This window comes from Neovison vison, chromosome 12 (assembly GCF_020171115.1).
Source record: "Neovison vison isolate M4711 chromosome 12, ASM_NN_V1, whole genome shotgun sequence".
Lineage (NCBI taxonomy): Eukaryota > Metazoa > Chordata > Mammalia > Carnivora > Mustelidae > Neogale > Neogale vison.
Genome location: NC_058102.1, coordinates 51178061 through 51250149, shown reverse-complemented (window position 1 = coordinate 51250149; position 72089 = coordinate 51178061). Strand labels below are relative to the sequence as shown.

At 40.3% G+C, this 72089-nt stretch overlaps 1 long non-coding RNA gene across 1 annotated transcript; it reads left to right on the top strand.

Moving 5' to 3' along the window:
- Positions 1-28339: 28339 nt before the first annotated feature.
- Positions 28340-47967, top strand: LOC122891250. Its single transcript, XR_006381264.1, has 3 exons — positions 28340-28472; positions 45911-45969; positions 47777-47967. It is a non-coding gene; the product is annotated as an uncharacterized LOC122891250 (long non-coding RNA).
- The last annotated feature ends 24122 nt before the right edge of the window (positions 47968-72089 follow it).

The following is a 72089-nucleotide window of genomic DNA, read 5'->3' as shown; positions in this document are numbered from 1 at the left end:
CAGAGAAAGGCTCTGAGACAAATGACTTGCTCAAAGCCACTCAGTTCAAGAGTCAGGGCCAAAACTCTGGTCTTCTGACCAGTTCTGGGCCCTTTTCTTTCTATGTACGAGCTGTAGTTTTTCCACATTCTAAATTCTACATTTCTGAATTTCTAAATTTTCTAAATGTCTACATTCTAAAATGAGTCTCAAACAGACCGTGCACCATAAATGCATTGCCTCAACTTATTCTCTTGTGTAAAACCTCACAGGGAAGCTAACTTCTGATGGTGAGGGGAAAATATTGTATCCTTTACAAAATGGTCAAAAGAGAGACAACTTGATAGCATAATAATGTCACATCCCCCCCGTGAAGAGGAACCTAGCATTATTGTGTGGATAATAAAGAAATAAAGAAAAAAATACTTTGTGGGTAGTAAAGAAACAGATCCCAGTTGATTGCAGATATAATGTGTGCCTTTGGGGGAAAAAAAAAGAGTCGAAAATATTTCCAAACATTCTCACATGGACTGCCTGCATCTGTCCTATGTAACCTGAAAATGATTTATCCTCGTGAAATCATTTGTACGAACCTGCCAACAATATGAATGATTTTGTTTGTCTACTGTCTCAAAATAATTGATTTTACATACATTAAGCTAATTAAAATAGCCAGGCCCTTTCTTTGCAGAAGATCCACAAACCTACTTTTAATTGTGCCTCAGAGGTCAGGAAAGCAGCTCATGGAAGAGTCTAGAATTTGCTTCAACCTATTAAGATAAACCCTAAAAATGTGTTTTTAATACATTGATAAAAGTACATTAAAGTATTTGGTATTTTTAGTCAGTCTCCAACTTACTAAAGGGTCCTTTCCCAAAAGTTAGTGGGTAAATGGGTTGTCTGGAATTCAGAGTGCATTTTCCCATAGAAACAATGTCACCCATAGGACTTAGTTCCCAGACTACCCTTAAAGCTCTGTTTAACCCATAGTGTAGCAGACTTCTGTGCATTTTAAAATTATCCTTTGAAGTTTAATATTCTTCACTGATTGGTTTAAATATAATTGATCAATTTGTATGTTATTTTAAATGCTAACTTCTAGAAAGACCAATTTCAATTCCAGGTTTTCGCAATGGCAGATGGATAGTTTTGAGTAATTTCTGTAGAAGGCTTTTGAGGGGTACTTTCAAGACTCTAAACAGAGATGATGCTAGTTCTCTAGTTGTTTAATTCCACCTGATCACTTATGATTAAAGGGGGAAGCAGAGAGAAAGGTCTTGGGTCCCACTTCAACTTCCGCCACCACCATGGTAACAGGACAAGATATGAAAGAGAAGGAAAGGAGCTGAGAGGTTAAATCCTGTGCATGGGCATGTGAACAGAGAGTCCCTAAGCCCTGAATGATGAGGAAGGAGGGATAGGAAGGGACATGGGTATGTGTTGTTCATAAAGAACCAGGACTGGCCTTGGGCCTCCTTATAACAGAAGGAAAAGGAAAGTATCAGGGGTAGTCCTTTGTGATCATACTCACTGATGCTTAGGATACTCAGTAGGAGATGTTTGCTGCTCAGGGGTAAGAGTTACCTGATTTAGGAATAGTTGGACTCCCAGTTTAAATCCATACACATCTATTAAAGACTTAGTGTTCTAAGAGCTGGGGAGAAAGGGTCGACTACAGAAAATATCATGTGATCATGCTTGACTTTGTGGAGATAATAATACGTAATATTTACTACTTGTTTTTACTCGTCTAACCCTCACAATGATTCTGTGAAATGAATCATAACTCCATTTCACAGTTGAGGAAACTGAGGCACAGAGAAGATAAATAATTAGGCACAAAATTATATGGCTAGTAAATGGAAAGGGGGTCAATATTTGACCCCAGGTAGTCTGAGGGCAGAACTCATGCTCACAACCATCATGCTATCCCCTGCGCTGACATTTCTCTGGTCAACACTCGTGTCTCTTGTCAGCAATTTCTTCTGCCTCAATTCCATCTGGGATTTGGAATGCTTTCAGAGAAGTGGCTGTGAATGGAGACTGGAAATGGAAGAGGCATCCAAGGTCATGCCTTTCAGGCTTCCTTCAAATTCTACAGCTACTGTGAAGAAAGTTGCATTCCCACAGAGAACATGTCAGGCTGGAAGAAAATTATGACAAAAGGTCTCCAAAAAGACCTCTGAAACTTGGATCTTGTCTTATTCTATAAGCCAAAGCCAGTTTCCTAAATCAAAGAATGAAACAAAGTATATCTTTATCAAGTATTGTTTTGACATTATTCCCCTTTGTATGACTGGACAGGCACTCCCATCGTCTCTTCAAATAATCTTTAAACACTCCTGAACTTTGGCTTGGAGACCCTCCTTTGAAACGAATTTTCCTCCCTGGACATACTAGCTCATATTTTTTTATTTCAACCTGGCAAAAGTTATTATCCCTCATAAAACTTTACCCTCTGTCTTCTCTAAGCCATCACATAAACCATTCCTCCTGATTATATGTGCCTCTTCTCAAGCCATATCCATTACCCTGTCAGCTTTCTATGGAGGTTAATCTACTAGTGAGAATTTAAGTGGGCTCCTGGGGCAGAGTAGTCTCACCGTGGATTGGGCTCAGACAGCCAGTCCACGTTGAAATTCCAGTTCTGCCCTGTGCTTACTGTGCCATGTGGGGTGAGCTATTGAACCCATGTCACGGTTTCCTCACCAGCAAAATGAATACTATATTAATGGTGCCAGCCTCACAGCTGTTCTGAGAACCGAATGAGGTCTTGCATGTAAGGAACTAATTCAGGGTAAACAGTCATAAACATGAATAACTGTTAGTCCCCATTATTATAATACTTTTGGAGCGCCAAATAATCGGAGATGGGTACAAAGCAAAGTTCATCCCACCATTCTCTGGAAGAATGAAAAATGAGAAGAAATGGATGCCCAACCATAGCTGAGTTTTGCAACCAGTTATAAATCCAACATTGGGAACTGTTCAGACTATATTGGTGACTATTTGAAAAAAAAAAAAACAACCGAATCTGTAGAGTGTGATATGGGCTGGGGTGGAGGAAGTGGGGAGTAGGCAGAAATGTTGCTTAGAAAGAAAACATGGGACGGGGCACCCAGCTGCGTCAGTTGGTTAAGCATCCGACTCTTGATTTTGGTTCAGGTCATCATGTTAGGATCATGGGATAGAGCCCCGCATTGAACTCAGTGGGGAGTCTGCTTGAGAGTCTCTCTCCCCTTGCCCCTCCCCCAGCTTGTACACATGTGGCTCTCTTTCTCTCAAATAAATAAATAAATCTTAGAAAAAGGAAAAAAAAAGGGAAAAGCCTATACCAAAAAGTAAATTATAAGCATTTCCACAGAGATAATGTGTATGGAGTGGGCCTAGGTATTGGGATTATAGATGATTTTAAAAAATATTTTTTACTTTACTCATTATTTCTAAATCATATCCCTTTTATAGTTAGGAAAACTATATGCTATTGAAAAAGTACTCTATATGGCTTAGTCTTCTCTGATGATCTCTTTCTGGCTCCAGTTAATTCAGACATCCAGCTTATCTACCTCATTTACTGCCTTTCTTACTTTAGAGAGTTATATCTCCTCGGCACAGCTGTAGTTGGTTTTGAATAGTTGACAGAGTCTGTACTCGGTGTTTAGATGTATTTACGTGAGTCCTCTCTCCCTCATCAGACCACATTTCCACCAGTGTTTTCCCTATAATTGTGCATAGTGACTTGGAAGATCTTCGTCCCAAATTTTAACTGAATGAGGTCGTGGTAAATAATTCAGGGGAAAAAAACTTGCTTAAATTGGCTCATTATTAACATTAACATTTATTGGGAACTAGGGCTCAAGTGTTAGAAATGGAGGGGCTTACCTACCAGTTGGGAATCAGGCCTTGTACCCGAGAAAATGCTACGTATTTATGCAGCACTTTCATTTCCTCCAGGGGCACAGAAATGTCACATTTTCAAGGTACCTTGCATTGAGGATGGTCATATGACTAGCTCTGTCCAGTAGAATGGAAGGACAAGTGGCATATGCCACTTCCAGGCCCTAAGTCATTGTGTATGTTCCTCCATGATCTCCTGTCTCCCTTCTGGCTGTATGATGCCAGCTTGACCTTGAAGCCACAACATGGTAGAGTCACAAGATGGAAAGGGCCTGGGTCTCTGAGAGGAAGCACCCCAGAAAATTACCTAAACAGAAACCTCTGAAATGAACAGTGTTATAAACTTAAGATATCTCTTACATAAAGGCACTGAGATTTGAGGATTATTTGTTCCTCCAGTAACTCTACCCTAATAAAATTATATAAATAGTAAGGAATTCAAGATAACATATTCTAAGTGTCAAACAAAAAGTAGTATATAATAATACTTTACTTTTCTCCAAGACCATTTGCTTCCTTGCTTTACCCAACCTGCTATAAATCTTGATGAGTAGTAATATATCCGTTGTTGTGTCACGATTTAAGAAACTGAACTTCATCCTTTGAGTTAAGCTCCAACCAAGGTTTTCTGACTCCAAATACTGGGCTCTTCCCCTACTGCATGCCAACGCTTTGCCTCTAGAACTACAAAGTTCAGAGCAGTGACTAATGATTGAATTACTTATACAAAAGAAAATGTCTTGACTAACTTGTTTCGACGGTATTTCTGAGGCATGTTTCTACAAGAAGTTAAAATACGACTGCCAAAAATAGAGTTCCAAGGACAACTGAGTTCGGGGAACACTGGATTAAACAAATGTGACCAGCAGTTTTCTACTTACTGCCAAGTTCTCAGAACCTTTAACTTAAGAGGGGGAAGCTCAGATGGGAGTGGCATGAGCTTGTCCCTTACATTTGACTATGGAACTCTCTTACCATAAGTCATCAGGAATAGTGGGTGCTGAAATATACTTTGAGAAAGATTGTCCTAGATAACTTTCTCAGTTCTCCATTGCCCCCCCCCACTTCTACTTTAGTTTGTTCCCTTTAAGAGTGTATTTCTCAGCTAGTGTTGGGGACAGCAAAATTCTCAAATAAGCCCATTTAACCAAGATCAACGGGGTCCTGTGGGGGATTTTAAAAATGGCATTTATTATTATTATTATTATTATTTTTAGTTTATTCCAAATAAGAGCAGGGCACATCATGGTTACTGGAAAAAAAGAAAATATAAGTAAGCAGGAGAAAAAGAGATGCAAATCAACCAACTCTTATTGAATACAACCGGTATACTCAACCTGCGGCATTTACTACTATGGGGGGCTGCTGGGGCAGGGGAGAGTAGGATTTGAGGAGGATTAGATAATTTTATGAGCGTGACTAACATTTAAAGCTGTGTGAGCTAGAACAAAAAAGATATAAGGAAATGAAGTCTCATGTTCCAGGATGTAAATTGATCACATGTAGAGGGAGGGGCGAGAAGGAATTCCCACCCCGCAGTCCAGCGTGGGATATTACACAATGCGCCAGGTGCAATAGGCTTGACTTTCCCTCTTTATTTTCCTTTTCCTTTTCTCTGGTACATCTGATTCTGGCTAAAGAGGAGGTGGGGATATTAGCTCTGACAAATAGCGATTTGATCCCACAGGGCAACTCCTATTGAAAACCAAGATAACACAAATATTTTCAATTCTTCAAGTTGAACCCAGACTAAGTATTTTGTTTAGTGGGTGATCTTTTTGTTCTTTTATTAAGGGAAGATCATTTTATGAGAGCTAAGAATATTTTTATTCCTAGCATGGGAAGAATTTAAAATTCCCAACCAACACATTGTTCAAGCAAATAAAATGAACTGGAGAGGTTGTGCAAGGTAAGGTAAGATCATCTTAATTAGCTGAGACTCTTGAGCAAGGATGAGTGCGATTTTGAAGTGGTGGCTATTTGAAAACACTTCTTTCATCTTACGCAGAAAAATGAATGTGTTTTTGAGCTGTGGTATTCTGAGCTTGGTGATGATTGAAGGCCCTGGAAGAGGAGATGGCAGATTTTATTGGGCTGGGTGGGTTCTCACCCTCCATCTCTCTCTGGGAAATTTTGCGAAAATATTCAACTCCAGTGGTTCAGTGAAAAACATTTGGGCCCCAGGGAATTAATGAAAGCTAAGTTTTATAGAGTGAATCTTATCTGGGACCAGAAGAATTAAGACGCAGAACTATGGGAGACAGACAACAAAAGAAGTAGCAAAGCCAGCCTCATGGTACAAAAGCTTAGTCCCTTAGCTAATATGAGTCAATTTCTTGACATTATGGTTTTGTCTATTAAGACTAGGATAAAGAATCAGTCACGTCGGGGAAGATGGGCTTTTTTCATTGCAGAAACTTGGTTGACTTTTGTCTGAAGTCTGAATGATTTGGATGTGTGACAATCCTGCATCCCAATAAAAATCCTAAATATCATTTGTGTCAGGAGGGATTTTTCCTCTTGATACCCAGCAATCTTTCTGAACCTATGGCAGTGACAGAAAACTCCACCCTCCTACTTCTTTCCTGGCAGAGCCCACTTCCCATAATAAAAACTTGAAATTTTAGATAGTTATCCCATTTGCCAAGTTTATCTTACACCTACAATTGGCTACATGACTCAGTTCTGACCATTTCTAGCTTGGGAGATCGTAGGAATTATTTTTCTTTTTGATAAAAAGAGATGAGCAGAAGGATTTTTTCCCTCCTGCTACCCCTACTTCTTCTTTTTGATGTAGTCTTGAAAGAATACGATGCTTAAAATTGTGACCATGATAATAAGCCTGAGGATTAAAGGCACCACTGTAGGGCTGACAAGGTGACAGTGCAGAAACATCTTGATGCTGTGATGTTGTCCTTGAGCCACTGTTAAAACCATGGGACCATGCATCTCCTTGTTTCTTGTTGAAGCCACTTTCAGGTGGATATTCCATTATAGCCCAAAGCCTTCTAATTAAAGACATCGGTGAAAAGGTGGCTATGAATTTCAATAGAGCGTAGAACCCTGAAGAAACACATGGCTTCTGGCCATCTTGAGTCTCTGATATTCATAGACGTACATTAACATATTCCTCCTGGAGAAAGTAGACAACCAGGATTTGCTTGACTGTGGTGGGAGAATCCATTGACTCATGTTGGCCCAGCCCAAGGCCAGAGGAACACTCATCCTCATCAATGCTGAGAAATCAGCAACCATGGATGTTACAATTCAATATGAGAAAGAAAAGGAAGATTCTACTTCACATTTTGCACAATGTTTCTTTAGCTTTTCTTTGTCTCTTACTTTGACTTAGGACAACTTCTTTTACTTTCTATTTCGTCAATTCTGATGTTACTTTTGGTAAAGCAATAAAAAGAAGCTGGCTGACTCAGAATGATGCCAAAAATGTATGTATGGAATGTTAGGATATGTTCTATTGAATAAGCAGAAATTTAGTGAATCTTCAGAGGGATTCAACCTTCCCCTCTCCCCAATACCATCATTGCCCAAATTTCACACCCTCTAGTCCTACTAAGTGATTTCCCAGACTGGCCTATCTTCCACTCTTCATATCCTAAACTAAAAATCCAAAACTATTATTATTGAAGATAATACAACTCAAAGGTCTGGGAGAAATTCTGCTCTAGGGAACATATCCACTTTAAAAATTTGTTTATTTCAGAAATTCTTGTCCTCATTTTTGTTCTTTAAGAGTTTGATTTTCATTATATGTGAGCAGGGAATTATGATGTGTGCCATATTTTATAATTTAGGTAATTTGAAGACCTTCAACTTTTTTCTCTTCCATCTGTCAGATTTTTGATTAATAGTAATACCATCCTGAGCTCAGCACAGAATCAGAACTGATGAGCAACCAAGGCATTCAAAGTTCAGTAATAAAAGTAATGCCCAGGAAATTTAGTTTTCTGAAGGACCAAAATTTAGCAGTCGCACCTGAAATGTGTAAGAAGAATTAAAAGTCAACCAGAAAATGCTCTTTGTAATGCTATGAAGGTCTGCTTCACATGCAAGGGACTTGGTATGATTTGTGTTGTGTGGTTTTAGCTCTGTTGATTGTTTTTGTATTGTTTTGTCTAAAGCGTTTTGTGCTTTTGTTTTTCAGATAAAAGAAAGACAATTTTGCCTGAAAACAAACAAGCCAAGCTCTGCCCAGCAACCAAGTGTGAGTCGAGCAGGCACTGCTCTTCCATTGGAAATGTTGTTTTACAAAAGGTCACCTTTCCTCTGTATGACACAGGCATGGCCAGACATAGCCATTTCTCAGGGTGTGGAGAAAGCCTCTTGGTTCCCAGCAAACAAAAGGAGCAGTCCTTGGAAGCTCAGCAGTGAAGCCACCATTAGCTGGATGGGTGAGAGGTCTCGTGATGATTTATCATACCCTACCTAGAAAGAGTGCAAATCAGGAAGCTTTCTGCTTCTGTTTCCTCTGTAGCCAAGTAGAGGTTATAACAATGCAAGTTTTCTTCACAATGCTGCTGGAAGGAATGATTATTCAAAGTAATAATAAGAAGATGCTCAATGTCAATGAAAACAACAGTGAGATGTCAGAAGCCTCTCATTAATTGTTGGGGGGAATACAGAATGATACAACCATTTTGGAAGACAGTTTGATGGTTTCTTACAAAACCAAACCTATTCTTACTATACCATTCAACATTCATGCTCCTTGTCATTTACCCAAAGGAATTGAAAACTTATGTCTATACAAAACCCACACATGGATGTTTATAGTAGCTTTATTTGTACTTGCCAAAACTTGGATCTAACCAAGATGTTCTTCAGTGGGTGAATGGATAAATAAACTGTATTATTATCCAGACAATGGAATATTATTCAACATTAAAAAGAAATGAGCTGGGGCGCCTGGGTGGCTCAGTGGGTTAAGCCTCTGCCTTCAGCTCAGGTCATGATCCGAGGGATCCTGGGATCGAGCCCCACATCGGGCTCTCTGCTCAGCGGGAAGCCTGTTTCCTCCTCTCTCTTTCTGCTTCCCTCTCTGCCGACTTGTGATCTCTGCCTGTCATATAAATAAATAAAATTTAAAAAAAAAAAAAAAGAAAGAAAGAAATGAGCTACCAAGCCATTAAAAAGATATGGAGGAAACTTAAAGGCATAACAGTAAGTGAAAGAAGCCAATCTGAATAGGGTACATATTATATGATTCCAACTATATTACATTCTGGGGGGAGAAGTCAAGATGGCAGAGAAGTAGCAGGCTAAGATGACATCAGGTAACAGGAGATCAGCTAGATAGTTTATCAAACCATTCTGAACACCACAATCCAACAGGAGATTGAAGAGAAGAAGAGCAGCAATTCTAGAAACAGAAAATCGACCACTTTCTGAAAGGTTGGACCTGCGGAGAAGTGAATCCAAAGTGATGGGAAGATAGACGGCGGGGGGAGGGGCAATGGAGCACAAAATCAGAACTTTTAAAAGTCTCCTCCACTGAGGGACATCACTCCAGAGGCTAAGCCAGGGTGAAGCTCATGTGGGGACAGCGTGGTCTCAGGTCCCGTGGGGTCACAGAAGGATCAGGGGTGTCTGAGTGTCACAGAGCTTATAGGTATTAGAGCAGGGAAGCCGGCTACAGAGACAGAGCTGAGTGAGCTCTCAACTTGGGGTTACCTTAAACTGTGATCCGTGGCACAGTCAGACCACTGCTCTGTGAGCAGAGACTCCACAAGATCCTGGGGAGACACCCCTGGAAGAGCACAGGGATCTGCTGGGTTTGGAGACTCGAGGTGGGGCTGTGTGCCAGAGACAGAGATGCTTGGGCACAGTCTGGGTGAGCTTGGAGTGTGACTGGAGGCCAGAGAGATGGGAATGATTGAGCACTTTTCTTAGAGGGTGCACTGAGGAGTGGGGCCACGGGCTCTCTGCTCCTCCGGGCCAGAGATTGGGAGGCCGCCATTTTCATTCCCATCTTCCAGAACTCTACGGAAAGCCTTCAGGGAACAAAAGCTCCTGAAAGTGAACCCTAGAGGATTACATAGCCAGGCCCCTGGTAAGGGCGGTACAATTCCACCTCAGGCAAAGACACTTGAGAATAACTACAACAGACCCCTCCCCAAGAAGATCAGAAAGAAACTCAGCCAAGACCAAGTTCACTTACCAAGGAGAACAGCGAATTCCAGAGGAGGAGAAAGCAAAGCATGGAATTCATGGCTTTCTCCCCATGATTCTTTCGTCTTGCAAAGTTCATTAATTTTTTTTAATTTTATTTTTTTCTTATGTTAAAATTTTTTTAAATTTTTACTCTTTCCTCTTTTAACGTTTTTTAACTAGTTTGTCTTAACAATACCTTTCATTAAAAAATCTTTTTTTTGTTTTGAACCAACTATATTACATTCTGAAATAAGCAATGTTATGGACAGAATAAAAAGATCAGTGATTGTCAGCGGCCTGGGGGAGGGAAGGAGAGATTAATGGGGGGAACACAGGGGATTTTTAAGGAAATGAAACTATTATGTATGATTCTATAAGGATGGATACATGTCATTATACATTTGTCCAAATACATAGAATGTAAACAATGGACATCCAAAGAGTGATCCATAATGATAGCTATGGACTTTGGTTGATAATGATGTGCCAATGTCACTTCATTGATTATAGCAAAGCGGAGTATGGGATGTTGATGGTGGGGCAGGCTGTGTGCAAGGCGGGGAGGAGCAAGGAGAAGAGTTATGTGGAAACTCTGTACTTTCCACTCAATTCTGCTGTGAACTTAAAAGTGTTCTAAAAATAAAGCCTGGTAATTAAAAATAAATAAATTTCAAAATAAAGCATTACCACACAGAAAGTAAGTATAATCACATAATCATACATAAATTAATAAAAATAATTATTTCATGAATGCTTTAGGATTAGGTTTAGCCTTACATAACAAGAAAAACAATAAAATGGTCACTTAGGAAAGGTATAATATTTTTCTCTCATGTAAAATAGGTATACAATTTGGTAGTCCTGGGCTAGAATGGTAACACCACAGAGACTGTAGACAGATGGCTCTCACTTTAGCAGTTAACTACTCTCCTGTGGTCTAATATGATTGCTAGAGCTCCGGCCATTACATCTGTGTTCCAAGAGTCAGAGATTGAAGAAAGGGAGAATAATGGCATTCTTCCTCCATAGAGACATACTGGAAGTTCCATATTACACTTCTGCTCCTATCTCATTAGTCAGGTTCTTAGACAAATAGCCACATCTATCAAGGAATCTGGCAAGTTGTTAGCTATTCAATTTATATTAAATTCTTTAAAATAAAAAGAGAAATTTGGCTAAAAATCAGTGCACTCTTTCTACATAAAAAGGGAAGAAAGAATATTAGAGTAGACAGCTTGCAACAGTGCTAGATATGGAGATAAAATGCAGTGCTTGATACAAAGTCTACAAGGACATTAGATCAATAGGGAAAATAAACATGTAAGCACACTGACATTATATATGGTGGCAATGTGTTAATGATAGGAAGATTTCAAAAGAGGACATGAGTTTGCCCAGCTGGGGTGGTCAGTAAAAGCCTCCTAGAGGTAAGGACACTTTACAAGGACCTAGAAGAATGCAGAGAATTTGGGTAGTAAGAGGTGGAACAGAGGGCAAATTGGTATGAGAATGACATGAGAGAAGGCTAATTGTTGTCTGATAATGTGGGTTAGACCTGTCATGGGCACATATTTTATTCTACGCAGGCACAGACATTTCCTAGGAAGGAGAGACTTATGTCTGTAGTTTGGGTACTTACTCTAATGACGTCAGTTTCTCTCTTCATAGTCTGTCCATCATCTGCATGGGGTGGGGAGTGAGGGAGAATTCCATTCAACAACACACAGTTTGAGTATCTCAGGCGAAGGGACTCTTTTTTTTTTTTCTTTTTGTATTTATGATAAAACACCCAAATATATATCCAAGTGGGGATTACCAGTCTGGGTTGGATCCAAGAGACTTTGGTTACCAGAACTATTTCTCATCATAAATCCCCAAACAAGTTGAGTTTTTCACTTCCTCTCCTAATCTGCCGTGGAGCACAGCCGAGTTGCTCGAAGTCATCTACATTTTGGCAGTGACTACAATTCCAAGATGATGGAGCGATTCTTTTCCATATACATCATTATTATTTCTAGTATAAATATTTATCAAGCACTCACTGTGCAATAGAGAACAGCTCCTGCTTGGTGGTCTTCCCAGATGAACAAAATAAACAGGAGTAGAGGCCAGAAGAAGAGGTGGGACGAGGGCCTCAGCTGGTGGGAAACAATAGGAACTGATTTTCCACCCCATCCCCTTTTGTTCCTGTTGAATATTACTTGCACTCCACTGCCATAGTTCAGATATGTAAATTATGTGTGCTTTTATTTGTTTAATATGTACTTATAGAGGGCTTTCCACATGTGATGCATATTCCCAAGCTCTTTACAAATGTCAACTCATTTATTCTTCACAGGAATCCTTTGAAATAGGCACTAAATATTATCCCATTTATAGATAAGGAAACTGAGGCATAGAGTCATTTGTCCAAGGTCACCAAGTAGTAAAGGTCCAGAACAACACCGTCTAACAGAACTTTCTCTGATGTCAAATGTGTTCTGCGTTGTCCAACAGGATTGTCACTCGTCCTATGTAGCTATGGAGCACTTGAAATGTGGCTTATGTGTCTGAGGAACTGAATTTTTTATTTTAATTTTTAATTTATTTAATTGTAATTAGCTTAAATATAAGTAGCCACATATGAGGGCTCCTGGGAGGCTCAGTCCGTTAAGCATCTGACTCTTGGATTCGGCTCAGGTCATAATCTCAGGGTCCTGGGATTGAGCCTCACATGGGGCTCCATGACCTGCAGGGAGTCTCTCTCCCTCTGCCCTTCCCCACCCCACCCCCAAATAAATAAATAAATCTAAAAAAAAAATAGTGTAGTAGCCACATACATCTGCCTAGTGGCTACAATCATTGGTCCAACAGCTATAGTCGATATTCTGGGCTACTATGCTAAGGTTCCTTCCCCTCCTTCTTCTAAATAGAAGGCCAAGAACATAGGGGGATTCTTTTGTAAAACAGAGTTCCTGCCTGGTGCGTTCGTTGTCTGATTATGATAAACAACGAGAGATGTGAGTTTGTGGAAGAAAATGAGCTAATCACTCACATGGTGCCATTCTGCATTTATGAAGACGATTACAATAAAGCTCTATGTCCACTGAAAATTTCCCACAATTTGTAGCAGATGAGAAGGTCACTGAGAAGAGACCGGAGACTGATTAGGTCATGTATAGTTGGTGGCAAAGCAACATTTTAGGGAGCAAAAGGCAATGTTACAGTATCTTGTGTCTGCTTGGAAAGGTACAGAGCAGAACAAGGTCATGTGCGATCTTACTCTCAACCCTCACATTCCCATTTCCTCTTTCCTTCTCCATCCAGATGCACCTGATTGTAGTCTCGTTGCAAGGCAAGCTCCAAGGTCCTTGAAGACTGCTCTCACCTCTCCATCTAAAAGCAGTCTCTCTGGCAGGACTCTTTCTTCTGATACGTAATCGGCTCTTTACTACATCATTGCTCTGCGAGCACAGGCCCTCACTCTCCCATGTGCCCTCAACTCTTTGAGATCTGATTTATCTTTGCATGGATTGTCCGCAAAACCTGCACAGTTTCTTGCTCACATTCCAGAGATTATTTTAACTTTTGTCTCTGTTTCCCTGTGGGAAATTCTAGCTTGTGCTTTTATTTTGGCGTTGACTGCAATGTATTGAAAAATTTGATAATAGTCTCTCTCCCCAACAAGATTATAAGCTCCTTCATAAGAGCACATATCTCAAAACAGATGCTCAATGAAGAATGAACAACTATTTGTTGATTTAATGGGCATTGTCAGAAATGGGAAGTGTATTCCTGTCTTTGGTTGGAAACAAAACAGAACCCTCCTCCAGCAGAAATATTCTATATGTGGTAGTTTGAGCATTGAGTTATACCAAACTACATTTAATATTTTATAATAGCCCGGTCATGCAGAGGGACAAAACGTAATTGTCGTAGACACTGAGTACATTTTCTTGCTTAACTTTGCTCAAAGGACACCCGTCATTAAAAGAGAGTTGGATTTTAGTGAACTGCACAGAACCCAAAAGAGAAAAGAGGTGTGAAACATGGTAATTAAGCAAGATACTGAAAATTTCTTCAAGTCTCTCAAGCTCAAACTTAAGAGACTACTTTGGAGAAGTTTAAGAAAGTGTATGTGAAGGATGTTATGACATTAGGTAAAGTGAGGGAAGGAGCAGAGGGAGGCTGAGATAGACCAAGATCATTTTACCAGCCTTTGATTTCGTTTAATTGATTGAATACATATATACACATAAGGTAGAAAAAGAATGAGGAGATGGTGAAATTGACAAACATAAAGTACTGTAACAGAAATTACCGTAGGTTGCCTTGAGTAGGAGTGGAAAAGTTTGTTATACTAGGAAGTAGTCATTTAAGTGGAAAGATGGTTTTTCATGTCTTTTATGGCTTGTTGTAAATGATTAATTAAATACTCTGAGTGTTTCATTAAAAGTATGCATTCCTTCCAAATTAAAGCGTGTAGAGACTCGTTATAAATAAATTCATTGGGTGAATGAAAGGAGCATTTACTTCTAAATGAATATTACTGGCAAATTTCATTCTTGACATTGATTAAATAGACTGAATTTATTTTAATGTGCAATACGAACAAATTACAAGGCTAATTGGTTTTCTACCATAGTGGTTTTGCATTATTTTATGCATTTACAAGTGATCCAACAATTTTAAGAATTCACTCCATAAAAATCATTTCATGTTTGAAAATAAAAGAATGGATAAGACATGCTTCCTGCTTCACACTCATGTTCTACCTTCACACTTCATAGAACAATTTTAAGTGCCTATGATGTGCAAAGCATTTTCTTGGATGCTGTAGATAATAGAAAGAAAAATAGGACTTATTTCTGCCCTCTAGAAGCTCAAAATGTCATAAGAAAGACAGATGCATAAAATAACTCTAATATAAGACAGACTCAGGTAAGTAAGTGCTAAAATAATAAAGGTACAAAGTGCTTGGGGAGTCTAAGAAATGGGGGGGATTATGTCTGATGGGGAGGGGATCAAGAAAGGCTTCTTGGAGGAGGAAGGATTTAAGCTTGGCCTTGAGAGATGGCTGGGAATTTAACAAGAGGCTCAGACGGAGAAGAGAAGAGAGAGGGTTTGTGTGGTCTGGGTTGCCGGGTTGTTCTACAGAGAGGTTTCAGTGTTTCTCTGGACAATTTTGAACTGTCATATGGAAGAGACGTGTGACACAGAAAATACACAGATCAGCTAAGAACCGGTCTGCGAATACGGCTTTGTGACTTCAGAGAAAGAAACCATGTCAGGCTGGGGTGTGGGCTACAGAAGTGACAGGTATAATTAGACATTGAGCAGATCCACATTTTTTTGATTAATAAGTTTGTTCTTCTTTTGCACCGACTCACGGACCTAAAAGGAGCCTCAGGAAGTTACAGAGGTTACCCTTGACTGTGGTGTTTTTCTGTGTGGTTCTCTTACCCTTGGCCCCACAATGTGAGCTCTTCAAATGCTGAGACCACATCCTTCGGGTTCTGCATGAGGACCAATACAATAAAATACAATGGCGGCATCGATAGGAAAGGGCTTCTAATAACAAGCTTCTGTAGCTATTTGTGGCTCTCTCCCGGCTCTTTTTAGCCTGCCTGCATCGTGTGATGTTGCCTGTGCAAGAAGAAAGCTGACCCTTGAAAGAGTTCATGCTGCTTTCCTACCATCTTGCATTAAGAAAGTTCATCCCTACCTAGCTACTAATTAGAAGTCTAAAGTTTTGGCGTGTTAGATCTGGAGGGACTATTAGGAATAATCTAGCCCATTCCCTACATTCTTCCTTTTACAGTGGAGGAAAGAGAATCTTGCGGGGAAGTGATTTGGCTGAAGTCACACTGAGTGATTGGCTGACCCAAACCAGACCCATAATGTAAGTCTGTAGGTGTCCTAACTTACAGATCAGTTTCTTCCCCCTGCACCATGTATCAATAGGTGTGTGTGTGTGTGTGTGAATATTTCCAAGAGTTCAGCTCAAAGCATTCAGTAGGATCATATAAAATAATGTATGCTAAACTAAATAAGTTAAATGCATTGAATGGAAATCCTCCCACTTGCAAAAACATTAGAATCCTGGGAATTTCTTGAGTTGCAAGAAAGCTCAGCCCCCAGGACTTGCAGTATAAACACTGTGGCTAATTTGTTGAAGTGAGATGCCATTGATGATTCTCCCTGCCTTGAGAGATGACAGGGCTCCCTGACGGAACAAAGCAGATTGCTGGGTGAGGGCAGACTGCAAAAAGTGATCAGGAAAAGACGAGACATTTTACTGAGACAGATAATCCTTCTTGAAGAGGAGTTGGGGGAAAAAAAGACAGCTAAAAAGGAATTCCTCCTGTAAAGTTCGGCTTTCAAAGGGCAACCACTTCTCTGAGCTCTGCCTCTGCCCCCAGCATGTTGGACAGAAGTTGGGGGGAAGCTTGGCGAGGCTAGTTGTTCAATTCTACCAAAGTGGTTCTAAGAACATTGAGCAGCCTCCTTGAGAGGCACCCCGTCACTTGACCTGTGCATTCGCTATCTCAAAGTCAGACAAGAAAAAACTTCAACAGGTTTCCTTTCTAGCTCCTTGTTAGTTACTTTTTTTTTTTAAGTTTATGCTTACAAACAAAAATGATACCTGCTCTTATGCTGAGTTTCTTATCAGAAAAGAATATCCACAAGCCTTTAGTTTTGTCCTTTTAAAGTGGTGTGGTCTGACACTGCCCTTTTGCTTTCCATTTGCTTTTTAAATTCTATTAATGTTGGCAGCGTCATTCAAATGCATGGAGTATTTTTTTTATTCTTTAAAAAATGCTTAATTGTTTCCATCCATTAGTATTTTACTTCTCTTGCTACATAACAACTTTTTCCTGCTTCTACCTAGGATTGTTTCATCTGATGTTAGAAGGACAAGCTACTTTAGCAACCCCTTACTTTGTTGTCCCATTTTCTGGAGGCAGGAATTCCCAGGATTAACAGACGGCCCAAAACTCACTCAGGGAAGGAGGGGACATACCCTGGCTAGGACTCACCTCTCTGTTTCTACCCTTGTGTTTTTACTGCAAGGTCCTTTTGCCTTTGTTAGAGCAACGCCTTAAATCATGTTTCCCCCAGGAAATATGCCTCCCTTTAGGTTTTTCAGGGTGCTCACCTTCAAGGAAATTTCAGAAAAACCACAAAATGCCTTCCAATTCTGACTTAGTGGAAGGTGGAAATTTTCTTCCCATTTTTAAATTCCAGAGAGGAAAGCCACTATTTTTAAAGTCATTATGTTTATTTGTAACTCTATTACCCTGGTTTGTAATGAACTAGTTCTGGATAACAAACAAGCCCCCAAACTCAGTGGCTTATAGCAACACACATGGACTTTTTGTTCCCCGGCCTGCAAGGGATCAATTTCAGGCTGCTGGTTGGGTTCAAGTTTGCTCTACGTTTCTCTCATTCTGGGACAGGAGGCTGGTGGAGACTTGCTCATCTCATGCAGATGGTCAAAGCCCAGGACAGCCTGGCCATGTGAACCCAACGAAAACCTCTGCTCAAAACACAGTTGCTCGTGTTGCTCTGGTCAAAGCAAGTCACATGGCAAAGCTCAAAGTCAGGGATGCAAGCCCACTTGCTCTTCTAAGAGGCATTGCCAAGTAATATGGTGAGAGGTGCAGACATAGAAAGCTATTCTAGGGTGGGGTGGAAAACCGAGTGAACATTACAATCCAGCAGTGTGACAATTCAAAAGAGAAAGGAAATACCACTTTTTCTCTAGAATCAGAAATTATACTACTGAGTCCTTGGGGATGACTAGAATAAGGCAAAAGCTCATTTAAAATGTCATTTTCGAAATGCCTTTATTTTTCCTGTATTATTGAGCACAGGGTTGATTATCTAGCTAGTCAATGAATTTTTGAGGAATTAAAAAAATTCCATGTTCACTTTAGTTCATTCATGGATTTATTCAGTCCAGGAATATTTATTTTGTGCCACTGCGTGCTAGGCACTCTTTGTAAGTGTGTAGGATACATCACTGTACAGGAAGGAAAAAAACCCCAAAACAAACAAAAAACAAAAAAACAAAATGCTGCCCTTGTGCACTTTTGGAGCCTATGTTCAAGCAGGGAGAGACAAACAATTTAAAATAAAACACAAATAATGAGTAAAGCCTGTAATATGTTAGCATTTGATATGTACTTTAAACAAAGAACAGGCTAAAGGTATTACGACTCCAGGTGTGAGGGACTGTCTACAATTTTTCTGTAGAGTGGTAAAGGGTAAGTCTTACAGCAAAGGTGACATATGCCCAGAGACTTGAAGGAGGCAAGGGGTTTCTCACCATTTTCCCCACAGCCAGAGTTCCATAGTGGATCCTCAGAAATTATTTTGAGTGAGTGTTGGGGGGGTCATGCTTGGGGGGGACCATATGAGTGGAGGGCTTTGGATTTGCCCCCACCTCCCCCCAGCAACAACCAGAGCGCTTCCAAGTCTAAATGTAGACTTAGTGATAGATTCCCTTTGGGGAATATCTTGTCATCAAAAAAAAATCACAGATGTTTTAAAACACTGTGTTAGATTGTAAACTCATCAGAGTCGAATATCTCATTGAAGATCTTGAATAAGAACTGTGAGAAGTTGATTAATCATAAATATTAATGACAGTTCAATTTTGTGATAGTCAACTACTCCTTCTGTTCTCATCTCTCACTCTTTTCCTCTTGGATTTTTCCTCTAGTCCCGTGGCCTTAAATACCATCCATATCCTAATGTCTCAACTTTATATTGCCTCTGGCTCCTTCACTAGACTTCAGATGGTTCCACCTGGGTAGCTCTGATGGAAGGTCTCAAACTGAACATGACCCGTCCCCACCTTCCTCTGCTTCCCAGTCCCCACCACTCCTCTGCCTTCTTTACTGTCTTGGTCTCAGCAAATGCACTAACCCTTGTCCCTTTCTGGCACCTGCAGCTCTACTCCCAAGTAGGTCTTATACCTGCCTACATCCCTTCATTTCCACTGTCGTTTCAGTCCCATTATATCTTGCAATGACTACAGTTATGGCCTCCCAGCTGGTTTCCCTGCTCTGTAATTGATTAGCCATATTATAGTTGGGTTATCTTTTAAAAGTCGGTAAGTCATACTGTGCCATCACCCTCTGATGCTTTCCATGATAATAAATAAAACACAAACCTTTTACCATCATCTACAAACCCCAGCAGGATCTGGTCCCTGCATGTGTCGGTGACCTTTTGTACCTCCTTCTTCTGTATATATCACTGTAACACCATGCTGGTCCCCACCTCAGGGCCTTTGCACCTGCTGTTTTAGTTGCCCAGATGGCTTTGCCTCCTTCCCCACCCATCAAATTTTCATGTGACTGGTTCCCACAACTGATCCTCATCCTAGCTCAAATGTCTGCTCTTCAAGGAAGCCCTCCCAAACTACCCAGTCATTCTCTATCATGTCAGCCTTCATAATACTTATCACTGTGTCCAATTACATTGTTGATTTGTTTACTTGATTGTCTTCTCCACCACAAGAATGAAAGCCCCCACCACAGCAGAGATTTTGCTGATAGAACCCAAGCACCCAGAGCAGTGTCTGACATATAGCAGGTATTCGAAAAGTATTGACCAAATTAACAATGACTGATTTCATGCCTTTTCAGAGACGAGTATTGTTAGGAAGAAATTGGAAAAGGCACCATAGCACTGAGTGTTGTGGAAGTTGTGGTGTGAGAATAGGGATTTGTAGCTTCACAGCAAGGTGAAAATGGAAAAGAAATGGGAAGTTAGGAAAACAAGTTTTTCCTGCTGTGCAATTATAACTGGGTCTAGTATATCTATATATCTAGGTCTGGCCCTAGATTTTGGTCTTCTTGACATCTCAGATCTCCTTCCTCTATCTGTATCTGCTAGGTTCTTTGACTACAATCTAGGAAAACCCACACTGCAACCAAAAGAAAGACGAGAGAAGGAAGGAAGACAGGAAAACACAGGAAGGAAGGAAGGGAGGGATAGAGAAGAAGGAAGGAAGACAGGAAAACAAGAAGGAAGGAAGGAAGACGGGAAGGAAGGAAGGGAGGGAGAAGGAGAAGGAAGGAAAGAAGCAAGAAGGGAAGGGAAGTGAAGGAAGGAAGGAAAAAATTGACAGGTTAAAGAGTAGCTCATAAGCTGGAAGTGAAAATAACAAAACCAAGTCTTTGTGCAAGAACAACTTTGAGGATCTGAGACCAGGAATAAATGGACCTTTTTTCAGTACACTGAGATTGAGATAAAAGGATTGCAACAATTTTCTTTTCTTTTTTTTTTTTGGCACTTTATTCAGGTTTCACTTCCTGGGGTAAGAGTGTCTGACACAGCTTCAGTCCAAAACCTACTCCTGGATGCAGGCATGGAGTGAGCCCCTCCATCAGAAACCCAGTGGACTGTTATCAGAATAACAGGTAATGGATCCGGGACAGGCAAATATAACAGCTGTCTGCTCCATTCCATGAAAGTACCATAGGGTGAGGTGTTTCATTTTAGAGGGTCACAATCTAGTTTGCAAGGAAATAAAACTAGAGGTCACTTATCTCAATGAAGGAAACCTATTATTGCTTGGAAAATAAGGCGTCTTTCCTGTTGACCTACGAGAAATGAACAGAGATGTGTTCCTAGACATACATTTTTCTCTCCTGAGGCCCATTTTAAAATCAGTGTCTCTCATCTTCTGCAAACGGTTAGCTGGAACAGAGCCTCTCCTACCTCCGTCAGGGCACTGCTGCTTCCTGACCACGAGGTTTCCTCTCTTTCCCCTTCTCCAGATTTCAACTTGGACAACAAATTTCAGCATTAAATAAGATAACTCTAACCATAAGCCTTGGGTAATTTCCTATCAAATATAAATGTGTTTTTACAAGTAAAAATGTGTGTGTGTGTGTGCGTGTGCGCACACGCATGCACGTACACATGTGTATGTTAGATGAACGTGAGAGGATAGGGAAAAGGTGAATAAAAGGACAAGAAAACTTAGGAAGGAAGTCTCAACAATGGAAAAGCAAAGAGAATATCCCTACAATGAAAACATTTTATTTCCCCCCTTCTCCAAATTCATGGATTTTTGCCTTATTGGAGCTAGGAGATTTTGAACTGTAAAGGAAGGTTGGCCACATAAATATTCACTTTTATACCAATAGATACATAATTATTTGTTTGTTATTTCTTCAGCAAACTTCACCGTGACCTCACTTGCCCTAAGTACAAATGAGAGATTCAGCCATTTTTCCTGCCCCCAGGATGCTGACAGGGTAATAACAGAGGCCAAGAAACAAGTGGAAATACCGGAGACCTGGAAGAGTATTCTTTGAGATGGTGTGAGGGGGAGGGAGTTGAGGGTGTCAGGGGCTCCTGTCAATGAAAAAGAACACGAGGTCTTCAGCAAGATACTGGACTTTCAGGCGAGAGAAGTCCATACTCACTAGTACATACACAATCATGAGCTCAGAAAAGGACAGATTCTCCTCCAAGAGGAAGAGGAGCTAGTAAGGCCTCATAAGAACCACTGAGAACCACTGAGAAGAGTGGAGAGGAGCGCAGATCAAAACCGAGGTGGGGCCCGGTAAGGAAGCAACTCTCTCTGCTGGGGTCTGGAACTGAGTGGGAAGGTACAGAAACAAAGCCTGGTTTTGTGGAGACGGAAGCAAATACAATTTTGAGGGTTCCCTTGAAGAAGAACAAAACAACTGTGATTATAAAATAAGGTTGGAAAGTGAGTTTTTATTTACAAAGAGAAACTGCTAACTGATACACACTTTCATACTTGTTTTCGTAATTTTTATTTTTTGGTGGCATTTTTCTTTTTGGTTATTCATTCTTTATATAAAAATTACTTTGTGGTATCATTCTCTAAAGAGTGAACAGGAAAATAATTTAGTCTTTATTCTGTCGTGAATGATTGTTTTAATTAATTTAGTGGGATAGTTTTGACTGAATGTCAACCTAATCAACCTTTGACTTACAATCTTATCCATCTAAAGATCAGAAAAACTGTTCCCAGATTAGCGTCTGGCTCTGTGTGTTTCACCCCTTGTTCCTCCTCCAGAGTCTCACAGGTCTTTTTGGCACCCATATGGCCTGGTGTAGGGTATCTTCTTACCATCATGCCCTGTTGGGTCAGCAGAGCAGTACCTTTGGGAGTAATGCTTGGAACCTTCTAAGCCTGAGAAGACAAGAAATTGTTTACCTCTACACATAATTGTCTGTGAACCACAAAAACATGTCCTAATAAATCCAAATTATACTCAGTGTTCGCTTAGCTGGATGCCAAAGATACCTCTGGTCACTCTAACGCCACTGAACATGAGGGCAAGTAGGACAGAGTGAAAGCTGATGTAGAAAGAGATGGTAGTATTAATCAACTGTAATCAACTCTTGTTCTTTCACAGATTTTATTAGCTGTAGGACCAGGTAGGCACATTACATGGAGCCCACTTAGGACCTTAACGGATAACTGTGCAACAGAAGGACTTTGAAACTTGTCAGACCCTGGAGTAGGCCTGGAGTAGTCAAGAAACCTCAGAGTAGTGCCCCAATGTGCAAAAACCACTCAGGAAAACAAAAAGAACTATAATCCAGCATGTTAAGATCTGGGAAAGAGTCTGCTACCTTAAGAGGAAGAGAAATAAGTGAGATTTTGGAAAGGTACATAGGGTTTCAGCCAGTGCCCAGATTAGCTCCAGCCTCTGCACTTGTGACTGACTCATGTGTATGTAACATGTCCCCAGGGACCCTGTATAAGTTATCAATTGCTACATAACAAAGTACTCCAGAACTTAGAGACTTGAAACAACAATATATTCTCACACAGTTTCCCAGGGTTAGGTATTTAGTAATGCTTAGTTACATGGCTCTGGTGCAGGGTCTTCTATGAGGTTGTGGTCATGATATTGGCTGGGACTCATCACGTGAAGGTTCAGTTGAGGCTGGAGAATCCTGACACTTGCAGGCCTGGCATGTTAAGACTGGTTGTTAGCAGGAGTTCTGAGTTCCTCACCACAAGGACCTTTCCACAGGACTGCTTGAGTGCCTTTATGATGTGATGGCTAGTTTCCTCCCCAGTGAGAAATCCAAGAAGTAAAGGTAAAGCCTCAATGTCTTTCATTACCTGATCTCAGAAGTTACACTCTGATAAGCAGACATGTTGCCAAAGAAGACATACAGATGGTCAACAGACACATGAAAAGAAGCTCCTCATCAGGGAAATGCAAATCAAAACCACGATTCACCTCACACCTGTCAGAATGGCTAAAATCACCAAGTGTTGGTGAGGAAGTGGAGAGAAAGGAACCTCGTGCATCGCTGGTAATAATGCAAACTGGTGCAGCCACTGTGGAAAACAGTATGGGGATTCTTCAAAAAGTTAAAAATAGAACTACCCTACAATCTAATAATTACATTACTTTGGTATTTACCCAAAGAATATGAAAAAAAACTTATTTTGAAGGGATATATGCAGCCCTATGTTTATTGCAACATCATTTACAATAGCCAAGCTGTGCAAGCAGCTCAAGTGTCCATCGATAGGTGAATGGATAAAGATGGGGAATACACACACACACACACACAAGAATATTGATCATCCTTAAAAAGAATGAAATCTTGCCATTTGCAACAACATGGATGGATCTAGAGAGTATAATGCTAAGTGAAATAAGCCAGTCAGAGAAAGAGGAATACCATATGATTTCACTCATGTGTGGAATTTAAGAAACAAAACAAGTGAACAAAGGGGAGAAAAAAGAGAAAGACAGACTAAAAAACAGAGTCAACTATAGAGAATAAACTGATGGTCACCGGAGGAGAGGTGAGTACAGGGATAGGGGAAGTAGGTGAAGAGGATTAAAAGGGCACTCATCTTGATGACAGCTGAGTCATAGATGGAAGTGTTAAATCACTGTATTTACACCTAAAACTAATATAATGCTGTATGTTATCTACACTGGAATTTAAAAACATTTTTTTAAAGGTTTTATTTATTTGACACAGAGATAGAGAGTACAAGTAGGCAGAGCAACAGGCAGAGGGAGAGGGAGAAGCAGACTCCCCACTGAGCAGAGACCCTCCACCCCCCCACCCCCTCCCGCTCTGGGGCTCAATCCCAGGACCCGGAGATCATGACCTGAGCTGAAGGCAGGCACTTAACCAACTGAGCCACCCAGGTGCTCAGTTTAAATTTAAAAATAAATAAATAAATAAATTACCCTTTGACATTTCTGAAAAATTCTATTTCTCAGATAGATTATCAGTCAGATTAAATAGATTATCAGTCAGCTGTATTTCCTAGAGGAGCCAACTGCATAAGAGTATGAATACCAGGAAGAGGGGATCAAGGATCTTTGCTGGAGCTGGCTTCCACTGACCATCCACCTTGTAATATAGGCTAATTTTGTACAGCGGCAAAGCAAAGTTTGGAAATACTGTCCTGAAAAAAGTCAGAGAAGGCCCAAGTTCTCAGGAATGTGTATGCATGTGTAAAGGGGGTGGGAGTAGGGGGTCTCCAGCAACCATGGGCAGAAATCTGGCTCACAAGCTACAAAGAAATATAAAGTGTGACTTGATTTTGTAGAGCATCTCTTGAACATAGAAAAGGAAATAAATCCTCAAAGGCCACATTACCAGTCAGTAGGGTTAGAACCCAGGTCTCCTGACTAGTAATAGTCAGGAATAATAATAAAATACTATAAATAAAATAAAATAATACTATAAATAAAATAAAATCAGTAGTAATAATAAAAATGATAATGACTAAAGTTCATAAAAGATTTTCCTCTGCATCAGTACCAGCCTAAGTTTTCTACGTACACCATTTTCTATTGTATTTGCCATAGCTGAGGAAACCAAAGCACCAAGAATTATTGCAAATGGCTCAAGATCATACAGCTTGTCGTGGTAGCACTAGCTTTCCACCATCACACCCCAGTCCTTTCAAACCTTCCATTATTTTAAGCTTGTCAAGTTACTCCCTTCTTATAATCCTTCACCCCATCCTTCCTACCACACCTTGTCCCAAAGAAGGAGTCTTGTGTTTGGGGATACACTAAGGGGTCCTGCTTTACAAAGTACTGGACACATGAGGTAGGAGTGCTGCTGTTATCTGCATTTTAATGCAAATTATTGACAAGCTTGCAGAGCAAAATGATTGTTCTAGGATTCAAATACAGGAAGTTTGACTCCTCTGGAATTTGTTACATCTTTGTCTTTGTCTTTGTCTTTTTTCCCTCTCCTGTTCCTGCCTGGTGGTGCTCTTTCAGTGAAGCTGACATTCAATCTTCATGTTTGTCAACATTCATCAATAAGAATTCTTGAGCATCTGCTAATGTGAGGCCCGGAGCTAAAAACTCAGTATAAATTGATTGAACAAAATAGATGTGTCTCTGCCCTCCCTGATTTCACTTCTAGTAGGATCAAAAAAACCTCAAACGAAGCAATAGATAGATGTATTTAAAGTTCATAGGTTAATAAATAAGGACACAGTTTGAAATAATATTAAATGTTACAGTGGCAGCAAATAGGGTACTCTAATAGATAATCCTGGTAGGATCTACTTAGACCTATGGTCAGGGAAGTCCACCTCTTATTCTGAAACTGATATCTAAAGGATGAAAAGTCTAAAAATGAGATAAGGGAAGACGTATTCTAGTTAAAATGGCAGATAGAAGACATTTTTCATCCTTACCTCTTCTCCTCTCCTACTAACATTGAGTATAAAAATAATTAATGAGAAAGAATCCCAGAAGACAAAGAGCATGGGTGAGGAGAGTGATAACTGTGGTTGCAAGAGTTGAAAACATTTTTAGAAAATAAAGAGTAGAAGGAGGACTTAACAAAATGACAAATGCTGAATACCAAATGCTTACAAACAGGATGCCATGTCACAGCACTGAGTTCTCCAGAAAAGTCTCTGGAATCGAAGATACCTGACTTGTGGCGGGCAGGAATGGAAGTGTGGGAAGGAAATTCAGAGAACAGTTTGAAAGTCAGTATAAAGGTCACTGAGATACCCCAGTTCCATCCTCCTTCCCACCAGTCTCGACAACTGTCCTTTCCTCAGCCCTCCAGGACACCACGGGCTTGATATCACATGGAAAAGTTGAGGGGCTCCATGGATCCCAGGCCCAGAGGCAGTGGGGAAGAGGTGCATAGAAACAAGGGTAGAAACACAAGTCTATATATTGGAACCTGATTTCTAGTTCTCCCAGCCTCCTGGCCCTCTGGGTTTGGGTTATAATCCCATAATATCATGTGGGATATTATAATATCATAATATCATTTGACTCTCTTAAATTGTGTACTTTCTTTTTTTCATAAAAATGATACATATACATATTCTTCTTCTTCTTCTTTTTTTTTTTTAAGAGAAGAGGAAAGCCATTCCAGAGAGAGGGAACAGCATATGTAAAGGTGCTGACTGGTGCTGTTGGGATGGCAGAAGAGGTCCCTGTGACTGGTGGGGAGTGGATGAGAGAAGAGGAGCCTGGGAGATGGGGCTGGAGCGAGCCCGCCAGAAGCTGCAGGACCTGGTACGCCCATCCGAAGGAGTATAGGTTTTCTTTGAAATGCAGCCATGAAAGGGTTTAAAGCCATGGGTAACATGATCTTATTTAGGTTTAAAGAATTACTCTAGTTGTATAAAGAATAGATTGTCACATATTTAGCTGGGGCTCCTCATGAAAAATTATGTATCCCAGTACTTTCGAGCGGAAAAGACCTTCAAGATCATTTAGTCCAACCCTTCCTTTTAAAAGATAAGAAAAGTAAGACACAGGAAATTTATGATTTGCCCAAGGTCACAGAGCTAATAACTGTGTGAGACTTTAAACCAGGACTTGGAGGGTGATAGATTATACTTTTAAGAAATCATTCTACCCTCTATTTCCTTTGGCCAGAAGTGATGTCTCCCTTTCCTGAACCTTCATCTCACCTTATTTTTCTCTCCTGGGTTTTTACTCACTTATTACCTCAATCGTAGTTCTTTGTGTCCACATCTTGTCGTATCTCCTTTATGAGACTGTAAAAGCAGTCTCGGGAGAGCAGGAAGTATGGCCTCTATCTAGTGTGGCTTTGTACGTGGTAGGTGTTCAGTCAAGTTTTCTTGAGTGGATGGATGGATGGACGAATGGACAAATGGATGGACAGATGAATTCTCCATATGCTCTAAATAAAACAGACCATCTACTGACTGCCTATGCACATGTAGATGTTACTCACTCTGATTTACCGCTCTACATTACCTCCTAGCTATATTTTCATTCATTTCCTTTAATACAAACATATTGGAAAGTGGTCATTTTTTATCAGATGAGATGAGGTGGCCTAGAAAAACGTCATGTTTCTAAGTCAGGCAATTATTTCTCCCAAAATTATCAGCAGGGAGAGCCTCTCCACACTCTCCCCCGCTGGCTGGGCAAATGCATTCTTTCTCAACACATGGTCCTTTGGGAATTTATTTCTTATCAGACCTTTCTTTCTTTTTTTCTTTTTTCCAAGAGATAGTTGAGACTGCTCATAAAAAAAACTAATAAAGTGTGCAAGGTAAAACAGTGATATCACAAAAGGATGTATGTTTTGCATATGTTAATAACAAAACTCTCTGCTGTCCTTATGCCCTCTCCAGCAGAGAAATACAGAAACCTATGAATGAAAACTGAGGCTGCCAATAACGGAGCCTGGAAGAAGGCTTGGGAGCCCTGGATTATGTACCTGTGTTCAATTTTGACTTGTTGACTAGCTCTGGTAATTTCTACGATCTCTCTCTCTCTCTCTCTCTCACCTTGGTATCTTCATCCACAGAAGAGAGATGAGAAAATTTGCAACTATCAGTCATAGGTCTAGTTTCTGCTACAACTAAATGACCCATCAACTCTGTCAATAACATCAGTCAGACTGGTCTGGAGGGTAACTGTGATTATTTTTGGACTCCCAGATTTGGCTTCCTGCACGTATGCCCTCATTAACATGTTGAGAGTTTTTGCTGGAGACGAGGCGCTATGTTGTATTTTGGCTCCCCAAGTGAAGACACGAGCTTCAAGTCATGGGACTCATGATGATCTAAGATCTCCACTAAGGCAGCAGGCATTCAGAAGACAAACATGACTCACTGTGCTCGGGATCGCAATCAACTGTTCACAAACTTCGGTTTGAGGGTTGGGAAAGTCTGGAAAAGATTCTAGGGTACAGCTCTGTTCGGAAGGGTACAGACTGTTTCCCTTGTGAAGTGACACATGTCAGGGTTGTGAAACAGCGGGAACTGGAAAAGAGGACCTTGTGTCAATTCTCAGAGAGTCATCCCGCTGGCCCCACCACAGACAGCTTGTGCTTTGTCCCCTGGTGCCCCCCTGTTTCAACGAAGCGCTGCCTCAGACCGGTTCGCTGCTTGGCTGTGCTGGTTATCTGTGACTTTCAAAGGAGCCATCCTCAAAGTGAGTGGTTTAAGCTTACAACATTTTATTATTCATTCATTATTCTGTAATTTGAGTGGGGCTCAGCTGGGCTATCCTTTCACTGGCCTTGCCTGGGGTCATTCACACAGGAGTCTCAAAGGGGCTGGAACATCCAGAAGAGTCATGGGTCTCTGCTGGGATAGGTGGAACAGCTGGGGGGTGGCCTGATCTTTCTCTCTCTCTCTCTCTCTCTCTGTTTTCTCCCTCTCTTTTTCTCTTCAAGTGGTTTCTCCGGCAGAATAGCCAAACTTCATGACAGGGTGACTCACGGCTCCCAAGAGCACAAAAGCAGAAGCTGCCAGACCTTCTCAAGGTTTATGCCTAGAAGAGCCACAATGTCATTCTGCGGTGTTCTCTTGGTGAAAGCAAATCACAGGCCAGCCCAGGGTCAACGAGAGGGGAAACCGATTCTACAGCTCCATGTAGAGAGTGGCGGAAGAATTTTTGGCCATCTCGAATCTGCCACAAACCACAGTTAGGTAGGCAGATCTTGTCGGATAAAAGAGCGTCTTGTTACCTGATCATTATGTTCTCTCAGTTTCAGACACCTTCTGTTTCCTATCCTGACGTTCCACTTGGCAGTGAGGCCTCTCCTCTGGGACTCCATGTCTGCCGCTTCCACTTCTCTGCTACCGGCAACCAACTTCTCTCTGCTCACTTTCTCTCCACTCATAGTTTCTTATTATTCATGGGCTCTTCTGTTCCGTGGTATTACTTATTACTGCCTGGTAGCTTCAGCTGCTGTAAATGTTAGTGGTGTACAGAAAAGGTTAGCACAACTGGTCTGAGACCTACCGGTATCCTTAGGAAGACTTTCTTGCAAGGTTGACCTTGACTGACATCTGGGAAACTTGGATTTGGGGAGGTGTATTAAGTTTCTCCAGAGTGTCAGAACCCAAAGGATGCGTGTGTGCATATGTAGAAAGAAATTCTTTATAAGCAATTTGCCCAAGTGATTAGGGAGACTGGCAAGTCTAGAATCTGTCATGTGGCTGTTGGGCTTGAGGCCCAGGAAAGCCAATGGTGTGGCTCCAGCTGGAAGGCCAGCAGCCTGGAGACCCAGGAGGACTAATCTGAAGTCCAAAGGCAGTCTGCTTGAGAATTCCTTCTTTCTGGGGATGCCAGGTTTTTGTTCTGTTCAGGTGTTCAACTGGTTAGATGAGGCCCACCCATATTATAGAAGGCAATTTGCTTGCTCAAAATTTGCTGATTTAAGTGTTATTCCCATCTAAAAACACCCTCCAAGTTGACACATAAAGTTAAGCATCCTAGGAAGGTTCCCACCGTTCCCAGAACTGATAAGAGTGACTCACTGTCCCTAAACTATTTGCACAAGCAATGTGGTTCATGCCGAACAGCTGCTTTCATTATTCTCATAAAGAATGAAGAAAGGAATTCCCAGTCTGGAATTTTACTACGTGCTAGGCAGAGCATGCCTATGCGATTGGTCTCCAGTAACAAACCCGGGCACCATGTCTCTAATGAGCTTCCCTGGTAGACTGTACCTCACACATGTTGTCAAAACTCACTGCTGGCAGAATTAAGCACATCCTGTGTGAGTCCACAGAGAGAGGACTCCTGGAAGCTTATGCCTGTTTTCTTCCAGATTTTGCCCCCATGTATCTTTTCCCTTTGCTGATTTTGCTTTGTATCCTTTTGCTATAATAAATCTTAGTCATGCCTATGACTGTTTGCCAAGTCCTGTGAGTCATCCTTGCAAATCAGTGAAACTAGGGGAGGTCTGGGAGACCCCCAGCATAAGCAAAAAATGGTAAAATTCTGTCCTCAGTGTAGGTCTGTCTCTAACGGTTAATACAACTGAAACAAAGATAGAAGTTATTTCATATATTTAAGGTCTTATATGAGTGTAGCACTGTGCTACATATCATGATATATTCAAAGGAGATATTAGGAATACAGATGAGTGACTAGGGCTTTCCAGAGGGAGTGGAATATTTAAGTAGGAAACAAGAGCAAGGAAGATAGTAGAACCCAATGTTCGAGAGTTCAGACCTCAGAGACATGGCCAAGTCCAAATCTTGACTGTACTGGCTATTAGCGAGATGTTAATCAATGTGAATTTTAAATTTCCACAATTAGAAAGTGGCATCATAATAATAATAATGACTATTTTTACTAAGTGCCTACCATGTCTTATGAACTTCATGTATTAACCCAAGCCATACAAAAATCCTACTAGGTAGGTATTATTTTAGTCTTTATTTTACAAGTTCAGAAACTGAGTCCCACAAAGAGATCTTGCTAATACCTACTTCGTAAGGAACTGGGAAGCCTAAATGAGTTAAATGCAGTGTCCCTGGATGCTGGGAGCTTCAACATGCCACAGACAGGGAAGTATTTTGAATTGAAGAGTGGTAGAAATGTGACCTGGAGCCAGAGCTAAGAAGGTCTTGAGCATCATTTTAGCATTTAGGGCTGTGATTCTCAAACGGACATAGAACAGAGTCCCTAGAAAACATTTGTAAGCAATAGGAAATAACTATATATACTCTATTACTGATGATCAGGGTAAAAGTTCAAGAAGAAAACTTAAGGGAGAGATAATCTAATTACGAAATTGTGAATGTTTATTTGAAGAAATAAACATTTTCTTTTTCCATAAATGGGTAAAACACAATTACTATTTGATTTTAAGTAGCTTTGATAGATTCAGAATTCCTGCATTATAATGACAATAGCAAAAGATGAATTTGGGCTAAGATATATCTGGTGTGGGGCACAGAATTTGAATTGATGTTGAGGAAAGTACAGTTAGGGTACTTCAGCATGAATTTGAGCATGAAGAAATGCAGGTCTGGCTCAAGGTGAGTTCATGGAAAATGAAAGGAGGTCGAAGAGCAGAAGATCAATGATGAAGAATGGATGGTATTTTGTAGTCCATGAGACTTGGGTTAAAATCTTTGCTTCACTAATGATCAATTGTTGACTGCTCTGAAGCTCATTTCCTCATTGGTTACATAGAATCAATAACAGTTACAGTAGGGGGCTGCTCTAAAGACTGGGTCAAATGAAAGGGCTTATGTTTTTTTGCTACTTGGTATAGGAGCTGTTGTCATTATAAATGATGCTTGTGTGGGTGTGGGTGTGGGTGTGGGTGAGTGAGAAGCTTGGGAAGCCCAAGATGGTTGTGAGGATTTTACTGCAGAAGCTGGAGAAACACATTCGCTCAGTGGAAGCAATAGGAAAGTGGGAAGATTAATCCAATCCTTAAGGAAGATTATTGGTTTCACTTTAGGCACATACAATAAGGGCAAATCCTGTAAGTTTGCTATGTTGCCAAGACAATTTTTTAAAAAGATTTTATTTATTTATTTGACAGAGAGAGAGAGAGAGATCACAAGTAGGCAGAGAGGCAGACAGAGAGAGGGGGAAGCAGGCTCCCCTCCGAGCAGAGAGCCCGATGTGGGGCTCGATCCCAGGACCCTGAGATCATGACCTGAGCCTAAGGCAGAGGCTTTAACCCACCCACCCACGCGCCCCTGCCAAGACAATTTTAATAAGAATAGGAAAGGGACATTATAATCTTAAAGAGAGTGATACACACATTATCATTTTCCTGTTTGTAGCATCTTGAATGGCATTTCTTGTCTTCTTAATTTAAACTATAATGTATGAAAGGAATTTCAAAGAAGTAGAGATTTAGAGCAAAAAAGTGAAGGGAGTCCCAGAGCCAAGAATAAATCGTATACAATTTGTGATACAACGACCACAAACTGAATTTTTGTAAGTTGAACTGTGATTATTGTGTGTTCAGCCTTGCAATGGTTATGTCAACTAAAATGTACTGTATATGGGTGGAATTAGTTTCTTTTGGGTGACGTTCCATGAATGGTTAGATCGTTCATGTCTGAATTGAGGGTACCTTTTGGAATCAGGTAGTCTTGGCTTTGAATACTGGCCCTGTGTGCAAATTTGGATAAACTTCCTTACTTCTCTGAACCTTAGTTTCCTAATATGTAAAAGGAGGTAGAAATAAGACCTATTTTCAGGATTCTTTTTTTTTTTTTTTTTAAAGATTTTATTTATTTATTTTTGACAGAGAGAGAGAGAGAGAGAGAGATCACAAGTAGGCAGAGAAGCAGGTAGAGACAGAGAGGGGGAAGCAGGCTCCTTGCTGAGCAGAGAGCCCGATGTGGGGCTCGATCCCAGGGTCCTAAGATCATGACCTGACCTGAAGGCAAAGGCTTTAACCCACTGAGCCGCCCAGGCGCCCCCTATTTTCAGGATTCTTATGAGAATTAAATGAGATAACATTTAGCACTCACACATAATTGGTAATCAATAAACCTACATTCCCAATCCCTTTGCCCTCCTTACAATGGCTTTGAAGGTATTAGCTACAGATATGATTTCAGAAGGTTTAGAACCATATTCACAATCTGGTTTTTGTATTAATCAATGGAAGATGACAAAGAAATATTTTAAAATCTGGCCTGAATGGCTACGTTCAGATTAGAACTATCAATAAAAACACATTACATTGAGTATTTAGTAAAACACACACCAGGCTATACCTATGAATTTATTATTTTCAATCTTGATACTTTATATGTCCCTTTTCCAATAAAGATTACGTTCAAGTCTTCCAATGAAGAGCCATTACATCATTTGTTGGAAATTCATGGATTTCATTATATCCCGTTAGAAAACACTAGTCTTGTCTAGGGAAACATAATGAAAACACCACTGACCTAATGGAAGTCAAGTCACTTACCCTTTTGAGAACTGGCTTCATCAATGGGAATGCATATCACGATGGTCTTGCTGACCTGGCAGATCTGATAAACTCCCCCTTATTCTATGAGTGCTATTGTAGCACCTAGAACTTATCTCTTGTTCTCCACCCGGGTGTACTTGTGCAATATATATCTTTCTCTCTGGATCATAATCTCTGTGATGGAAGGAAACACATGTCTGTCTCATTGCTCTTTTCCTGAAAATCTAATGCAATGCCTGGCACCTCACAGAAACACAATAAATGTCTGTGGAAGGATGAAGGAAGGGAAGTAGGAGGGAGGGATCCAGTATGGTACTTGGCAAGGCAGTCAGCACTTTTTAAAAAGTTGCTTAATGAATGGAGTAAGTCACATTTCCTGTTTTTCTTAGCCATACTTTGTAGGACAGAACAAATGTATCTTAGTCCTCCAAGAAAAGTCTCAAGGCAAATGCATGAATATTAATGAAAACCATATTAATATTATAATACTAGCTAAAACTTTATCAAGTGCCCACTACATGCTGGCAACTTTGGCATGTATTAATTTGTGTAACCATCACAGTAATGCTGTGGAAGAATTTCCACTTGAAAGATGGGGAAACTGAGGCCCAGCGTGGTTTCATTTGTTTCCAAGATAGTTAACAGTGGAAATAGGATTCAAATCCAAAGCCTGCTTGCCTCTTCATTATCCTGCACACCTCCCTAGGGCCTCACCAGTCCCTTGCAGTGGATCTAAGTCTTTACTCAGAGCTCAAGGGCCAGGGTGGTCAGGCCCCCTGTGGGCAGGCTAAGAGGGGACACAGCTGCTTGAGCACACAGAGACAGCCCCTCAGGGTCCATGCAGCTCCTGCACAACAGGAGTTCCTTCCAAGACCGCAACCATAGAACCTGAGACTCAGGTTAGAAATGAATGATCAAGAGAAGCAAGGAAACTTTGTCTTCGTAAAAGACCGAAACAAACACAAATCTCGAAAACCGAAGAATCTGGATCCCAAGGATCAGGAACATGTAGGAATGAACGCACTGCTGTAAAGAGAGCTTGGGGGCGGGGGGGTGATGCCTGGGTGGCTTAGTGGGTTAAAGCCTCTGTCTCTGCTCAGACATGATCTCAGGGTCATGGGATCGAGCCCTGCATGGGGTTCTGGGCTCAGCAGGGAGCCTGCCTTCCCTCTCTCTGTCTGTCTCTCTGCCTACTTGTGATCTCTGTCTGCCAAATAAATAAATAAATAAAATCTTTTAAAAAGAGAGAGAGAGAGAGAGAGAGCTTGGGGGATTGCTGTTGGGGTCTCAGAAAACTACACCAGAGTGTGTTGGGTCAGAAGATGATTGAGAAAGCATATCCAGGAAGGACCTTCCACAAAAGACATGACTCTTTGTCCACCCCAGTTCCATCCCACTACCTACATACATTTTTTCTCCTCCCTCTCTGTCTCTCTCCTATACTGTCTCTCATCTCTGCACACACGCATGTATACATGGCTGCTGCTAAAATGTTCGCACATGCCCCAGGTTGCTGGCTTCAGCTCTTCAACAATCTTTGGAAAACAGTGTTAAAATGTCTGGATCGAGGATCGAACAAACGGACAGTGCATGTGTTCTGTCTCCTTCATCTCCAAGGCAAGAACACGTATTCCGTTCTTTTTTATCCCCCTTGCAGCACCTATTACTAGATCCCATATGCTCTGCACGTACTTGGCAGTCAATAAATGCTTGCTGAATGGCTGACTTCTCCCGTCTCCCCCCAACCCTTTCCTTCCCACCCCTACGGCATTACTTTAAAGATCTGCTGCAGAGCTGTGGGGAGAGGTTTAAGATTCGTTTTGACAAATAACCCTTATGGGTGTTTAAAGCCAAAAGATCGAATATTTAAAGCAGAAATATGAGCTGTGACTTCATGGGTGTTCTGTGAAGAGATGCATAAAGCTGTACAAATAGATAGCCTTTCAGACAGGACATAACAGACCCAGCTTTGTGCATTTGCAAATATACAGAGGAGAAGAGCCCCAACTTCACTTTGAACTCTACATTTCCTCCTGAAATCAGTTTAAATGCAAGAGTGAAGGTAGTTAAATCTTCTATATTTTTAAAAAAGGAGATCTTACAAATACTTTTGGCCTTAAAAGCCTGTGTCATTAATTCATAATATAAAAGGTGACATTAAATCTACCTCTCCTGACTCTCCCCACCCCCCAGACAAGAAAATAAAGGCAAAACAAGCCTGGATTTCACGGGCGTAATGGGAGCAAACTAATTGCTGTAAAAATGGGCTTTCAGACTCCCTGACATGAGATCTAGGTGCTGGAAAGTCTTAGGGAACCAAAACAAGGATCTGGGGCCAGCAGACAGTTGAAGAACTGTAGCAGAATCAGAATCACGCAGTGGCTTTGGGGAATGACCTCGTGATGATGCAGAGCTTAGAATACAAGTCTCAAGAAAGAAGTGAGTATGAGCTGAACAGACCGATCAGACAATAGAGTCCATTTTCTCCAAAGGTTTTCCAGAGTTCCCTAACAGCTTAGGTTCATATGGTAGAAACCAGTGTATCCTGACTCTGCTCTGGCTTTGGCTCTGACCGTCCCATCTTGTCTTAAAGCAGCTGACAGGGAACAGTGAACATCCTGAGCTCCTGGTTCTTACTCCCTATTCTGTGTTCTACAAATGAACTCAGCAAGAAGAGGTTATCGGACATGTATTATTTTTGTTTTAATTGAAGTACAACTGTTTTTTCACTGAACTATGTTTGTCTCATAGTGAAGAGGTTTCCTGGAACTAAAAGTTTGTAAGAAAGCTGAACTCAAATACACTTAACTAGCTAGCAATTGAAATTAAATTGACCTTAACCTTAGATTCCATTGCTAATTTTCCATTGCTAAGTTCAGAAGTGTGCCCTCTTTCCTATTCATCCTTTGTTTCCACGTTCTATAGATTTAAAAGAAGTTCAATAGTCTTGGATTCTACAGAAATTATATTTGTGCAAGGTGACTTGACCAGGTAATAGAAATTTTTTATAAACCTACAATGTCTTTGTTTTCTTGATAATGCATTGTAGTTAATGAAGAAATTTCTCATTTCTCATCTCTTGTAATTCTCAAAAAAAAATCTATAGGATGGCAATCGTTACTATCATTTGATAGATGAGGAAATGAAAGCTTAGAGAATTTTATTCAATTGTTCATTCATTCAATAATTATTTTTCGGGATCCAATTATATGTTGGCACTGGAGATACAAAGATGAAAAAAACCTAGTCGTGACCTGAAGGAGTTCACTGTCTATCATGTGGAACAAATAGGTAAATAAAACATGGACAGTGATAGGAGTAGTGCATTGGGCAGATGTATAATGATTGCAAAAGGAAAGAGTTACCAAATTTGCCTGGCTGTGAATGAGTAGTCTTCTCAAATGGGGTTTTAAGAAGAAGAAATTTGCGGGCACAGAAACCAGGAACTGTATGATGAACTTGGGACTAGCTAACAGTTCAACATGGTTGTGAGTACAGAGGAAGGAAAATGAAATTGGAGAATGGTTTCTTAGGGAACGTGTTACCAGGAAGGAGCATGGCGGTTCTGGGTCAGTATGGTGGGCCATGAAACAAAGTCTTCAGGAACTCGGGTTCATTTGATTTTAATTCACCACATGTGGCCTCCATCTTCTCTTCCTGCATTCAAGTAGGTAGAAGACTCCGGGACAGCCTTTATGTCTGAGACAGGACTTCCCAGATTTATTTCCAAAAGTCAGGCACATGCAGGGAGAGAGAGTTTCAGGAAAGGGAGATTTTGGCCAGACTAAGAAGATATTTTCATAGTTGGGGAAGGAAAATGGATCTACCTTCTCGCCTAGCATCTCTTGGAGGACATGGTTAGAGATGAAGGAAAATGGCCACGAGATGACCCAGGGGGAGCTGGATCCAAGGCCTGGTGCTCACCCAAGATTGCTCTACTCTCAGCATGGTGCAGGAGAACCAACCTGATTGGACAATATGAGGTAGAATAATCTACAACCCAGAGAAAATATAGCACTATATGAAACTACAGCAAAATCCCAGTTTGCTATTAAATGACCTTCCAGAAAGGACAGAAATTATGACCTAAAGGTTACAATTAGTTGATATATATATAAGTTAAAAAGTGCATTGAAATACTGAAAACGAGGTTTAAAGTGTATGAGAGATCAAGACAAGGAGTGAAGTTCCTATCTACAACTCTGCTCAATAGCGGAACTCAGTGTGACAAGACTCTATAGCTTCAGAGGGGTAGATGGTCAAGAAGAGATCCAGAACACATTTTTGTGACTGTCCTTTTCCTTCATTCAGATCCTGTATAGAAACAAATTCAGACTAGATCTATGTATAACCATATCCACTATTGTAAATGTTTCAAATAACTCCAACTTCTCCCCCTCAGAAGACACTCTAACATTACTTAACTGAGTATTTCAGGACAAATGCGTGTCACGTTCATGTACGGAAACATCCAGAGAATATTCTAAGTTATAGTCTAATTTTTCCCTTTACTAATACAAATGCTTAAGCCAGGATCTCTGGGTATGGTGTTTATCTAAACAACCTTGTGTATACAAAACCCCAGAGATGTTGACATTGTAGAGAACAAGCATGATTTGTAAAATCAGCGTGATCCTTCTATTTAAAGCGATGTCCCCTGGATGTGGTCTGAGCTTGAGAAACAAGTCCATTATATTTTCTTTCTGAAGACAATATGTCAAACATTAAAAATGGTTACACATCAGAAGTTTGGGAGGGCAGAATGTCAGCCCTGCAAAGAAGGAAGTCTATTTTATTCCATAGGGTTGGGGATAAAGGGCAGCATTGTAAAAATCTGAGAAAAATCTATGCTCTTCGCCTTCCTTTTCTGTTTTGCCTCCTCCTGTTTTGCCTCTGATCATAAATTCATTCTATTTAATTTTTTCCTTGCCTTCAAGTAGTTTTATCTTAAAGTGTTATAATCCAAATAAAGTGGCAAAGGGAATTCTACAAAAAAATAATAATCAAAACCATTCAGTGTTCATGTGCTCGGGCTAAACTGTATTTTTGGAATGGTTGCTTTTATTTTTTTCTAGAAGTCCAATGTGTAAATTAAGTTGCACCAAGGCAAGTCAGATTACTCCCTGGCCATGTGCAGCATGCACTGTTTTATGTGACTTTTTACCCTCTTATTCAGGAAAACAATACGTTCTTGTATGGCAGCCAGACGAAGTGGTGATTCACACTCATCCAGGAGATGCCAAGTACTGTACCTCCTAGAGGAAACACACTCACCCATATGTAATGAGACTGCTTTGGATTTCCTGAAGTGATTCAGCATGAAATGGAATCCAGTGCTGACCTGAATATCCGTAGATGTTACCAATCACAAGATCGGATGTACCAGAGTTTTATTTGCATTTGTGTGACTCCCACTCATTTATTACAAGTTCAGAGATGCATCCTTGTGAGGCTGAAGTAGAACATTTCCACTCAAGGAAACTGATCAAAGAATTTGGCCTGTTGCTTATTAGTACAAAATAGTCAAGGATATTTCAGGAAAATGTAGCTAGCTACAGTTCTATGATCGAGAATGCCCATCGATTCCTTCTCTTAAATTATGTAGTTTTTAGCTCAAGAGAAACACTGAGCTCTGTTGGCCACTGGCTCCATTATCTTTAGTTTGATAATGCGGGTCATGGTCTCTATTAGAAAAGACACTTATAAAAATCCATAATATGGCCACGGTCGCCAAACTATGGAAAGAACCAAGATGCCCTTCAACGGATGAATGGATAAGGAAGATGTGGTCCATATACACTATGGAGTATTATGCCTCCATCAGAAAGGATGAATACCCAACTTTTGTAGCAACATGGACGGGACTGGAAGAGATTATGCTGAGTGAAATAAGTCAAGCAGAGAGAGTCAGTTATCATATGGTTTCACTTATTTGTGGAGCATAACAAATAGCATGGAGGACATGGGAAGTTAGAGAGGAGAAAGGAGTTGGGGTAAATTGGAAGGGGAGGTGAATCATGAGAGACTATGGACTCTGAAAAACAATCTGAGGGGTTTGAAGTGGCGGGGGGGTGGGAGGTTGGGGTACCAGGTGGTGGGTATTATAGAGGGCACGGCTTGCATGGAGCACTGGGTGTGGTGAAAAAATAATGAATAATGTTTTTCTGAAAATAAATAAATTGGAAAAAAAATCCATAATATGCTAGATGTAAAGCCACCAGAAATTATTGCTTTGAAATGCAGACAGAGGTGTAAAGATGGGATGTGGTGGCACTAGGGAGCCAAACGAGTCATTGAGTGAGGAAGTAAGAATTTGATAGAAAATCAAGGGCAGTCTTAAACTATAGAAACATAGCTGCTTGAGAAATCCCGCTACTTAGTCCTCTGGAAACAGTATTAACAGCAGCATCCTTGGCCTACAAGGATGAGGTGATAAGAACAGGAATGACGAGGGGAGAGAAGCAGGATCTATAGGAGCTCTTGTGGGCATGGCCATGGGAGGGCAAGGAGGGCTTCATGTACATGTTTGAACTAAGCCAGTGAAAAACTAAGATCATTTGGATCTGTGTAAAAGGCAAACAGTCACCAGAGAACTTGAATTTAGTTTCTATAGCAGAGTGTTTTGTCCTTTAATCATAAACTGTTTGGAAATTTAGATTTTCCACCCAAATTATGCAAGTATCACAACAAGGCCTACCCCAAACTGAAAGCTGAGGAATCTAGAACTAAATTGTCAAGAAGAAAGGCTGAAATGGGACTCTTGAGGTGGGTCTTTAAGGGGAGCACAGTGTGAGAAAGGGACCAGCCACTTCTAAACTACCAGCTCAGCCTCTCTGGAAAAGCCATCTCTCCACCAACAGACATCAGGTGTTTAAAGGCTGGGACTGGGGGTGCAGAAAACCTCTTGTGTCCCAAGAATTTATATGGACTAGCTTTGCTATACCAGCAACTTGCTGGAAATACAAAATCCCAAGTTCCATCCCAGACACCAGAGTGACTATCTCCAGTTGGCTCCTGGCACACTAAAAGATGGCAGGTATGTGCCTTGATTAATACAAGTCGAAAGACTCTCTGAAAACTCCAGTTCCAAGATGACACCTAATTTACTTTTTTATTCTTTGCCAAGAATAAGAAAAGAGTATTTTTATTTATAACAAAAAATATAATATCCTATAAGATTACTCTCCTGTAATATTGATATGTATGTCTCAGCCTGCTTCTCCCTCTCCCACTGCCCCTGCTTGTGTTCCCTCTCTTGCTGTCTCTCTCTGTAAATATATACAATCTTAAAAATTAAAAAAAGACAGACTTTATAAAAAAAAAAAGAACCTTCGTGAATGTTCTAGGACAGTGGTTCTCCAAGTGTGAGTCCCTGGACCACATCAGGGTCCTTGGGAACTTGTAAGAATCCAGAGTGCCAGGCTCTACCCCAGACCTACTGACTCAGACACATTGAAGGAGGGGCCCAGCAGTTTGTGTTTTAACAAGCCCTCCAGGTAATTCTGATGTAGGTCAAAGTTTGAGAGCTTTTGCTTTTAAACCACCTCAGGAGATATCTGGAAGCATTATGATCATTAGCTGAGCTGTAAGCTCTGAAGTAGAGAAAAAAAATCTTCAACAAAATGGAAAATTATTCTGATAACCTTGAAAATGATCAACACAGGATGTCAAAGCCTCTCTCATGGTACCTTCTAATGGATTGACTTACACTGTTTATCTCGAGAGAGGTAAGTTGGTGTTTTTATTACTATTGACCCTTTTTCAAAGTAACGGATAGGCCATTTCATTTCCAATCACTACCTTCCTTGTGAAGCCCCATGATAAGGCTCGCCAAGCCAATCATTGTGGCCGGGGAATGGAACAGTCTGATCGACCAACGTGATAATGCATCCCACCCTCCCCTGGTAGGAAAAGGAGTTGCTCTCCATTCCCAAAATATGAATTAGGAGAGGTGGGTTTCTTCTGAAATGTGTCAAGCAAACAACATATCCCTCTAAGATTCCGCTAAGATCATGACCATAAAGACAATACAAGTCTGTAGCTGTGAATGTCCATCTTTCCACAATGTAGAGAGATCTCAACTAAGAATGAAACTGGCCCCCAGAAAAAAAAGAGAGAAAGAGAAAGAGAGAGAGAGAGAGAAACCTGAAAGTATTGTTTGAGCTCTTGGAACCAGCTAGTTGTGAAGTCAAATCAATCCCAGGACTTCTCAGTCACAGAAACTAATAAATTCCCTTTTATTTTGAGTTAATTTGAGTTGAGTTTCTGTCTATTATGACAAAAGGACCCTGACTAGTACAATCTCTAAGTAATTTGCCCTTTGTGTGAATCACATCTGTCCTAATAAAATGTCTCCATTGGGAGGCATAAATAAAAGAGTACCCCAGATATTTGGTCAGGACCTCAGAGATAAAATGTTGGCACTACCTCTTGAAGACAACTTAGACTGGGTATTTAAGTCTCTGAGCTTCTCTGTATTTACGTGGAACAGAAGAGCTGATATAGATCCACTCAAGGAAAAAGAACTGGTTAGAGGCCTTGTAGATCCTTTATTTTAGAAATGAGAGAACCGTCACCCCAGGGAGTGGAGCATTCTCTTGATCAAGATCATGTGGCCTGCTGATCCCTGCTTGCCCTGACTCCCATTCCAGCACCCTTCCAGTAACCACACTTGATGGACTCTCTTGAGGCTACTTGGCTCATTGTTATCTTTATGCACTTTATCTATTAAGATGGTTTTGGTTGTAGATAACTCAAATGAAGACTTTCATTAAGAGATTTATCGTTCAGGGGCGCCTGGGTGGCTCAGTGGGTTAAGCCACTGCCTTCGGCTCAGGTCATGATCCCAGGGTCCTGGGATCAAGTCCCGCATCAGGCTCTCTGCTCAGCGGGGAGCCTGCTTCCTCTTCTCTCTGCCTGCCTCTCTGCCTACTTGTGATCTCTCTCTGTCAAATAAATAAATAAATTCTCTTAAAAAAAAGAGAGAGATTTATCGTTCATATATCAAGAAGTCTGGAGAAAGTCTGATTCCACTATCTGCAAAAGAGATCAACAGCATCAATAAAAACTCAGATTCCTTCCATATTTCCACTCTGCCATTTTCAGCATGTCAACTTTGATTCCTGTTATGTCACAAGATAGTAATAGCACTTCACAAAAAGCTTTTAAGTCAGAGGAGGGGAAAAAAAATCCCAGTATTATGTTCCTTTTTAAGACTGAGAGAACATCTGTCAAGGGCCCCAGAAAGCCTCCCTTGCCATCCCATTGGCTAGAACCAATCACTGGTGGGGAAAATGGAATTTCCACTTTGGCTTAAGCAACTAACTACATTCTGACAAATCTAAGGTGCCACTGATGTCAGAGAAGTTGAAATTCTTAAAAATATGTATAGCTTAGAATGATTGCAATATGGTATCATCATTTGCTCTCCTGGTGGAGAATCTAAGGGGAAGCTGGGCTGCTTGGAAGGTCTCTGCTGGCATACATCTCTTTTGGTCACATTCTACTGGTCAGAAATAGGGAAGCCTGGGAAATGTAGTTTAGCCCTGTGCCTACGAGGAAAGGGTAACATGTGGCCGTCTCAGTCCCTGGCCATCTAGTACCTGAAGCAAATTAGGGTTCTGTTAACAAGAGAAGGAGAGTAAATAGCTATGGGATACCAACCTATAGAATTTACAAGGTATACACTTAATGTAGAACAAGTTTTGGAGAGAAATGTCAACTTCTATAATCTGCTGTGTAAAAACTGGCCTTTGTGAAGCAATACTCCCCAGCCCTGAAATGTGGGCACATGGTTAACTCCTTCCAAAGAGTAGAGCTCAGGAGGAGGTGTGGGGGAGGGGGAGAGAAATTTTGCAGTGGAGAAACTGACAAACACTACCTTATCTGGGTGATCAAGGTTAACATCAACAGTGATAAGATACAAATTGATAGTATGTACCTTTGATAGAGCATAATGAAAATGGCACTCTGTCTCTATGGTTTTCCTCCCCAAACCCTGTACCTCCAGCCTAATCATAAACAAAACAACATTTGCCAAATGTAACTGAGGATGTTCTATAAAATACACGACCAGTATTCCTCAAAATTGTTAAGGTCATCAAAAGTAAGGGAAGTCTGAGAGACTCTCATAGCACAGAGAAGCCTAAGGAGACATGATAACTAAATATAATGTAGTACACTAGATGAGATCCTGAAAAAGAAGAGGGACATTAATAAAAACTAAGGAATATTGACTAAAATGTGGGCCTTAATTAATACTGGTGCATAAGAATTAGTTAATTAATAGAGAGACATGTAACAGGAAATTAGGCATGAGGTATTTGTGAACTCTATCTACCATCTTCACAATTTTTCTATAAATCTAAAATTATTCTAAAGCTAAACATTTTTTAAACAACTTATTTATTTATTTTAGAGAGAGAAAGCACATGAGCAGGGCAAGAGGCAGAGGGAGAGGGAGAGAGAATCTCAAGCAGACTCCCTGCTGAGCCTGACAAGGGTTGGACCCCAGGACCCTGAGATCATAACCTGAGCTGAAATCAAGAATCAGATGTTTCACTGACTGAGCCACCCAGGTGCCCTAAACATTTTTTTTTTAATTGATCTTTGCTTGAGCCAGATAAACAGAGCTGGCTCCTTTTCTCTTTCGAAAAACACCCTTGTTCAGAAGTTTCTGCTGTTAAATGTGGGGAGCCTGTGCCCATGCACTCAACTTGACTAAACTGATTTTAGACAGAAGGATTTTCATATTTCTCCAGAACCATGTACTCGTAGATCACCACTGCGGAAGCTCTCCCACCTGTGCTCCCAGGAGAGCCATCAGCAAGAATGGCCCCTGCACCACAAGGGGAACACACAGCATTGAAAATTCTGGTGTCCATTCAAACTGGAAGATAGGATATTTTGAAGGATCCCAAAATTTAGATTTCTAATTCATGTACGGATATAAGATATCCTCTAGCTCTTTCATTAAGAAATGCCTGGAAAAGAAAGTAGATATAACCATGCAGTATTATTTGGAGAATTATCAACTCATTTCTTTTCTCCCTTTTTCTTTCTAAGGATTTCGAGAGCATTTAAATAGAGTCTAACAGCCTTTTGATGTTGAAAGTTTGCATTTTTTGCTGTTGTTTTTTACATGGAGACTCTTAGGAAAAGGAAATTATATGAGGTATTTTTTGTCCGACTAGGTAACAGCAAGCCCCAAGCCCTTTCTGCAACAGCTGCCGCCAATCCTAAGACATTTGGCACTTTGTGCGGGTTGTATAGGAAAGCAGCAATATCTGAGAGAACAAGAGGTGCCTGCAATTTACATGCAATAAGGACAAAAATTCTAGTGACTTCTCCTCCTATGGCACCCACATGGACATCCGAGAGAGTATCTTTAGGTCAAGAAGTCTAAGCAACAATGTAATTAATAGGGCTTCAGACATTAGATCTGATTCTCTAGTAAAAACACTACAAATACATCTGTGAACCCCTGACATCTCGAGCCACCATTTTAGGAACTCCGATTCACCTCAGGGAAGGACTTCACTTCACCGAAGCCTTTCCTAATGATTGAATAACTAATAAAAGTCAATGTTAGGAGATTCTATATATGAAGATTAAATCATATAAGAAGGTGATCATCTTTGAAAAGATGAAAGTAAAAAAAAATAGCTATCTCAGTTTTTAAGAATCATAAGTTCTATGTAACTTCTGAAGAGTGTCACTTCTATAAAACAGATAGCAATAGCTATAGAGGTAGAAGCCCAAGGAATGAATGAACTTAAACAGCCTAAACAAAGCAGATGATAAAGAACAGTTGGACTTGAACCAAGTAGGTTTCACACAAGACAGTCCTGATTTAAATGGCACCTGGAGCTTCCAGGAAGAATTCAGAGAACCAAGGAAGAATGGAATGTGTAATTTAAGACTGACTTGTGATTGGTATTGGTATGGTCTTACAGAACCTTTTTGCCGGTACCATATGCTCTTCAGTTGAGTGATTATGGTCTAGAGGATTACAATATTCCCAAAAGGCATCTGGCATTCCATAGCTGACCTGTATGTTAATCTGGGAGGGAGAAGAAGCAGGGAGATGACATGTCCTCAGTGGGCTCTATCTGAAGCAGAAATTTTATCTTCAACATGTACCGTTTGTTGTTGGATCTGAAGTAGCACAGACTCCTTGTGTTCACGTGGTTTATTAAAAAATCAGAAGACCGATATAATAGAGCAATTCCAGACTATTTAAAGGAAACTGTGAAATTTTTTTGGTTGATTAGCTAAGAAACAGGTATCCGTCTTTTATTCAATTTCTAATGAATACTGGGTTTTTTAAAGTTTTTTAAAAAGATTTTATTTATTTGATAGAGAGTGAGAGAGAGCATGTGAAGGGAGGAGGGGCTAAGAAAGAGGGAGAAGCAGACTCCCTGCTGAGAAAGGACCTCTACCCAGGGCTAGGTACCAGGACCCTGAGTACCTGAGCTGGTACTGAGGACCTGAGCTGAAGGCTGACACTTAGCAAACTGAACCACCGAGGAATCCCTCTAATGGATTTTGTTAAAAGGAATAATCAACACAAATCAAGTATGATGATACTTAGTAAAATTTAGATTTACAAAGTTTGTCCCAGAGATACTGCTTTTATTAAAGTAATTGCCACTCTCTCTCCATCTCTCTCACATACTAGCAAAAACTGGAAACTACGGAATCATTAGGATAAAAAAGCTGATGGACGTATCAAATTTTGTAAGTATTTGCCCAGAGAAGAAAGAATTGATCCTTTGAAAATTTAAGTAAAGTTTAAAATGGAAAAAAAAAAAAACTGTAAATGGTTTAACTGATCAGGGAATTGATCAAGATTTAAGGAAAACTACGCAGAAAATGCCTTTTTACAAAAATGCATTAAGGCTGTTACCATTTCCATTGAAAGGACTTATTTTCATAATCTCAGCCTCAAAACTTCCTCAGGGTCAAAGCAATGAGAATCAGACATATTTTGTGATGTCTTAATTTGTTATGTAGAAGAAGAATGCTCTTCACCTCCCAGCTTCTGTGTATTTTGTTCCCTCTGTCTGGAAGTTCCTACTCTGTTTTCATACTCTAGGAGAATCTCAAGACTTTTCCTGCAAGGCTCACCTTACAAAGCTCATTTCCAGACTGGTCCTTGTGACCTCCAGGTAGAATTAGATACTTTTACCCTTTATATTTCTTGAGGGACCTTTTAAGAATATTCTATCTATAGAATACAGATATATTATATATATACATATACATATGTGTGTGTGTGTATATATGTATATATATATATAATCTATAGTTTCTTGTCTGCATGGCTATCTTACTGGCTTCTTGTTGGGCATGGCATGTGTTTTAGTCTTTTTGCTATTAAAGCCCTGGCACACAAGAGACATGTAATGAATGAATGTCGAATTACTGAGTAGATGTACAAGGGAGGTCTCCATGTTACCCACTCGATAAGTGGAATTACTTCTTTATTTATGAACAAAATCATCAAATCTGTTCTGCAACTTTAAAGATGTATTTAAGAAAAAGTTTGCCGTAAGAGCTGTATTCAAATCAGTCCTAAACATGTATTTTGTGGTATTTCTGTCTCTCTCAACAACACCATCCTCCTTTGCACCACTAACCTTATCCACAATCCAGAAAAGTAGTGTGTTTATAGGAATCCACGCAGGACTGAAATGGTTAGTTTAGGAGCTCCTCATGGGTGTTGGTGGGGACATCCCTAGAGTGTGGGAGCAATTTCTGGGAGGTCGAGACGTTAGGTCAGCCAAGGGCTTTTTCTTTCCATCCATCCTCAATTTGACTCTGGATTCAGCTGAATATAGTTAAAGGATTAATTGCCCATCATTTTGTTCCCTAAATTAAGAGTCATTGTGGTAAGAACCAAGGGTAGCAATGTGGGCCAACCACAAAAAAAAAAAAAAAAAAAAAAAAAAAAAATTACTTTGTAAGTTTCAAAAGATTTTCACCAAATTACTGCTCTGTGTAAATGATGTTGGGGGGAAAAAGTTTGTTTGAGAAACATTTTCTTTTGTGACTATAATAAGGTATGTGTACCCCTGCTGAGATATGAGTCACATCCCCCGTGATAGGAAACTGTGGCCAGTTTTTGTGGGTTTGGGGTTTTGTACTAAATTTTCAGTGCCTCATGTTTCCTATGACTGATGAATGGATCATCACCTGACTCATAGACTCTTGCTATGGGCAGCCAAAGTATAGCTTTTAAGAATTCAGTAATGTGGCACCCTGCTGCTCTAAGTTTTAATATGGAGGGGGAAACACCAGAAACATAGGATCATTGCTTTGAAACATGGGATCATTGCTTTGAAATGGACCTTTCCGAGGTCACCTCTTCACAGCATTTGGCAGGATTATAATCAAACAGGTCTAGACTCGTTTGTAATTCTTATTTTAAAAGGCCTCCCATGCCCCCTTTTTAGTCTAAGTAAAGTAGGTGTCTGAGTCTGTTCAAAGTGCTAGAACAAAATACCACGGATTGGATGGCTTACCAACATTTTCTTTCTAACAGTTCTGGAGGCTGGCAAGTCCAAGTCTGACTTCCTTGTTCATGGGCAGCCAACCTCTTCCTGCGTTCGCACACGATGGAAGGAGTAAGGGTGCTCTCTTGGACCTCTCTTATAAAAGCACTAATATCATGGGGTGCCTGGATGGCTCAGTGGGTTAAAGCCTCTGCCTTTGGCTCAGGTCATGATCCCAGGATCCTGGAATCGAGCCCCGCATCGGACTATTTGCTCGGCAGAAAGCCTGCTTCCCCCGCCTCTCTGCCTGCCTCTCTGCCTACTTGTGATCTCTGCCTGTCAAGTAAATGAATAAAATCTTTTAAAAAATAAATAAATAAAAATTTAAAAAATAAAAGCACTAATATCATTCATGAAGACTCCCCTCTCATGACCTAATCCCCTCCCAAAGGTCTCACCTCCAAATACCATCACATTCTCATTCAGATTTTAACATAAGAATTTGGAGAGGCAAAACATGCAGACTGTAGTAGTAGGTACACAAAAAAACATTTGTGTTTTGGGCGCCTGGGTGGCTCAGCCAATTAGGTGTCTGCCTTTGGCTCAGGTCATGATCTCAGGGTCCTGGGATAGGGTCCACATGAAGCCCCCTGCTCGGTGGGGAGTCTGCTTCTCCCTCTCACTCTCCTGTTGTGCTCGCCCTCCCTCTCCCTCTCTCTCAAATGAGTAGATTAAATCTTTTTTAAAAAATTGTGTTTTTTCCAGATTAAGGACATGCTACCTCAACTTCAGCCTTCCCGAAAGCAAATATTTTTTACTCCTTTATTCAACAAATATTCATTGGATGACTAAGTGTGCCCTACTTGAGATAGGCAGAGATGAATTAAAGCGAGTCCCCTGCAGTCAAGCAGCTTCGAGTATGGTGGGGGAAAGACACAATTAAATGCGGCAAGTACCATGACAGAGGTATTCCTAGGTGCACAAAATGGGTAAGTGCTATCACCGAGAAAAGGAGTGTCCAAATCCAGGAATTCGGGAGAGCAGACCGCTGATGAAAGCTCATTTCAGTAGAGGTGAAGCACAGATTATGGACATTACTATGGAAAGTGTGAGGGGCCAGACCAGAAGAGCAAGTCAGCAGCTAGAAACTCAAAAGTCATATGGCTTTCTGCCAAGATCTTGAGAGTCCCAGAAGTTGTTAGCAGGGGGGTTCAATGAGACAATTTGCAGAAGTATTAAAGGAAGATTAGATATAGGTGGACAGAGCAGCTAGAAGTCTATCATAATAATCCATGGGGAAAGTGGTATAGAGTCTGAATGAAAGCAAGGTCAGTGGGAACAGACAACAGGGGAAGGAAGTAGAGGTCATACGACCAGGTTATTGACTCTGGGTTTTGGTTCAGAGTCCTGGTGGTCAGACCCTTAATATTGGAGCCCAACCCCCTGTTCCAACCCCAGAGCACAATTCTTAAGTCTTTTTTTCTAGATATACTCACTCCCTTGGCAATCTCATACATTCTGTGATGCTACCCAAATTTGTACCTCCAGCTCACACCACCTTGAACTCTAGACTTGAAAATTCAATGGCCTGTGCAATATCTCCATTTGGATGTCTAATAGGGATATTAAGCTTCCCATGCTCCAATCTCGACAAAAGGCCAGTCCCAAAACCTCTTCTACTTGTAGTCTTCTCTATTTTTGATAATAGCAATATCACTTCCAGTTGCTCGGGTCCAAAACTTTGATGGAATTGTTGACTTCTCTTTTTTTTAGACTGTCCACGTTCAGTGCATGAGCTCATCTCTGGGGCTTGAACTTCAAAATTTGCAGAGTCCGACCACCTCCCAGCACCTCCACTGCCACCACCCTGATCTAAGCTATCATCATTTAAGTCCTGGTTTCTTAAAATAGCTTCCTAACCTACCTCCTTGCTTTGTCCCATGCTCCCTGCAGTCTCTTCTCTACATAGCAGCCAGGATGAGTGAGCGCCACACTGTCGATGTTTTCTCTGAAACTTTTCAAAACCTGAAAGAGTAGTACAACAAAAAATGGTTTTCACAGCTTTTTATTTTTCTGACCCAGGATCCAATCAAGGTTGATGCATTCATTTGTATATCTTTTTAGTCTCTCTCAATCGAGAGTAATCCCCCAGCTTTTGAAAGAAATGACATCCACTTGTTCATGTAGATTGTCCCACACATTCTGCATTTATCAGTTTCCTCACAGATGATGTCATGTATTGCATCACATCAAGGGGCACATAATGTCGGGTTGTCCTAATATTAGTGATGCTGTTTCATCACTCTGTTAATGTGGTGACCCACCAGAGTTCCCCTTTGTGAAGATGAATTTCCCTCTTTGCAATTAATAAAAAATGATGGGGTGATATTCCGGTATCCTCCAAATACCTAATTCACAACCACTTTTTTACCAGATGGTTTTAGCCTCTATTTATAGCCCTTCCTGTATTATGTACGGGATGTTGCAAAATGGTGATTTTTTTTTTTAAAGATTTTATTTCTTTGTTTGACAGAGAGAGAGAGATCACAAGTAGGCAGAGAGGCAGGCAGAGAGAGAGGAGGAAACAGGCTTTCTGCCTAGCAGAGAGCCCGATGCGGGACTCGATCCCAGGACCCTGAGATCATGACCTGAGCCGAAGGCAGAGGCTTAACCCACTGAGCCAAACAGCAACCCCTGCAAAATGGTGATTTTAAAATTACTCCCATTTCTTTAATTTTTTAGCAGGTAGTTTAGTAAAAAATACCTTCCCTATTTTTTTCTTTTCTCCTTCTTTCTCCACACCCCCCACTCCGCCACCACCTTTTGGCACTTCTCCCTCCTCCTCTTTTTTCCTCTTCTTCCTCCTTGTCCTTCTTAGCTTCCCCCTTCGTCTCCTCCTCTTTTTTCTACTGATTTTCACAGCGGACTTTTAGATTCTTTTTAATTTCGTGTGTTACAATCAATTACCACAAAATGGTATGTTTAAAATGCGTATCAGATCCCGTTCCATTTCTCTATTCAGTGTCACCCGTGACTCCCCACTTCACTCACAGTGAGAGCCAAAGTTCCTGCGGTGGTCCCCGGGGCCTGGCGTCATCTGTCTCCAGTTCCTCTCTGGTCTCATCTCTTCCTGCTCACAGATCTTTTCTGGTCTCTTGACTATTCCTCCAACATTTCCCGCATGCTCAGGTCTTCAGCCCCACCAGGGCCTCTCTGTGGAATGTTCTTCCTCAGACATTCACGTGGTTTTATTCCTCCCTACCTTCAAATCTTTTTTCAAAGCCACTTGGCTAGATGTGCAAACATTTTTTTGAAGTCAGTCCACCCTACTATACTTTATTTTCTCGCTCACTCTTACCACTTTCTTACATTAGTTATTGTGTTTATTGTCAGCTCCCAACTCGGGTACAAGCTCCTTGAGGATGGGAATTTTGTCTGATACACTGCTGCAGTCCAGGGGCTGGATGCATAGATGGATGGATAGATTGCATAGATTGGATGAAGGGTTGAAGGAGAAGGAGATGCTTGTTTCTCAAGTCTGCCCGTCTGAGATGACAGCGCTCTACTCTCTGAAATAGGGAACACAGAATAGTAAACACAGAGGAATGTGCTTGGGAACAAACGTTGAACATGTGACATTGTGATGTGGAAAAACCCAGTAGGAAGTCAGCTAGACCAAGATTTAGTGGGTACACTGGCTATGAAGTAGTTTCCAAACACCTAGAGCAAAGTCGTGTCTAAATTCATTTTAAGTGAATTGAACATTACTGAATTGAACTAATATGAATGGAAAAGCTAAGAGTCTTTCACCTCCCAATCTGGCATGCTAACCAAGCGTGGGAAGAGAGCTATTAACACTTCCCTGAGTCTGCTAGGTTTTGAACTGCTCTACTCAAAGACAGCACTAAACACCTGGTAATAGTTCTAACGGTTTGTCAACAAAGCTGGACCTGTTAGTCTTCTAGGGTGATAACTGTTTCTAACAGTTGAAAGACTTGGTTAAAAGACGCCTGCATCCTATATAGACCCATTAGTACTTAAAAAGTGTCATTTTGTTGATGATCTACAGTGTGGTAACCTTTGAATTCTTTTAGTCAAAAGATAAGAGAAGCAACATCAGAATTCTTTTTTCCTTCATTAGGTAATACTCTCCTCTCTTCCTTGCTGCCCCTTTATTTCTCCCAGCCTGGAGAAAGTCTCCAAGAGGTGATGAGCTCTAAGAATTCAAGAAGAGTTTGTCTTGTGTGGTATCACCTGGTTTAGATGGTACCTAGCTTAAAATAGGTGTTCGGTAACTTTTATTCAGCTCTATATCAATATCCACTTTCTTGATTTCTGAACCACCATTCACATCTTTGCTCTAGCCCAAAATCTCAATCTCCCATCTCTCAACAAAGTCCTGAGCCATGCAGTCAGTCCTCGTAGTCTGAAGTAAAGAACGACAAGAGAGGGAGAAGTCCACAGTGTGAAATTGTCCATTGTAACTTTGGATGTAAGGGAAATTTAAATTTATTTCAACATCATAAAACCAGACACACACCAATGAATAGGAACATGAATCTTTCTGGATCCTCATGGAGAATTTCCACGTGAGCTTATAAATCCTGCCCACATGGTGGGTCATTCTATTATAAGCTCCTGGAAGTCTTATTTTCCTTTTGAATGATGGTACGTAAAGTAGACGCTGTCATTCATGTCTTAAAGAAAAAGAGATCAAAGTGAAATTACGGGCATATATTTCAGCAATTTCAGAAGATTTTTGTCATTATTTATGACAATGACAATACTGATGGTGTGCTGATCTATAGTACTTTGAGATAGCAGCGTTACTCAGTTAAGGACATTGTAAATCAGAGGAGCCTCCCCTTCCCCTTAAGGTATAAGAAAATAATTAGAGTCTTCACTGGTCAACATTAAGGTCAAAACTGAATGTATATTTAACTTGTCCATTGTTTTTATGGCTGTCTTTCCTTCCTCCTCCTCCTTCTTCTTTTTCTTCTTCTTCTTCTTCTTCTCCCCCTCCTTCTTCTTCTCCCCCACCCTCTTCTTCCCTCTCCCGCTCCCTCTCCCTCCCCCTCCCTCCCCCTTCTTCTTCTTCTTCTTCTTCTTCTTCTCCTTCTCCTTCTCCTTCTCCTTCTCCTTCTCCTTCTCCTTCTTCTTCTTCTTCTTCTTCTTCTTCTTTTCCTGGAATAGAAAGCGGGGATATAGTTAGGTTAGGAAGGCAACTGACATTAATAGCACTTCCTAGAGTAACAATAACAAGATGGCCAGATCAAAACAGCATCGGCCCCAAAAGTATAGAGCCACTGAAATTCACTTTAGTGAAACTGGAAATTAATAGTTGTTCAAAATGGGGCGACTGAATGGCTCAGTGGGTTGGGCCGCTGCCTTCGGCTCAGGTCATGATCTCGAGGTCCTGGGATCGAGTCCCGCATCGGGCTCTCTGCTCGGCAGGGAGCCTGCCTCCTCCTCTCTCTCTCTGCCTGCCTCTCTGCCTGCCTCTCTGCCTACTTTTTTCTACTGAAAAATAAATAAATGAAATAAATAATAATAAATAAATAAATAAATAAATAAAATCTCTGTCAAATAAATAAATAAATAAAATCTTAAAAAAAACAAAATAGTTGTTCAAACTCCAGTACTGAAATAAACCTTGCTATCCTGAACTTTCCCAAGGATATGATTTTCTGGCTCCTGTGTGTGAGTGTGTGTGTGTGTGTGTGTGTGTGTGCACTTTAATTCTGCACAGAACAGATTTTCTATGTAGTAATTACTAACAGAAGACATATGGGTACATAGATGCCATCTTTTCAGCTGAAGGCATACACCTTCCTAATGTGAGTGTTAAATTCAGCAATAAGAAATATTTACAATGGACTTTAATGAAGTCATAAAGCAAATAGGAATTAAGAAACATGACAAGATATTTCTAAATAATTTAATAAAGTCAAATATGTCTAAAATAGTAAATCTCTATGATCAAACATCTTAAAATAGAGAAAGGATATCTAGGTATGATTTTTACTTAGATAAGCAAGATTAGAAAAATTGAAAATGGCTAAATAATCTTTCTGAAGTGGGTGGTTAACTATTTCATATATGTGGTATTTTACTTAGTTTCCGTTCACCAGCCCATTCATCCATTTAGAATTCCACAGATGCCCAGACACTTAAGCTTTAAGTCATTGACATAGAGGTGGCAACTCCTGTAAACATCCCATCTGCTTCCAATAAGAAACTTGATATTCTTTAGGATTTATGGGTGGTAGGAGAGGATTGCCTAAAGTGAGGTTTCAGAAATGGCCGGAAAATCCCTGTAGGTGAAGCCCATATTTCTTTGTCTGTCTGTAGTTCTACATTTATATCTAGAATCTTAATAATAAACCCATAGCAGTTTCTTTGCCTGAAGATAGCCAAATTACAGGTTTCTGTTTAATCCAGTGTGTATGCTTATATACAGATCTTCTGGGGAGAGAGAGGGTTATTGATGACAGATTGAAAATATTTTTAGTTTTATACTCATTTGTATGTATACAACAGTTCCAGATATTAATAATAGTTGTAGACCCTGGTGATTACGCAGTTAGACTCTACTCCCCCATCCTCTTACTGAAATGATTCTACCTAGTCTCAGCAGAGAGCAGACCCTGGAGTTATGATATGGGAAGAGAAAGCAGCCACTTTGTAATCAGGAGGAAAATGTCAAAAGAACCACAGATCCCAACCTGACCTTTACACTGTAGAGGCACTAAGCCAAAGCCAGTAGCCACTTCTCTCCAAACTTCTAATTGTATTAGCAAGATAATCATCTCATTGTTTCAGCCACTGGAGGTTGAATTTTCGACTACTGGCAGCAAAGTACATTCCTATCTGAACACACCCTATCTCAATGTAATCTCACTTTCTCAAACCAGGTAAGATTTAGACTGACCTCTGTAGTTTTAGAAAGTAGGCCTAAATCTCACTGCATCTATGAATCAATCAGCACTAGATGCGCAATGAGTAAAAGAGGGAATGGTCAGCCTCCCTGTCTCTCTGCGACGCTTTTTTATTGCTTGTGTGTTCCAGTCCAACCCCCAACACAAGTCCAGTGACCCAACATGGCTCCTTTAAACTCTTGATTTTGAAAAGCCCATTCCCCGAAGCCAGCCTCTTACCCTTCCAGCTCACTTATTCTGACGCCTCCCACGACTGCAGTCCTCCACTCCCGGGATCCCACCTCCTTTTCACTGCTTGTTTATCCAACAGTTGTTGCTCTAGTCACGAACCTTCATGTCTTCACCTCCCGTTTTCACTCAGTTTAGATTCCACCGTGTGTCATTGCAAACACCCTGGACTCCCTTTGTTCTCTCTCCACCATCACACTCTTCTGGTTAAAATAAGGCAAAACAGAGCAAAACAACAACAACAAAACAACCTGACAAACCCAGCTCCCCTCCATCTCTGCTCATGAACCCATGCTCCATGTTGCTGGATAAGATTCCTGCCAATGAGACCTACTGTGAAATCATGACCCCAGATCCCCAAATCACTGTCCAATGGTCCTAACTGTTCCCTCTTAACTTGCTTTCTTGCTCTTAGTATACCAATTATTTAATCTACTGATGAAGACACTGAGGCTCAGAAACACTAAGGGATGTCTCTGAGTTCATAGACTACTTTAGGACAGAGCTGAGTTCAGAATCCAGTCTCTGGACCCCTGGTCCATTCCTCCTCCTTCGGTCCTGTGATGACACTAGTTTTAAGCTCAGATTCTTCAGTTGTAAGCTAAGAAAACTGACTCTGTTTAATTTAAGGAATGAAGGAATTATTCCTGGAATTAAGGGGACATCCATTCTCCCAGGCTTTAGGAAGGATAGGCATTAGAGTGGTTAGTACTTAGGTAACAGGCATTAATACACCATCTGTCAGGACACCAAAGTTGGGATGAATGAACTCTGACCCTTCCCCTTCATTGTGTCAATCCACTTGATGGTCACATTCCCAAGAGGAATGAGTTTGGGTCTTGTTCCCACTCGTTAGCTCATCAAGGATAGGTCCCACCCAGTCCTGCATGTGACGATGGCCGGGTGATTACCCAAATGGAAATGGAGGTGCTTTTAGCAGAAGGCAGCAAGCTGGATTCTAGGCAGACAAAAACACCAGATGTCCTCAGTATATCATCACGCACAGCTGGGAGGAGCTGTGCTTGACGCCAAAACATTGGCTTCATGACAAGCCTAGTCCCCAGGTTAGGATTCTGTGTTTCTTGAAATTATTTGGTGATAGCTCTCTTTCTGGTGGGTTATGCAAATATTCCCGTGTGAGAATTCCCTCACAAAGGCCCCGGAGCCAGACAGTAAGGCCTTCTGTGGTGTGAACACTGCCAGCCGGCTCTGTAGCTCTGACTTACTGCATATTTTGTTTTGTTTGTTCCTGTTTGCCCAGGGGTCAGGTTGCTATGAGTGTGGAATTTTGCTCCCACTCTTTCTGTCTTCAAATGAAGTAGGCCTGAGAACTATATTGTCAGTTGTCGAGAAGAAGGTATGTATATTATCCACATTTTCCACTTGTTAATGATGCTCCACAGCTCAGTTAAAGAGACTATAAGAAGTATAAACATCAACTCACCAGATCCATATTAATCCCTAGCCAGGGATTAAGATTACAGTGAAGAAAGACAGGAGTGGGACCATTGCCCCCATTATATCATTTTTCATCCTGACACCACTGTTCTTCCCTTTCTGCCCCCTCCTGCCCCCAACATGGCTGATACCCACCAACACAATACCCGGGTCACCCCCTATCTGAGTCTTTACGATTTTTTTATGGAGGACAGGGAAAGAGAGGAAGACAGAAATGCCATAGAGGGCTTTATAAAGTCAGAATAAAAAGTTCAAAAAACCCAAAGTGTCTTCTTCTTTCACTGAACAAATCACTAGCCACACTAAGATCTGAAATAGAATCTCAATCTAACCTCCCCCATTATGAACAGAAGATACCAGACATCTTTCTACTTGTCTCTTGAGTTTTATTTATTGTAGGCTATAAGGTGAGGTTAAGACAGAGGCTGTGGCAAACCCCAGCACTTCTGGGAACAGTAATGGAATCCTGTAGAAAGACTAACTGAAAATCAAGATTGATGCAACTACACACAGAAACCAAAAAGAAACAAGAACATGTATAACTGGACAGCATTCTGAGACACATTCTGGAAACTCAGCATTGAAGTTGTTTAATTTGAAATGATGTAACATGGAATATAATCTCATTTATCTAAAGTAGCTGACACTTGACAAAATACAACATACAAGAACTCTAATATATAAATATGTCTCCTTTCTGCTCTCTAAATGGGAGAAAATCACACGGGAGAAAGACATACGCCATGTGAATGTAAGCTGCCCTTCTTCCCTCTAATGTCACCATGCTAACATGGTGACATCCTCAGTAAGAGGCTAGAATGGTCATGTAGGGATCTTAAGGATTGACCTAGAGATAGTCTTTTCCTCTATCACCAAAAAGAATAAAAGGTAAGGCCTCAACAAACAGGGTGCTCCTCTACACTGGGTAGCCTAAAGCCTGTAGTCTATATGATAGGAGTCTTAGAAAAGTTACTTTTATTCCCATTAAGACAACACATGTAGAATGTCAGGCATGAAACCATAGGATCAAGGGCTCTAGGAGCCTTTGGAAACTTCCTAGTTTGAGACTCAACGTGATCTCAGTAGCAGAGCCAACTCTATTTATTGTCCTGGCTATTATGTGACTACTAATAAAAGTTAATATTTACTGCATACTCATGCTAGGAACTGTATAAATGCTTTTACATGGGTCATCTCATTTCTATTTTATGTTGTTAATACAACAACACTATGAGTCTCTATTATCAATGCCCCAGTGCTTGAGGAAACCAAAACTTAGGAAGACTAAGAAAGCAGACCAAGGTCACACAGCTAGTAGGTGGTAGAGCCACAGTTCAAACTCAGAGCCTGAAGTGTTGACCATTCCATGATAATGCCACCCTGACAGAGTTCCAGGGCTTTGAAGTCCAAAGCAGGTCCTTTGTAGGCTTTTTAAAAAAAACTCAGATGATGTGGTAGTACTCATAGTTTGTTAAGTTTTAAAACGATTCTCCTATCCTTTGTATTTTCCTGAAGTCATAAAGATAGTGAGTGGTCTATTGGAAGCTGTACATGAATCTGTTTGAATAACCTTCTGTTTGCCTCATTCATTAAGGGAGAGATTCCCTGCCCTAGGGTTCTGGGCAGATGGACATCCAATACTGGCCAGATGAAATCAAAGGCACTTTTGTTAGTCATGTGTGTGCCATTCAGAGACATTACTCACTGTGTGCCATTCAGAGACACACAGAGCTTGCAGAGTAAACAAGAAGGGGCTGTAAAAGTCATGCTTTGTCATATCAAAAGGGGAAGGTGCCTGCAGGAGGATATGATTGGCTTGTTTGACTAATCTGCAGGTTGGCTGGGACTTGACACCTGCTAGCCAGGGGGAAGCAGGAAGTAGAGTGACTTGCCTGATAAGGAGCCATGTTGAGCTAAGGGAACTTATCCCTTGGGATACCCATCCCATGGAATCAGACAAGGAAGACCCTTCTAATTTCACCCAATGTCAAGATAGCACATCATATTAGACCTTAGCTTTAAGACTTATGCCATAAACTCTCCAGAAAACACAAAGACATGAGCCATATAGGTAAAGGGCATGAATAATGATGCCTGGCTGGGGGACACGAGTGTGCATTTGGGGGACTAAGACCATATGCAAAGGAAAAGTGTTAGATGAGACTGGAAAACTGGCAACCAGACTTCCAAGGGCCCTGCGGACCCATCAGAGTTTTAAACAACGGAAGAACAGGACCCAACACATGTTTTGGAAAAACCCAACAGCAATGAGGATGGATTGGAAGGGAGGAGAGATTAGAAACAAAGCAGATTACTATTTGTCATTATCACGATGGTGAGAAATCATGAGCATTTGAACCGGAGAAGTGGGCCCACTGGAAAGAAAAGCAAAACAGAGAGTCAAAAGAAATGATGGTGGCCCAGACTCTGGGGACAATCAAATAATTGGCTGTGGGGGCTAAGGGAACAAAAGAAGTTAAGAAGTACTCAGAGATAGCCCGTCTTTATTTAAGGTTTTGATATTTTATCACAGATTTTTTTGGTATTAATTTTGATTTTTCAAAGTAAACCTTACACTTACACATTTACCTTGATTACTTCATGGATTCGTGTCCTGTTGATACTGTCACACAGGACTCCACACCTAGCTGCTGAAGACAATGGAGATCTAGTGTTCCGTAGTTCTGGGGGACAAAGGTCTGAAGTGGAGGTGTCCCCACGCTCCCTCCCCAAGGCTCAAGGGGAGAATTCCTTCCTTGCTTCTGCTGGTGGCTGTCAGCAGCCTTTGCTGTGTGGCTGCCTCACTTCTACCTCATGGTCACATTACCTTCCCTTCTTCTGCCTGCGTGAAATCCCCCTCTGCCTCTCTCTTCTTCTTGTAAGGGCATTTGTGATTGTACTGAGGACCCTCTGATCATCCCAGATGACGTTCACATCTTCTGATCTCGAATTTAAACATATCTAGGAAGTCTTTGTCATACAAGGTAACATGCCCGGGTTCTAGGGATCAGAATGTGGGTGGGGGAGAGGGACTCGGTTTTAGCCTCCCACACCATAGTGGGGTTTTTTGTTTGTTTGTTTGTTTTACATCTATTTAGGTTTTGCATTTTAGACAAGTGATTCCCCATGATTATCCTCACCTTGGTCCTGGCCCTGAATCATTTGGGCCTAGAGCATTGAGAATATGCTGATTCTACTTACAGAAATGCAAGAGGAGGAACTGATAAGGAACACAAATATTGCCTAACTACTTAAAACACACCTACCATTGTATTAGATATTATTGTGTGCAGTTGAGTATAAGATATGATTTGTATATTCCTTGAACAAAGTCCTCATTTTTCTGGAGCCAAGTGAAAGCTCACTTTGCTGACAGGATGGGATAATTTGTATCTTCACCTAGAGTTGGGAAGATAATATTGCCCAACATTCATCTCCCCTTCTTGGAAATAGCAGCAGAACTTGCTTTGGGGATCCTACTTCCATCTACTCTCAGACTACATGATGAGATGGTCTCTATTCCCTTCTCCATGATTGGCACCTATGCCCAGGCCTGGTCCGTCAATGGAGCAGCTTCTCCCTAGTGACAGCTCACAAACATGCACTTGCCCCACACTGATATAATAAAAACGAATTCTGGAATTTTGGTGGCAAAACAGTCAGTTTTCCTCTGAATTTGTTATCAGTGAATACGTGTCCCTAGAGCCTGAAGCTAACAGAGGGAAGGCAAAACTAAGACTCAAAGATCCCAAAGACATCATTTAAGTCCCTAAATCAAGTCACACTTGAAGCCAGACCTACTGCTAGGCTTTTCAATTACCTGAGTCAATAAATTGCTCTTATTGCTTAAGCAAGATTAAATTAAATTTTTTTCTGTTACTTAAAACCATAACTGATAGTTTTATATATATATACACACACACACAACAAAATTATATATATGTTATATATAAATTATGTGTATGTATACATATGTATATATGTACATATATACATACATGTAAATATATACATGAATATATACATATATACATACATATGTTTATATGTATATAAATAATATATATACATATATGTATATAATGTACAATATTATATATAAGATAATATATACACATATATGTATACAAATTATGTGTGTGTATATATACACATAATTTTAAATATTTGGCTGCTCAATGGAAATGGTGTGGTGCATGATGCAGGAAAACATTTTGAAATGAGTTTGTATTCAAGGGACTTTCATGGTTTATTTGTAAGAGTGCAAATTATTTCATCTTTTGACCAGGAATGTCACCATGGGCATGGAATCTTTTGACCAGGAATGTCACTTACATGGCATAGGGAGGTCTGAGGGACAGCCAAACGAGTGAATGAAAACAAGAGGTGACTTTTTGGGAGAAATCCAGATTTTCTGTCATTTGAGGGAGTCCATTTCATTTACCTCGAAACAAGATTTATGTACGTTAGAAGTAAAAACATTAAAGGACCCTCAATGGGAACCCAGTGTTTCCTCTTAAGGATAGAGGAAAATCTGATGGATCTACAGGAAATGCATTGGTTGAGGGATGACAGGAAATTACAAGACTGGAAAGGTCACAAACTGATCTTGGGCAAAGCCACTGGAGGTAGCTAACTCAAGTAAGCAAAAGGGAAGGAATACCGGGGCATTTAGGACAAAGACTGGGGCGCGAGAAAGTGATCAACAATGTAGGGAAGTAATTAGGTAAAAGCTCCTTACCAGATTACATTCCCTGGAATCATACCTTCCTTGAGTCATAATGGGCTTGCTTTACAAAAATAGCAATGGCTAGTACGGTGCTCACCATTCACTCTTGGCTACATTGTGTGGTACATATGTTTTGTTGAAATAAAGGAAATTAATACTACAAAAGTCAAAAAAGCAAATGTGAGGTAGTAAACAACTCACTTTCTTCTTCTTCTTTTTTTTAAGATTATTTATTTATTTATTTGACAGAGAGAGAGAGATCACAAGTAGTCAGAGAGGCAGGCAGAGATGTAGGGGGAAGCAGGCTTCCTGCTGAGCAGAAAGCCTGATGCGGGGCTTGATCCCAGGACCCTGGGATCATGACCTGAGCCGAAGGCAGAGGCTTTTTTTTTTTTTTTTAAATAAATTAATTTATTTATTTTCAGAAAAACAGTATTCATTATTTTTTCACCACACTCAGTGCTCCATGCAATCCGTGCCCTCCATAATACCCACCACCCGGTACCCCAACCTCCCACCCCCCTGCCACTTCAAACCCCTCAGATTGTTTTTCGGAGTCCATAGCCTCTCATGGTTCACCTCCCCTTCCTATTTACCCCAACTCCATTCTCCTCTCTAACACCCTCTGTCCTCCATGCTATTTGTTATGCTCCACAAATAAGTGAAACCATATGATAATTGACTCTCTCTGCTTGACTTATTTCACTCAGCATAATCTCTTCCAGTCCCATCCATGTTGCTACAAAAGTTGGGTATTCATCCTTTCTGATGGAGGCATAATACTCCATAGTGTATATGGAGCACATCTTCCTTATCCATTCGAAGGCAGAGGCTTTAACCCACTGAGCCACCCAGGTGCCCCAACAACTCACTTTTTCATCATTCCCATAAGTGCCCTTGGTATCTAGTAGAAATGATTGTATCAGCATAAGGCTGCGTTTTGCTAAAACGCAGAAGAGGGAAGTTTTCATAGTAGTCCCACGTTAATCAGCTTCTCACAACTTTACATTTTGACATCTGACCTCAAGAGAGCCCTTTCCAGTGTCACATTAAAAATGTTTTTTAAAAAAATGGAAAAAGCCAGTAAGATAGCTTCTCCACCAGAAAAGAGAGATTGTACCTTTTCAGCAGCAACTCAACATTTTGCCTACAGGTTTCAAACATCTCACTAGTTCTTTCTTAACTAGTAAAGAAATGGTTTATATGCTAGGTGGGGTTTTTTTTGTATTATGTTCATAAGATAATATTTATACTAATTATATCAATGGGCTGAGAGAGTAGGCGAAATGAAACCCAGCAGAACTGGTTTTTAAAAATATAAATAAGTAAATGAAGAGCCTTTTTTTTAAAAGATATTATTTATTTATTTGACAGAGGGAGAGACAGTGAGAGATGGAACACAGGCAGGGGGAGTGGGAGAGGGAAAAGCAGGCTCCCCACTGAGCAGGGATCCTGATGAGGGGTTCGATCCCAGGACCCTTGGGATCATGACCTGGGCTGAAGGCAGATGCTTAACGACTGAGGCACCCAGGCACCCCAAATGAAGAGCTTTTTGAAGATATCGACAGTCTTCCTTGACCTTCAATTTTCAAGTGTCATTCAGAGCTCTTTGAGGACCATAATCACAGGATTCTAGGGAATCACTGTTACTTCTATTTGGCAAGATTCTCCATGTCTCTGTCAGTGTGTGAGGCTGGATGAGAAAGCGAAGTAAAGGGAGAAAAAATTGGCAGCATCAGAAACAAATCATCTTGGTCTTCACCTTCACTTACATGGCATAGGGAGGTCTGAGGGACAGCCAAACGAGTGAATGAAAACAAGAGGTGACTTTTTGGGAGAAATCCAGATTTTCTGTCATTTGAGGGAGTCCATTTCATTTACCTCGAAACAAGATTTATGTACGTTAGAAGTGAAAACATTAAAGGATCAGTATGCGATCAAGTTTTAGGAGAAGATTTAAGATTCCCAACATGACGTTACTTAGAAATACATAATATGTGCATTCAAACAGGCAAATATATTGAGCACATTCTGAGGAAGCAAAAATGTGTATACTTTTTAGACCAGTTCCAAAATTCGCTTAGGAAAAGTCGTAGAAGATTGTAGAGCTGAAAACTCTAACAAATAAAGTCTGATTTTCATGAATACCTTTACTCAAGGGCTATTTGACCTGAATTACACAACACATTTTAAGCTTCGAAACTCTTAGAGTGCATATAATTTTTAATTGACTTTTCTTTGGCAATATCAGTATGTTTGTATTATATTCGAGGGACTCCCTCTGCTGTATAACTTAACACATGAAAATTCTTGTTTTACTCCTTTACCAAAGTTTCCTTGCAGTTTGATGGATAAGGTGTCTAATTATGGAGTACTGCAGAAGGCTTTGGATCAAATCGTATGTTTTTATTGAAAATGAGGTCATGTTGGGTTGCGCGATATAGCTAAATAATCAGTTAACTATTTTTCCAAGCCAAACACAGAGTAATTAGGTTTAGTAACATGGCTTCCTCCCTAAGATCCATAACTCAGACATGGTGGTTTGGGAACAATATGGGTAGAAATTGTGTATGTTTTTCTTGGACATTGAAATGAATGGCATTTTCTAACAAGACTTTATTATAGGTAGAATTTAATTTTATTTTTGCTTTTACCTTACGTGACATTGCCTAGGAGAACATTTTCCAAAGAAACACATAAAATTATGTGGTCTCAAAACTTATCACTCAACTAATAGAAGTCATGTCATTATGGATAAACAGTGAATCGGGGAGTTCTGGATAATAGTTTAAACACCGATGTCCTTAAACATCTACTAGAATATTTTGATAGTAGATTTCCAGATACTACATGGAAGTATTGATTGCAAGTGTATAGTCATAGTAACCCCCAAAAGTCACTGAAATGTTCTAGGTCCAATACTGTCTCAATTCCAAACGCTTGTGTTTCTTGTGTACCTGGAAAACCTAGGTCGGTGTTCAAGAAATAGGACACTCATGCTGTATCTAGTTCCATTTGTTTAAATTTTGCTAAAACAATAAACTTAGATCAGTCAACAGCTTTATGTTCAAACCATGCCTCGGTTTTTCACTTTTTAAAGTGTAGTAAGAGGTGTAAGTTCTTAAATATAGTTATAAGATGATTCCACTAAAGAATTAGGACTCTGTTGTTTCTCTTTCTGAGGTTATGATCACAGCTTCTTTCAAGATACTAAAATTTTCTGTCTATTTCATGGTGCTGGGTTGGACACATGAAATCTTTTCACGTGTTAGCTCTGGCCAGCTGGATAGTCTTTCCATTCCACATTTACGCCCCTGTAGAGTTTTGCGCAGTGTACCATGATAGACTTTCCACATTCATCTTAGGTTTACTGCAGATATGGCTTCAAAAATATGATATTGTCAAAATTGTGCTGACTGTGAACTCACAATGCCTTTTAGGGCATCCATGAACAGCTGGCTTGAATAGCCTGACATCTGTGAAATCAAGAGTGTATTTCGAATTTAACTTTCAAACCACAGAATTCAAGTAAGCAAAAACTGACCATGTGTTAAAAACACTTGAAACTCTTCCTCTTGTAACTGTTTATCTACATTTTTAAAACTCTGTTTACATTGTAGTAACAGCTGTGTTTAAAAGGGACATGACAGAGCAGACTAATTTATAATGCAAAACTCTATTCGAAAAAAAAAAACTTATGTTTGAAAAAACACTTCAAAAGAGGGCAAAAATGATTAAAATAGACACAACCATTTGTTTAAACTATGACTTTCTCAAGAAAAAACAGCCTAATGTAAACTGGCTTATGCATGTTCTAAGCAGCTGTTCTGTATAACGCCTCTACAAACCTTTTTCTCCGGGGGGTCGGAGGGTGGGGCAGAGAGAAAATGAGCAACTGACCATCACAGAAGGTCATTGCCATTTAAAAAACAACACAAATCTAAGGATAAAATATTAAATTTTTTGAAGGGTGCCAAGTTGGTTAAATTAGGGGCCGAGGAGACAGAGCCAGTGACCGTGGCCATAGTAAGCAATCTTGCAAGTGAAAAGTGAAAAAAATCACATTTGACCAGCATTCCTTCATGGGTTTCTATGGAAAAATTGCAAAACTTTTCAGTAAGAAAAAAAAGTCCAAATAAATTGTTTCGTCTGTGTTTCATTGTGTATTAGCTAGCCTTTTTTTTTTTTCTCAAATCCTTGTTGTTTGGAGCATCCCACAGACATGATCCTCAAGCCTCCAGGTGATGGCTTTCTGTCATCTTGCTTCACTTCTACATTCTATTCTACACTTTAGGAAAAACTCCTTTTCCTCCGCTTGTTTCCTAAATTGTTCCTTAAGTGCCATCTGCAGCGCCCTTCTCCTCCCAGATGCAGCAAAATGGTCTCGTGTCTCTGAAGAAGACAAGGGAGCCATTTCCTATGTCTCCACCTGGCCATGTGTGGTTGTCAGGAATTAGTGGAGGGAATCACACATGAAGGGACATGTGCAACGGTCAAACAGAAGCAAGAACGCTTCATCAGAGGCCAGCGTGGAGAGCTGGCAACACAGAACCCTGCCTCCCAGCTGATAGGTCAACCCTGGAAATACAGACACAACCCCCAAGAACAGGACATGGAACCCCAATAGATAAAGATGAAGTTTCCACAGCCCAATAGAACAAGGGCGCCAAAGAGAAATTAAATTCAATTAAAGAAACATGACAACAGTTCCATTTCATATATGTGACTGTTGAATGATATTCCCAGGCATTCCTAGCACAGGGCCTGGAATATAGTTGGAGTTCAAAAAGCGTGGTTTCCTGATCACTCTCAGGAATAATAATAATAATAATAATATGCAAATAATTTGCATTTATTTGCGTTATATTTATATTGTGTCTATGTCTATATTAGCATATATCCAGACTCTCATGTAGCTTTATCTGATGAATTAAACTGGATGAATGTTAATGTATTCACTTATTTACTCATGTAACAAATATTTTTGTAACAATTTCTCTGTGCCAGGCCATTTTCTGGGCCCTGAAAATACAATAACAAGTAACTAGAGTTTCAGCCTTTTAGAGAGAGACAGATAGCTGCAAAAGAAAGAGAAGGATGGGGAGGAAGGAAGGAAAGGTGGATAGGAGAGAGAGAAGAGAGGAGAAGGGAGGGGAGGGGATAAGAAAGGAAGGGAAGGGAAAAGAAGGGAATTAGAAAGGAAGGAATTAGGAAAGACAAATGTAAGGGAACAAAACAAAACAATATGAGGGAGAGCAGTGCTCTCGGCTGGAGCATTCAGGAAGGCCTCGCTGAGTAGGTGAAATTAACACAGAGATGGCATGACCTTTGGGACTGTGCCTTGCAGATCTGGGAAGAGAACACACCAGGCTGGAGAGCCAGCAGGACTAGAGTAGTCTTCCAAATCAGTTTCTCTCTAAACCCATAATGCAAACTAGCATGGGAGGAAAGAAGTCTATAATCTTAATGCGAATCCTAACCATTCCCTGGGTTTCATTTATAGAACAGCCAAAATATATTTTGGAGAAGTAAACCAAGATGAAAGCAGTAAGTTGCTGTTATTAAGATGCCCTAAATACATTTATTAAAACAGTGAAGAATCAGCTGTAGAATTTATATTTGTGTCTATGTCTATATTTGCATATACTTATATTTATATTATCTATATCTTTATTTACATCTGGATATGCTATATAGTGGATATTTCCATATCTATGTCAATCTGTCCATCTACCTGTCTATCAACACAAAGCTGCATATATGACATACTGTTTTGCTTAGCAAGAGCCTAAACCTGATTAACTTATTTCTGAAAGAGGCAAACTGTCCTCTTAGGAAACTCCTCAAAAGTAGAATGGCTCCCTCTGTATATATAACATGTGTATCTATATCTGTGTCTGGCTATACTTACAACTGTATTATGTCTACCTAGATTCTAGTATAAGCACTCCCAGGCTACACCTTCGCAAACCAACTGGATCAAACATCTTCAGCAAGAAGATGATTCTACTCACAAAACACAAGTGGGGGGTTATTTTTGGTACTGTCTTGTAAAGAAATGTCAAGAAAACAGCTCCCCAAAAGATAAATTATGAATTCCAAATAGCATACAACATCTTACTTTATTATTTGGAAAAATGTTACCCCTGTTTTTTCATTGAGGTTTCCTCTTGGAAAGCACCCTTTCTCCCTCCCCAAGCAGAAATTGAAGATGGGTTCTGATGTCAGTGCAGTCACCTCCAGGATAACTGACATAGCCACAGCCTATGATATATAAATTCTATCTGAAAGAGTTGCAAACAAAAAGAAATGCACTTGGCTTTGTCTATATTTGGGGTTCCAGAGTTTTTTTAAAGTAGAGTTAGGAGACTTTGTAAAAAAGAGAGACCATGTTCTCTGATGTTTGGTAAAGCTGATATTTATCACTTAACTCCCTCATATTCTTGATTTTATATTGGAATTGTAAAATGATGGATAATTTTTAAAGCAATTGCATCAATTGTAATCAAATACATGCATTAAGGCCTTCCAAAGCAAAACAGTTCCAATCCATCATCCTACTTTAAAGGAACCATTTGAACGAATCTTATATAATTAGGATACCTTTATGCCTGATTTGCCTGGGAAATTTCTGGTTTATGTCTATTGTCCCAGTTATAATAGCAGTGCCCACATGGGCTCACAAGAAAGTCTTGGTAAACTATGGTGATTCTATGTAAAATCAATTGCAGAATGCTTATAGTGGAGAAATCTTTATAAATTTCATGTTCGGTCTGGAACAGGAAATACCACCTGTCCCTGACATCTGGAAAATATGGTTGTCACAGTATATAATATTCAATTATTTAAATAATGTTCTTCCTTTGGGAACCAAAGAATCAGAGTAAGAAAAAAGAGCTGGAACACGGAGCTAGCTCAAATGCCATTTCTGCACAAATATAATAGCATAGACACACGAATGCAAGACAGTTTTTACAAGTTAGCTCTCTGTTAATAATAAAGCAAATGACACTGATATTTGTAAATGTATTTCTCTTGTTGAAGTTTACTTTTGTGCACAAGCAGAAATTTGGAAATTTGCAGCAACTAATTATTTTTACGATATTTATTACTAGCAGGAAAAGAAGTTATTAAAGATGAACTTCTCAAGGGATGTGTCAGTCCCGTGAATTAATCTTTCTCTGCGGCATGGAGCATTACCCCAGAACATGTTCAACAGCATGGGAGAAGAGAGTTGAACAATTTTACATTCCTAACATTTTCCAGTTCTATACTTCCCCAGAAATAGAATTGTTCTTTAGATCAGCCTTTGTGTTTGGTATAAAAAGAGGGGGGTGGTATTTTTTAAAAGACAGAGGGCCACAAAAGTTTTGGAGAAAATCAAACTAGTTTCCTTACAGCAGGACGTCTCAGAACATTTACTGTGCTAATACACACAGGGGCTCTAAGAGACAAAGATGCGTGAGGCATTTTTCAAACATGTTTGCCCAGTGAGCTCTCCTTCCAAACAGCATCCTGCTGGTCTAATGTCTGTTTAACACACTGTAAGAAATGTCTCCTCAAATAGTGTCTTATTCTTCACAAACCAACATGGAAAAAAAATAACTAGCCCCTCTGTTAATGGTTTTAAAACTACTTTAAAGTATAAAAGATTATAAGAAAATACACTTACATGGATTCGTTTTTTTTTCCTACAACTATCAATTAAGTATCTGTTATGTGCTAGGCACTTTTCTCAGCATTGGCATTATAGCAGAGAACAAAACATGCAAAGTCCCTATTCTCAGGGAGGTTACTTCCTAGTGGGAAAGAAACACTAAGCACACACATGTGCAGCTCCTGGGGAGCACAGCAGATGTAATCTGAAACCAGCCCTCATACAGAGGGCATAGACAGACGGAAGAAAGAGGGAGGCCACTCCCGACTGGTCCGTGGTAGGCTTAAGAAGCAGAGAACTTATATACCAGAATTGTCTTGGGGAGCTGAGAGACAAGTAGATCTCCACTCCTGCCCACCAAATCTTAAAAGTTTATAGAGAGGCCTTAACTGGGTTGAGTCACATATGGTCTCAGCGCTGTATCACTATCTTGTGGCTGTGTCCTTGGGGCAGATTCTGGCAGTGGGGAAGGCAAGTGGAACCCGCATTCCAAGAATGGGGTGGGAATGAGGAGCTTCCCATTGTTGGGGTCTAGCTCAAAGGTCTAGAGGCAGTTGTATCCTCTCACTGACCTCCCTGGCATGAGCAATATGTATCTAGGAGTGATTCTGTTAGGGTGTTAATATTGTGAGAATTTTCTTCTTCCTGTTTTTGAATTTCTTTAATATGGTAATAATGCACTTATGGATGTAATATGATTATAATCAACATCCAAAAGGATTTTTGTGTGTGTGTGAAACTGATCAAACTGAGCCCAGATTTTACTTAGAAGGAACAAAGAGCCAAGGAGAGTCACAGTCATTTTGAAGAGTAAGGAACTGTCTCTAAAATATTAAGGCTACCTGGTTTTTAGCAGAGGGATGGACAGATAAACTAATGGGACACAAAAAGGAGTCCAGAGACAAAACTAGGCCTACATGGAAACTTGATGAGTGGAGAAATGGTGCTAAAGATCAGTGGAAAGTGACGGGTTATTCAGTAAGTGCTGGGACAACTCGTTATCCAAATGGAAAAATAAATTGAATCTCTGCCTTACATCATACCTCAAAAAGAAATTTGAGGTGGAGTAAGAACAAAATAAAACAAAACAAAACAAATACAAGAAACCTTAAGGGAAAACAAATATAGACTATCCTTATGACCTAACTTTGGAAGAATATCTTAAGATACAAACTCAAATCCTAAAAAATAAAGATTAATAAGAACAACTGTGTTAAAATTTAATACTTATGGGATCAAATCTATAATCGAAATAAAAGGGTAATACAGATTGAGAGAAGAAATTGGCAATGCATAATATCACTGGCAAAGAACTAATATACAGAATACATGGTCAATACCCCAAACTTAAAAAAACTAACAAAAAAATGAGGAAAAAGTATAAACAGATTATTCAGAGAAGATAAAATCAGAACAGGTGAAAAACATCTGAAAAGATGCTCAACTATATTAGTAATTAGAAAATTATAAATTTAAACCACATGAAAATACCATTTCATGTTTATCATTTTGGAAAAAAATTAAAGTTTGACAATACCAAGTGTTAGCAAGGATGTCTGCCTTTGGCTCAGGTCCTGGAATCAAGCCCCGAGTCAGGCTCTCTGCTTCTTTCTTTCCTCCCCGCTCATGCTCTCTCTCACTATCTCTGTCTCTCTCTGTCAAATAAATAAATAAAATCTTAAAAAAAAAATCTGGGATGGGGGGACACCTGGGTGACTCAGTGGGTTAAGCCTCTGCCTTCAGTTCAGGTCATGATCTCAGGGTCCTGGGACCAAGCACCCCATCAGGCTCTCTGCTCAGCAGGAAGTCTGCTTCCCCCTCTCTTTCTGCCTGCCTCTCTGCCTCCTTGTGATCTCTCTGTGTCAAATAAGTAAATAAACTCTTTTTTTAAAAAAAGAGTTCAATGTGTACACAGGGATCTTCACCTCTATTAATAATGTTTCTTTTTTTGTAAATTGGTTGATGGGTTCATGGATGTGGTTCTATTATATTATTTTTATTGAAATAATATTATTTTACTAAAATATTTCACTAGATAATGCTGTTAGGAAAGAGAGTGAATGAATGACTTTGGCATCCCGCAAAAGAGTATTGGCTGACACTATATTCCTCTTTGGTGATGAAGGTGTTCAAGGTCTCCCAGAGTACTAACATTTCCTTTTGGGTTCATCTAATTGACAAACTAACAAACATTGAGAAACCCACTGCAATATCTAAAAAAAGAGAAAGAGAAATTGTATTCAATAGTTTTATCTCCTAAAGGTGAGCAAGTCAAAAGAGTTTGTAATTTTATTTCATTTTTTCATAATTTCATTCATACTTCATTTCATTCAGCAATTTGTATTTGTAAATGATTATATATATGTGATAATATGAATGTGTATGTGTATATATGTAATCACATCACTCCCTTCCCACAATGTCCTTGCACTTAAAGCTCTTGCAAACATAAACTTTACAATTTGAATGTTCACAACCACGTTTCATCCTATAAACCACAACAATCGTAAACATGCCCTTCCACTCTTATATAACATAAAATAATTCTAGGTCCATCAGACAATTATTAGGAAGAGGCCCAACACAAGGTGGAAATTGCTACAGATTTGGAATCAGGAGCCTGGTGCTCAGGGCCACACCCACCACCATTGCCTAAGGGTGGAATTTCAGGCAAATGATTTAATCTCTCTGAGATATTTCCAGGTCTATACAGTAAGGAAAATGATAGTATCACCCTCCCTGGATTATCATGAGAGTTAAAGGAGAACATAGGAGCCTGTGCTTTGTAAATTGTAAATTCATTTTGCCAAAAACCATAAGTCATTTCTGTACCATTGGTAGGCAAAAGATCCTAACCACAGGAAAGTTGCCTTAAGGGATTATTTGTTTTGGCAGCCAAAGGCAAGATTAACACTGGAAACAATAGCAAGCAATTAAAAACAAACAAATAAACAAAACAAGAACCAAAGAAATGCAAGTTGAATTATGCATTGAGACTCTCAGGACTGTAAGGGACTTTAAGGAGGGCCCGGGTCTGGGATGATACTTCTGCTGGGCCTGGGGGCCTGGTGTTTAGATCTGGGGTGGGTGGGGAGAGGGTGCTCAGGTAAAGGGAAGAGAATGCAGTCTATTTGCAAAGCAGCAATGATAGCATAATTTATCCAACCTGGTTAGGATCTTTTGACCATCTTTCCAATCATGGTTCTTATGACGTGTGGAAGGTTTTCTTGCTCTGGTAGGTTAAATCGACTTTATGCACATGGAAGAAAGGTCTTGTGATACTGTTGGAACCGGTACTTCCCGTATGGCAACAGGATTTGACTAGTTAGACCCAGGCGACTTCAGCAACTACT